We start from the raw sequence: 72,089 nt of genomic DNA, 5'->3' as shown, positions 1-72,089 counted from the left end.
CTCAGGTTTGTTATTAGAATCATTGAGATATCATATTGCATGCTGTAGGAAGGGTCTAAGGGTTGGAATGTGAAGGACTTGGATATCACATCTCATGCTATAGATAGGCTCTTAGGTTTGGAAAGGGAAGGAGTTGGATATCACATTTCATGTTAGAGGAAGGATCTCAGGTTTGGTATTAGAAGCATTGAGATATCACATCTCATGCTATAGGAAGGGTCTCAGGATTGGAATGTGAAGGATTTGGATATCACATCTCATGCTAAAGGAAGGGTCTCAGGTTTGGTAGAAGCATTGAGATATCACGTCGCTGCTATCGGAAGGGTCTCAGGTTTGGATGGGAAGGAGTTGGATATCCCTTCTCATGCTATAGGAAGGGACTCAGGATTTGAATGGCAAGGAGTTGGATATCACATCTCATGCCATAGGAAGGGTCTCAGGTTTGGTATAAGCATTGAGATATCACATCTCTGCTATCGGAAGGGTCTCAGGATTGGATTGGGAAGGAGTTGGATATCCCTTCTCATGCTATAGGAAGTGTCTCAGGTTGGAATGGGAAGGAGTTGGATATCACATCTCATGTTATAGGAAGGGTCTCAGGATTGGAATGGGAAGGATTTGGATATCACATCTCTTGCTATAGGAAGGGTCTCAGGATTGGAATGGGTAGGAGTTGGATATTACTTTCTTGCTATAGGAAGGGTCTCATGTTTGGAATGGGAAGGAGTTGGATATCACATATGCTATAGTTAGTGTCTCAGGTTTGGAACGGGAAGGAGTTGGATATCACATCTCATGTTATAGGAAGGGTCTCAGGTTTGGTATAAGCATTGAGATATCACATCTCTGCTATCGGAAGCGGCTCAGGATTGGAATGGGAAGGAGTTGGATATCCCATCTCATGTTATAGGAAGAGTCTCTGGTTTGGTATTAGAATCATTGAGATATCATATCGCATGCTGTAGGAAGGGTCTAAGGATTGGAATGGGATGGACTTGGATATCACATCTCATGTTATAGGTAGGCTCTCAGGTTTGGTATAAGCATTGAGATATCACATCTCATGCTATAGGAAGGGTCTCAGGATTGGAATGGGAAGGAATTGGATATCACATCTCATGCTATAGGAAGGGTCTCAGATTTGGTATAAGCATTGAGATATCACATCTCATGCTAAAGGAAGGGTCTCAGGATTGGAATGGGAAGGAGTTGTGTATGACATCTCAGGCCATGACATCTCAGGCCATAGGAAGGTTCTCAGGTTTGGTATAAGCATTGAGATATCATATTGCATGCTGTAGGAAGGGTCTAAGGATTGGAATGGGAAGGACCTGGATATCACATCTCATGCTATAGAACGGCTCTCAGGTTTGGAAAGGGAAGGAGTTGGATATCACATCTCATGTTATAGTATGGATCTCAGGTTTGGTATTAGAAGTATTGAGATATCACATCTCATGCTATAGGAAGGGTCTCAGGATTGGAATGGGAAGGAGTTGGATATCACATCTCATGCTAAAGGAAGGGTCTCAGGTTTGGTAGAAGCATTGAGATATCACATCTCATGCTATAGGACGGGTCTCAGGATTGGAATGGGAAGGACTTAGATATCACATATCATGCTATAGGGAGGGTCTCAGTTTTGATATTAGAAGCATTGAGATATCACATCTCATGCTATCGGAAGTGTCTCAGGATTGGAATGGGAAGGAGCTGGATATCACATCTCATGCTAAAGGAAGGGTCTCAGGTTTGGAACGGGAAGGAGTTGGATATCACATCTCATGTTATAGGAAGGGTCTCAGGTTTGGTATAAACATTGAGATATCACATCTCTGCTATCGGAAGTGTCTCAGGATTGGAATGGGAAGGAGTTGGATATCCCATCTCATGTTATAGGACGGGTCTCAGGTTTGTTATTGGAATCATTGAGATATCATATTGCATGCTGTAGGAAGGGTCTAAGGGTTGGAATGTGAAGGACTTGGATATCACATCTCATGCTATAGATAGGCTCTTAGGTTTGGAAAGGGAAGGAGTTGGATCTCACATTTCATGTTAGAGGAAGGATCTCAGGTTTGGTATTAGAAGCATTGAGATATCACATCTCATGCTATAGGAAGGGTCTCAGGATTGGAATGGGAAGGAGTTGGATATCACATCTCATGCTATAGGAAGGGTCTCAGGTTTGGTATAAGCATTGATATATCACATCTCATGCTATAGGAAGGGTCTCAGGATTGGAATGGAAGGAGTTGGATATCACATCTCATGTTATAGGAAGGATCTCAGGTTTGGTATTAGAAGCATTGAGACATCACATCTCATGCTATAGGAAGGGTCTCAGGATTGGAATGGGAAGGAGTTGGATATCAAATCTCATGCTATAGGAAGGGTCTCAGGATTGGAATGGGAAGGAGTTGAATATGACATCTCAAGCCGTAGGAAGGGTCTCAGGTTTGGTATAAACATTGAGATATCACATCTCTGCTATCAAAAGGGTCTCAGGATTGGAATGGGAAGGAGTTGGATATCCCATCTCATGTTATAGGAAGAGTCTCAAGTTTGGTATTAGAAGCATTGAGATATCACATCTCATGCTATAGGAAGTGTCTTAGGATTGGAATGGGAAGGACTTGGATATCACATCTCATGCTATAGGTAGGGTCTCAAGTTTGACATTAGAAGCATTGAGATATCACATCTCATGCTATAGGAAGGGTCTGAGGATTGGAATGGGAAGGAGTTGGATATCACATCTCCTGCTATGGGAAGGGTCTCAGGTTTGGTATAAGCAGTGAGATATCACATCTCATGCTATAGGAAGTGTCTCAGGATTGGAATGGGAAGGAGTTGGATATCACATCTCATGTTATAGTAAGGATCTCAGGTTTGGTATAAGCATTGAGATATCACATCTCTGCTATCGGAAGGGTCTCAAGATTGGAATGGGAAGGAGTTGGATATTCCCATCTCATGTTATAGGAAGGGTCTCAGGTTTGGTATTAGAAGCATTGAGATATCACATCTCATGCTATAGGAAGGGTCTCAGGATTGGAATGGGAAGGACTTGGATATCACATCTCATGCTATAGGGAGGGTCTCAAGTTTGATATTAGAAGCTTTGAGATATCACATCTCATGATATCGGAAGGGTCTCAGGATTGGAATGGGAAGGAGTTGGATATCACATCTCATGATAAAGGAAGGGTCTAATGTTTGGAAGGGGAAGGATTTGGATATCACATCACATGTTATATTACGGGTCTCAGGTTTGGTATTAGAAGCATTGAGATATCAAGTCTCATAGTATAGGAAGGGTCTCAGAATTGGAATGGGAAGGAGTTGGATATCCCATCTCATGTTATAGGAAGAGTCTCTGGTTTGGTATTAGAATCATTGAGATATCACATCGCATGCTGTAGGAAGGGTCTAAGGATTGGAATGGGATGGACTTGGATATCACATCTCATGTTATAGGTAGGCTCTCAGGTTTGGTATAAGCATTGAGATATCACATCTCATGCTATAGCAAGGGTCTCAGAAATGGAATGGGAAGGAGTTGGATATCACATCTCAAGCTATAGGAAGGGTCTCAGTATTGGAATGGGAAGGACTTGGATATCACATCTCATGCTATAGGAAGGCTCTCTGGTTTGGAAGGGGAAAGAGTTGGATATCTCATTTCATGTTAGAGGTAGGATCTCAGGTTTGGTATTAGAGGCATTGAGATATCACATCTCATGCTATCAGAAGGGTCTCAGGAATAAAATGGGAAGGAGTTAGATATCACATCTCATGCTAAAGGGAGGGTCTCAGGTTTGGAAGGGGAAGGATTTGGATATCACATCTCATGTTATAGGAAGGATCTCAGGTTTGGTATTAGAAGCATTGAGATATCACATCTCATGCTATCGGAAGGATCTCAGGTTTGGTATTAGAAGCATTGAGATATCACATCTCATGCTATCAGAAGAGTCTCAGGATTGGAATAGGAAGGAGTTGGATATCACATTTCATGCTAAAGGGAGGGTCTCAGGTTTGGAAGGGGAAGGATTTGGATATCACATCTCATGTTATCGGAAGGATCTCACGTTTGGTATTAGAAGTATTGAGATATCATATCTCATGCTATAGGAAGGGTCTCAGGATTGGAATGGGAAGGAGTTGGATATCACATCTCATGCTATAGGGAGGGTCTCCGGATTGGAATGGGAAGGACTTAGATATCACATATCATGCTATAGGGAGGGTCTCAGTTTTGATATTAGAAGCATTGAGATATCACATCTCATGCTATCGGAAGTGTCTCAGGATTGGAATGGGAAGGAGTTGGATATCACATCTCATGTTATAGGAAGGATCTCAGGTTTGGTATAAGCATTGAGATATCACATCTCTGCTATCGGAAGGGTCTCAAGATTGGAATGGGAAGGAGTTGGATATTCCCATCTCATGTTATAGGAAGGGTCTCAGGTTTGGTATTAGAAGCATTGAGATATCACATCTCATGCTATAGGAAGGGTCTCAGGATTGGAATGGGAAGGACTTGGATATCACATCTCATGCTATAGGGAGGGTCTTAAGTTTGATATTAGAAGCTTTGAGATATCACATCTCATGATATCGGAAGGGTCTCAGGATTGGAATGGGAAGGAGTTGGATATCACATCTCATGATAAAGGAAGGGTTTAATGTTTGGAAGGGGAAGGATTTGGATATCACATCACATGTTATATTACGGGTCTCAGGTTTGGTATTAGAAGCATTGAGATATCAAGTCTCATAGTATAGGAAGGGTCTCAGAATTGGAATGGGAAGGAGTTGGATATCCCATCTCATGTTATAGGAAGAGTCTCTGGTTTGGTATTAGAATCATTGAGATATCACATCGCATGCTGTAGGAAGGGTCTAAGGATTGGAATGGGATGGACTTGGATATCACATCTCATGTTATAGTTAGGCTCTCAGGTTTGGTATAAGCATTGAGATATCACATCTCATGCTATAGGAAGGGTCTCAGAAATGGAATGGGAAGGAGTTGGATATCACATCTCAAGCTATAGGAAGGGTCTCAGTATTGGAATGGGAAGGACTTGGATATCACATCTCATGCTATAGGAAGGCTCTCTGGTTTGGAAGGGGAAAGAGTTGGATATCTCATTTCATGTTAGAGGTAGGATCTCAGGTTTGGTATTAGAGGCATTGAGATATCACATCTCATGCTATCAGAAGGGTCTCAGGAATAAAATGGGAAGGAGTTAGATATCACATCTCATGCTAAAGGGAGGGTCTCAGGTTTGGAAGGGGAAGGATTTGGATATCACATCTCATGTTATAGGAAGGATCTCAGGTTTGGTATTAGAAGCATTGAGATATCACATCTCATGCTATCGGAAGGATCTCAGGTTTGGTATTAGAAGCATTGAGATATCACATCTCATGCTATCAGAAGAGTCTCAGGATTGGAATAGGAAGGAGTTGGATATCACATTTCATGCTAAAGGGAGGGTCTCAGGTTTGGAAGGGGAAGGATTTGGATATCACATCTCATGTTATCGGAAGGATCTCACGTTTGGTATTAGAAGTATTGAGATATCATATCTCATGCTATAGGAAGGGTCTCAGGATTGGAATGGGAAGGAGTTGGATATCACATCTCATGCTATAGGGAGGGTCTCAGGATTGGAATGGGAAGGACTTAGATATCACATATCATGCTATAGGGAGGGTCTCAGTTTTGATATTAGAAGCATTGAGATATCACATCTCATGCTATCGGAAGTGTCTCAGGATTGGAATGGGAAGGAGCTGGATATCACATCTCATGCTAAAGGAAGGGTCTCAGGTTTGGAACGGGAAGGATTTGGATATCACATCTCATGTTATAGGAAGGGTCTCAGGTTTGGTATAAGCATTGAGATATCACATCTCTGCTATCGGAAGTGTCTCAGGATTGGAATGGGAAGGAGTTGGATATCCCATCTCATGTTATAGGACGGGTCTCAGGTTTGTTATTAGAATCATTGAGATATCATATTGCATGCTGTTGGAAGGGTCTAAGTGTTGGAATGTGAAGGACTTGGATATCACATCTCATGCTATAGATAGGCTCTTAGGTTTGGAAAGGGAAGGAGTTGGATATCACATTTCATGTTAGAGGAAGGATCTCAGGTTTGGTATTAGAAGCATTGAGATATCACATCTCATGCTATAGGAAGGGTCTCAGGATTGGAATGGGAAGCAGTTGGATATCACATCTCATGCTATAGGAAGGGTCTCAGGTTTGGTATAAGCCTTGAGATATCACATCTCATGCTATAGGACGGGTCTCAGGATTGGAATGGAAGGAGTTGGATATCACATCTCATGTTACAGGAAGGATCTCAGGTTTGGTATTAGAAGCATTGAGACATCAAATCTCATGCTATAGGAAGGGTCTCAGGGTTGGAATGGGAAGGAGTTGGATATCACATCTCATCCAATAGGAAGGGTCTCAGGTTTGGAATGGGAAGGAATTGGATATCACATCTCATGTTATAGGAAGGATCTCAGGTTTGGTATTAGAAGCATTGAGATATCACATCTCATGCTATAGGAAGGGTCTCAGGATTGGAATGTGAAGGATTTGGATATCACATCTCATGCTAAAGGAAGGGTCTCAGGTTTGGTAGAAGCATTGAGATATCACGTCGCTGCTATCGGAAGGGTCTCAGGATTGGATTGGGAAGGAGTTGGATATCCCTTCTCATGCTATAGGAAGGGTCTCAGGATTTGAATGGCAAGGAGTTGGATATCACATCTCATGCCATAGGAAGGGTCTCAGGTTTGGTATAAGCATTGAGATATCACATCTCTGCTATCGGAAGGGTCTCAGGATTGGATTGGGAAGGAGTTGGATATCCCTTCTCATGCTATAGGAAGTGTCTCAGGTTGGAATGGGAAGGAGTTGGATATCACATCTCATGTTATAGGAAGGGTCTCAGGATTGGAATGGGAAGGATTTGGATATCACATCTCTTGCTATAGGAAGGGTCTCAGGATTGGAATGGGTAGGAGTTGGATATTACTTTCTTGCTATAGGAAGGGTCTCATGTTTGGAATGGGAAGGAGTTGGATATCACATAAGCTATAGTTAGTGTCTCAGGTTTGGAACGGGAAGGAGTTGGATATCACATCTCATGTTATAGGAAGGGTCTCAGGTTTGGTATAAGCATTGAGATATCACATCTCTGCTATCGGAAGCGGCTCAGGATTGGAATGGGAAGGAGTTGGATATCCCATCTCATGTTATAGGAAGAGTCTCTGGTTTGGTATTAGAATTATTGCGATATCACATCGCATGCTGTAGGAAGGGTCTAAGGATTGGAATGGGATAGACTTGGATATCACATCTCATGTTATAGGTAGGCTCTCAGGTTTGGTATAAGCATTGAGATATCACATCTCATGCTATAGGAAGGGTCTCAGGATTGGAATGGGAAGGAATTGGATATAACATCTCATGCTATAGGAAGGGTCTCAGATTTGGTATAAGCATTGAGATATCACATCTCATGCTAAAGGAAGGGTCTCAGGATTGGAATGGGAAGGAGTTGTATATGACATCTCAGGCCATAGGAAGGTTCTCAGGTTTGGTATAAGCATTGAGATATCACATCTCTGCTATCGGAAAGGTCTCAGGATTGGAATGGGAAGGAGTTGGATATCCCATCTCATGTTATAGGAAGGGTCTCAGGTTTGGTATTAGAAGCATAGAGATATCACATCTCATGCTATAGGAAGGGTCTCAGGATTGGAATGGGAAGGACTTGGATGTCACATCTCATGCTATAGGGAGGGTCTCAAGTTTGATATTAGAAGCATTGAGATAACAAATCTCATGATATCGGAAGGGTCTCAGGATTGGAATGGGAAGGAGTTTGATATCACATCTCATGCCATAGTATGGGTCTCAGGTTTGGTAGAAGCATTGGGATATCACATCTCATGCTATCGGAAGGGTATCAGTATTGGATTTGGAAGAAGTTGGATATCCCATCTCATGCTATAGGAAGGGTCTCAGGTTGGAATGGGAAGGAGTTGGATATCACATTTCATGTTATAGGAAGGGTCTCAGGATTGGAATGGGAAGGACTTGGATATCATATCTCATGCTATAGGACGGGTCTCAGGTTTGTTATTAGAATCATTGAGATATCATATTGCATGCTGTAGGAAGGGTCTAAGGATTGGAATGGGAAGGACCTGGATATCACATCTCATGCTATAGAACGGCTCTCAGGTTTGGAAAGGGAAGGAGTTGGATATCACATCTCATGTTATAGGATGGATCTCAGGTTTGGTATTAGAAGTATTGAGATATCACATCTCATGTTATCGGAAGGATCTCAGGTTTGGTATTAGAAGTATTGAGATATCACATCTCATGCTATAGGAAGGGTCTCAGGATTGGAATGGGAAGGAGTTGGATATCACATCTCATGCTAAAGGAAGGGTCTCAGGTTTGGTAGAAGCATTGAGATATCACATCTCATGCTATAGGAAGGGTCTCAGGATTGGAATGGGAAGGACTTAGATATCACATATCATGCTATAGGGAGGGTCTCAGTTTTGATATTAGAAGCATTGAGATATCACATCTCATGCTATCGGAAGTGTCTCAGGATTGGAATGGGAAGGAGCTGGATATCACATCTCATGCTAAAGGAAGGGTCTCAGGTTTGGACCGGGAAGGAGTTGGATATCACATCTCATGTTATAGGAAGGGTCTCAGGTTTGGTATAAACATTGAGATATCACATCTCTGCTATCGGAAGTGTCTCAGGATTGGAATGGGAAGGAGTTGGATATCCCATCTCATGTTATAGGACGGGTCTCAGGTTTGTTATTAGAATCATTGAGATATCATATTGCATGCTGTAGGAAGGGTCTAAGGGTTGGAATGTGAAGGACTTGGATATCACATCTCATGCTATAGATAGGCTCTTAGGTTTGGAAAGGGAAGGAGTTGGATCTAACATTTCATGTTAGAGGAAGGATCTCAGGTTTGGTATTAGAAGCATTGCGATATCACATCTCATGCTATAGGAAGGGTCTCAGGATTGGAATGGGAAGGAGTTGGATATCACATCTCATGCTATAGGAAGGGTCTCAGGTTTGGTATCAGCATTGAGATATCACATCTCATGCTATAGGAAGGGTCTCAGGATTGGAATGGAAGGAGTTGGATATCACATCTCATGTTATAGGAAGGATCTCAGGTTTGGTATTAGAAGCATTGAGACATCACATCTCATGCTATAGGAAGGGTCTCAGGATTGGAATGGGAAGGAGTTGTATATCAAATCTCATGCTATAGGAAGCGTCTCAGGATTGGAATGGGAAGGAGTTGAATATGACATCTCATGCCGTAGGAAGGGTCTCAGGTTTGGTATAAACATTGAGATATCACATCTCTGCTATCAAAAGGGTCTCAGGATTGGAATGGGAAGGAGTTGGATATCCCATCTCATGTTATAGGAAGAGTCTCAGGTTTGGTATTAGAAGCATTGAGATATCACATCTCATGCTATAGGAAGTGTCTCAGGATTGGAATGGGAAGGAGTTGGATATCACATCTCATGTTATAGGAAGGGTCTCAGGATTGGAATGGGAAGGATTTGGATATCACATCTCTTGCTATAGGAAGGGTCTCAGGATTGGAATGGGTAGGAGTTGGATATTACTTTCTTGCTATAGGAAGGGTCTCATGTTTGGAATGGGAAGGAGTTGGATATCACATATGCTATAGTTAGTGTCTCAGGTTTGGAACGGGAAGGAGTTGGATATCACATCTCATGTTATAGGAAGGGTCTCAGGTTTGGTATAAGCATTGAGATATCACATCTCTGCTATCGGAAGCGGCTCAGGATTGGAATGGGAAGGAGTTGGATATCCCATCTCATGTTATAGGAAGAGTCTCTGGTTTGGTATTAGAATCATTGAGATATCACATCGCATGCTGTAGGAAGGGTCTAAGGATGGGAATGGGATGGACTTGGATATCACATCTCATGCTATAGGAAGGGTCTCAGATTTGGTATAAGCATTGAGATATCACATCTCATGCTATAGGAAGGGTCTCAGGATTGGAATGGGAAGGAATTGGATATCACATCTCATGCTATAGGAAGGGTCTCAGATTTGGTATAAGCATTGAGATATCACATCTCATGCTAAAGGAAGGGTCTCAGGATTGGAATGGGAAGGAGTTGTATATGACATCTCAGGCCATAGGTAGGCTCTCAGGTTTGGTATAAGCATTGAGATATCACATCTCATGCTATAGGAAGGGTCTCAGGATTGGAATGGGAAGGAATTGGATATCACATCTCATGCTATAGGAAGGGTCTCAGATTTGGTATAAGCATTGAGATATCACATCTCATGCTAAAGGAAGGGTCTCAGGATTGGAATGGGAAGGAGTTGTATATGACATCTCAGGCCATAGGAAGGTTCTCAGGTTTGGTATAAGCATTGAGATATCACATCTCTGCTATCGGAAAGGTCTCAGGATTGGAATGGGAAGGAGTTGGATATCCCATCTCATGTTATAGGAAGGGTCTCAGGTTTGGTATTAGAAGCATAGAGATATCACATCTCATGCTATAGGAAGGGTCTCAGGATTGGAATGGGAAGGACTTGGATGTCACATCTCATGCTATAGGGAGGGTCTCAAGTTTGATATTAGAAGCATTGAGATAACAAATCTCATGATATCGGAAGGGTCTCAGGATTGGAATGGGAAGGAGTTTGATATCACATCTCATGCCATAGTATGGGTCTCAGGTTTGGTAGAAGCATTGGGATATCACATCTCATGCTATCGGAAGGGTATCAGTATTGGATTTGGAAGAAGTTGGATATCCCATCTCATGCTATAGGAAGGGTCTCAGGTTGGAATGGGAAGGAGTTGGATATCACATTTCATGTTATAGGAAGGGTCTCAGGATTGGAATGGGAAGGACTTGGATATCATATCTCATGCTATAGGACGGGTCTCAGGTTTGTTATTAGAATCATTGAGATATCATATTGCATGCTGTAGGAAGGGTCTAAGGATTGGAATGGGAAGGACCTGGATATCATATCTCATGCTATAGAACGGCTCTCAGGTTTGGAAAGGGAAGGAGTTGGATATCACATCTCATGTTATAGGATGGATCTCAGGTTTGGTATTAGAAGTATTGAGATATCACATCTCATGTTATCGGAAGGATCTCAGGTTTGGTATTAGAAGTATTGAGATATCACATCTCATGCTATAGGAAGGGTCTCAGGATTGGAATGGGAAGGAGTTGGATATCACATCTCATGCTAAAGGAAGGGTCTCAGGTTTGGTAGAAGCATTGAGATATCACATCTCATGCTATAGGAAGGGTCTCAGGATTGGAATGGGAAGGACTTAGATATCACATATCATGCTATAGGGAGGGTCTCAGTTTTGATATTAGAAGCATTGAGATATCACATCTCATGCTATCGGAAGTGTCTCAGGATTGGAATGGGAAGGAGCTGGATATCACATCTCATGCTAAAGGAAGGGTCTCAGGTTTGGAACGGGAAGGAGTTGGATATCACATCTCATGTTATAGGAAGGGTCTCAGGTTTGGTATAAACATTGAGATATCACATCTCTGCTATCGGAAGTGTCTCAGGATTGGAATGGGAAGGAGTTGGATATCCCATCTCATGTTATAGGACGGGTCTCAGGTTTGTTATTAGAATCATTGAGATATCATATTGCATGCTGTAGGAAGGGTCTAAGGGTTGGAATGTGAAGGACTTGGATATCACATCTCATGCTATAGATAGGCTCTTAGGTTTGGAAAGGGAAGGAGTTGGATCTAACATTTCATGTTAGAGGAAGGATCTCAGGTTTGGTATTAGAAGCATTGCGATATCACATCTCATGCTATAGGAAGGGTCTCAGGATTGGAATGGGAAGGAGTTGGATATCACATCTCATGCTATAGGAAGGGTCTCAGGTTTGGTATCAGCATTGAGATATCACATCTCATGCTATAGGAAGGGTCTCAGGATTGGAATGGAAGGAGTTGGATATCACATCTCATGTTATAGGAAGGATCTCAGGTTTGGTATTAGAAGCATTGAGACATCACATCTCATGCTATAGGAAGGGTCTCAGGATTGGAATGGGAAGGAGTTGTATATCAAATCTCATGCTATAGGAAGCGTCTCAGGATTGAAATGGGAAGGAGTTGAATATGACATCTCATGCCGTAGGAAGGGTCTCAGGTTTGGTATAAACATTGAGATATCACATCTCTGCTATCAAAAGGGTCTCAGGATTGGAATGGGAAGGAGTTGGATATCCCATCTCATGTTATAGGAAGAGTCTCAGGTTTGGTATTAGAAGCATTGAGATATCACATCTCATGCTATAGGAAGTGTCTCAGGATTGGAATGGGAAGGAGTTGGATATCACATCTCATGTTATAGGAAGGGTCTCAGGATTGGAATGGGTAGGAGTTGGATATTACTTTCTTGCTATAGGAAGGGTCTCATGTTTGGAATGGGAAGGAGTTGGATATCACATATGCTATAGTTAGTGTCTCAGGTTTGGAACGGGAAGGAGTTGGATATCACATCTCATGTTATAGGAAGGGTCTCAGGTTTGGTATAAGCATTGAGATATCACATCTCTGCTATCGGAAGCGGCTCAGGATTGGAATGGGAAGGAGTTGGATATCCCATCTCATGTTATAGGAAGAGTCTCTGGTTTGGTATTAGAATCATTGAGATATCACATCGCATGCTGTAGGAAGGGTCTAAGGATGGGAATGGGATGGACTTGGATATCACATCTCATGCTATAGGAAGGGTCTCAGATTTGGTATAAGCATTGAGATATCACATCTCATGCTATAGGAAGGGTCTCAGGATTGGAATGGGAAGGAATTGGATATCACATCTCATGCTATAGGAAGGGTCTCAGATTTGGTATAAACATTGAGATATCACATCTCATGCTAAAGGAAGGGTCTCAGGATTGGAATGGGAAGGAGTTGTATATGACATCTCAGGCCATAGGAAGGTTCTCAGGTTTGGTATAAGCATTGAGATATCACATCTCTGCTATCGGAAAGGTCTCAGGATTGGAATGGGAAGGAGTTGGATATCCCATCTCATGTTATAGGAAGGGTCTCAGGTTTGGTATTAGAAGCATAGAGATATCACATCTCATGCTATAGGAAGGGTCTCAGGATTGGAATGGGAAGGACTTGGATGTCACATCTCATGCTATAGGGAGGGTCTCAAGTTTGATATTAGAAGCATTGAGATAACAAATCTCATGATATCGGAAGGGTCTCAGGATTGGAATGGGAAGGAGTTGGATATCACATCTCATGATAAAGGAAGGGTCTAAGGTTTGGAAGGGGAAGGATTTGGATATCACATCTCATGTTATAGGACGGGTCTCAGGTTTAATATTAGAAGCATTGAGATATCAAGTCTCATGGTATAAGAAGGGTCTCAGAATTGGAATGGGAAGGAGTTGGATATCACACCTCAAGCTATAGGAAGGGTCTCAGGATTGGAATGGGAAGGAGTTTGATATCACATCTCATGCCATAGTATGGGTCTCAGGTTTGGTAGAAGCATTGGGATATCACATCTCATGCTATCGGAAGGGTATCAGTATTGGATTTGGAAGAAGTTGGATATCCCATCTCATGCTATAGGAAGGGTCTCAGGTTGGAATGGGAAGGAGTTGGATATCACATTTCATGTTATAGGAAGGGTCTCAGGATTGGAATGGGAAGGCCTTGGATATCATATCTCATGCTATAGGACGGGTCTCAGGTTTGTTATTAGAATCATTGAGATATCATATTGCATGCTGTAGGAAGGGTCTAAGGATTGGAATGGGAAGGACCTGGATATCACATCTCATGCTATAGAACGGCTCTCAGGTTTGGAAAGGGAAGGAGTTGGATATCACATCTCATGTTATAGGATGGATCTCAGGTTTGGTATTAGAAGTATTGAGATATCACATCTCATGCTATAGGAAGGGTCTCAGGATTGGAATGGGAAGGAGTTGGATATCACATCTCATGCTAAAGGAAGGGTCTCAGGTTTGGTAGAAGCATTGAGATATCACATCTCATGCTATAGGAAGGGTCTCAGGATTGGAATGGGAAGGACTTAGATATCACATATCATGCTATAGGGAGGGTCTCAGTTTTGATATTAGAAGCATTGAGATATCACATCTCCTGCTATCGGAAGTGTCTCAGGATTGGAATGGGAAGGAGCTGGATATCACATCTCATGCTAAAGGAAGGGTCTCAGGTTTGGAACGGGAAGGAGTTGGATATCACATCTCATGTTATAGGAAGGGTCTCAGGTTTGGTATAAACATTGAGATATCACATCTCTGCTATCGGAAGTGTCTCAGGATTGGAATGGGAAGGAGTTGGATATCCCATCTCATGTTATAGGACGGGTCTCAGGTTTGTTATTAGAATCATTGAGATATCATATTGCATGCTGTAGGAAGGGTCTAAGGGTTGGAATGTGAAGGACTTGGATATCACATCTCATGCTATAGATAGGCTCTTAGGTTTGGAAAGGGAAGGAGTTGGATCTCACATTTCATGTTAGAGGAAGGATCTCAGGTTTGGTATTAGAAGCATTGAGATATCACATCTCATGCTATAGGAAGGGTCTCATGATTGGAATGGGAAGGAGTTGGATATCACATCTCATGCTATAGGAAGGGTCTCAGGTTTGGTATAAGCATTGAGATATCACATCTCATGCTATAGGAAGGGTCTCAGGATTGGAATGGAAGGAGTTGGATATCACATCTCATGTCATAGGAAGGATCTCAGGTTTGGTATTAGAAGCATTGAGACATCAAATCTCATGCTATAGGAAGGGTCTCAGGATTGGAATGGGAAGGAGTTGGATATCAAATCTCATGCTATAGGAAGGGTCTCAGGATTGGAATGGGAAGGAGTTGAATATGACATCTCATGCCGTAGGAAGGGTCTCAGGTTTGGTATAAACATTGAGATATCACATCTCTGCTATCAAAAGGGTCTCAGGATTGGAATGGGAAGGAGTTGGATATCCCATCTCATGTTATAGGAAGAGTCTCAGGTTTGGTATTAGAAGCATTGAGATATCACATCTCATGCTATAGGAAGTGTCTCAGGATTGGAATGGGAAGGACTTGGATATCACATCTCATGCTATAGGTAGGGTCTCAAGTTTGACATTAGAAGCATTGAGATATCACATCTCATGCTATAGGAAGTGTCTCAGGATTGGAATGGGAAGGAGTTGGATATCACATCTCATGTTATAGGAAGGATCTCAGGTTTGGTATAAGCATTGAGATATCACATTTCTGCTATCGGAAGGGTCTCAAGATTGGAATGGGAAGGAGTTGGATATTCCCATCTCATGTTATAGGAAGGGTCTCAGGTTTGGTATTAGAAGCATTGAGATATCACATCTCACGCTATAGGAAGGGTCTCAGGATTGGAATGGGAAGGACTTGGATATCACATCTCATGCTATAGGGAGGGTCTCAAGTTTGATATTAGAAGCTTTGAGATATCACATCTCATGATATCGGAAGGGTCTCAGAATTGGAATGGGAAGGAGTTGGATATCACATCTCATGATAAAGGAAGGGTCTAAGGTTTGGAAGGGGAAGGATTTGGATATCACATCTCATGTTATATTACGGGTCTCAGGTTTGGTATTAGAAGCATTGAGATATCAAGTCTCATAGTATAGGAAGGGTCTCAGAATTGGAATGGGAAGGAGTTGGATATCCCATCTCATGTTATAGGAAGAGTCTCTGGTTTGGTATTAGAATCATTGAGATATCACATCGCATGCTGTAGGAAGGGTCTAAGGATTGGAATGGGATGGACTTGGATATCACATCTCATGTTATAGGAAGGCTCTCAGGTTTGGAAGGGGAAAGAGTTGGATATCTCATTTCATGTTAGAGGTAGGATCTCAGGTTTGGTATTAGAGGCATTGAGATATCACATCTCATGCTATCAGAAGGGTCTCAGGAATGGAATGGGAAGGAGTTAGATATCACATCTAATGCTAAAGGGAGGGTCTCAGGTTTGGAAGGGGAAGGATTTGGATATCACATCTCATGTTATAGGAAGGATCTCAGGTTTGGTATTAGAAGCATTGAGATATCACATCTCATGCTATCGGAAGGATCTCAGGTTTGGTATTAGAAGCATTGAGATATCACATCTCATGCTATCAGAAGAGTCTCAGGATTGGAATAGGAAGGAGTTGGATATCACATTTCATGCTAAAGGGAGGGTCTCAGGTTTGGAAGGGGAAGGATTTGGATATCACATCTCATGTTATAGGAAGGATCTCACGTTTGGTATTAGAAGCATTGAGATATCAAATCTCATGCTATAGGAAGGGTCTCAGGATTGGAATGTGAAGGATTTGGATATCACAGCTCATGCTATAGGAAGGGTCTCAGGTTTGGTAGAAGCATTGAGATTTCACGTCTCTGCTATCGGAAGGGTCTCAGGATTGGATTGGGAAGGAGTTGGATATTCCTTTTCATGCTATAGGAAGGGTCTCAGGATTTGAATGGCAAGGAGTTGGATATCACATCTCATGCCATAGGAAGGGTCTCAGGTTTGGTATAAGCATTGAGATATCACATCTCTGCTATCGGAAGGGTCTCAGGATTGGATTGGGAAGGAGTTGGATATCCCTTCTCATGCTATAGGAAGTGTCTCAGGTTGGAATGGGAAGGAGTTGGATATCACATCTCATGCTAAAGGAAGGGTCTCAGGATTGGAATGTGAAGGATTTGGATATCACATCTCATGCTAAAGGAAGGGTCTCAGGTTTGGTAGAAGCATTGAGATATCACGTCGCTGCTATCGGAAGGGTCTCAGGATTGGATTGGGAAGGAGTTGGATATCCCTTCTCATGCTATAGGAAGGGTCTCAGGATTTGAATGGCAAGGAGTTGGATATCACATCTCATGCCATAGGAAGGGTCTCAGGTTTGGTATAAGCATTGAGATATCACATCTCTGCTATCGGAAGGGTCTCAGGATTGGATTGGGAAGGAGTTGGATATCCCTTCTCATGCTATAGGAAGTGTCTCAGGTTGGAATGGGAAGGAGTTGGATATCACATCTCATGTTATAGGAAGGGTCTCAGGATTGGAATGGGAAGGATTTGGATATCACATCTCTTGCTATAGGAAGGGTCTCAGGATTGGAATGGGTAGGAGTTGGATATTACTTTCTTGCTATAGGAAGGGTCTCATGTTTGGAATGGGAAGGAGTTGGATATCACATATGCTATAGTTAGTGTCTCAGGTTTGGAACGGGAAGGAGTTGGATATCACATCTCATGTTATAGGAAGGGTCTCAGGTTTGGTATAAGCATTGAGATATCACATCTCTGCTATCTGAAGCGGCTCAGGATTGGAATGGGAAGGAGTTGGATATCACATTTCATGTTATAGGAAGGGTCTCAGGATTGGAATGGGAAGGACTTGGATATCATATCTCATGCTATAGGACGGGTCTCAGGTTTGTTATTAGAATCATTGAGATATCATATTGCATGCTGTAGGAAGGGTCTAAGGATTGGAATAGGAAGGACCTGGATATCACATCTCATGCTATAGATAGGCTCTTAGGTTTGGAAAGGGAAGGAGTTGGATATCACATTTCATTTTAGAGGAAGGATCTCAGGTTTGGTATTAGAAGCATTGAGATATCACATCTCATGCTATAGGAAGGGTCTCAGGATTGGAATGGGAAGTAGTTGGATATCACATCTCATGCTATAGGAAGGGTCTCAGGTTTGGTATAAGCATTGAGATATCACATCTCATGCTATAGGACGGGTCTCAGGATTGGAATGGAAGGAGTTGGATATCACATCTTATGTTATAGGAAGGATCTCAGGTTTGGTATTAGAATCATTGAGACATCACATCTCATGCTATAGGAAGGGTCTCAGGGTTGGAATGGGAAGGAGTTGGATATCACAACTCATCCAATAGGAAGGGTCTCAGGTTTGGAATGGGAAGGAATTGGATATCACATCTCATGTTATAGGAAGGATCTCAGGTTTGGTATTAGAAGCATTGAGATATCACATCTCATGCTATAGGAAGGGTCTCAGGATTGGAATGTGAAGGATTTGGATATCACATCTCATGCTAAAGGAAGGGTCTCAGGTTTGGTAGAAGCATTGAGATATCACGTCTCTAATATCGGAAGGGTCTCAGGATTGGATTGGGAAGGAGTTGGATATCCCTTCTCATGCTATAGGAAGGGTCTCAGGATTTGAATGGCAAGGAGTTGGATATCACATCTCATGCCATACGAAGGGTCTCAGGTTTGGTATAAGCATTGAGATATCACATCTCGGCTATCGGAAGGGTCTCAGGATTGGAATGGGAAGGAGTTGGATATTCCCATCTCATGTAATAGGAAGGGTCTCAGGTTTGGTATTAGAAGCATTGAGATATCACATCTCATGCTATAGGAAGGGTCTCAGGATTGGAATGGGAAGGACTTGGATATCACATCTCATGCTATAGGGAGGGTCTCAAGTTTGATATTAGAAGCTTTGAGATATCACATCTCATGATATCGGAAGGGTCTCAGGATTGGAATGGGAAGGAGTTGGATATCACATCTCATGATAAAGGAAGGGTCTAAGGTTTGGAAGGGGAAGGACTTGGATATCACATCTCATGCTATAGGGAGGGTCTCAAGTTTGATATTAGAAGCTTTGAGATATCACATCTCATGCTATCAGAAGGGTCTCGGGAATGGAATGGGAAGGAGTTGGATATCACATCTCATGCTAAAGGGAGGGTCTCAGGTTTGGAAGGGGAAGGATTTGGATATCACATCTCATGTTGTAGGAAGGATCTCAGGTTTGGTATTAGAAGCATTGAGATATCACATCTCATGCTATCGGAAGGATCTCAGGTTTGGTATTAGAAGCATTGAGATATCACATCTCATGCTATCAGAAGGGTCTCAGGATTGGAATGGGAAGGAGTTGGATATCACATCTCATGCTAAAGGGAGCGTCTCAGGTTTGGAAGGGGAAGGATTTGGATATCACATCTCATGTTATCGGAAGGATCTCACGTTTGGTATTAGAAGTATTGAGATATCATATCTCATGCTATAGGAAGGGTCTCAGGATTGGAATGGGAAGGAGTTGGATATCACATCTCATGCTATAGGAAGTGTCTCAGGATTGTAATGGGAAGGACTTGGATATCACATCTCATGCTATAGGTAGGGTCTCAAGTTTGATATTAGAAGCATTGAGATATCACATCTCATGCTATAGGAAGGGTCTGAGGATTGGAATGGGAAGGAGTTGGATATCACATCTCATGCTATGGGAAGGGTCTCAGGTTTGGTATAAGCAGTGAGATATCACATCTCATGCTATAGGAAGTGTCTCAGGATTGGAATGGGAAGGAGTTGGATATCACATCTCATGTTATAGGAAGGATCTCAGGTTTGGTATAAGCATTGAGATATCACATCTCTGCTATCGGAAGGGTCTCAGGATTGGAATGGGAAGGAGTTGGATATTCCCATCTCATGTTATAGGAAGGTTCTCAGGTTTGGTATTAGAAGCATTGAGATATCACATCTCATGCTATAGGAAGGGTCTCAGGATTGGAATGGGAAGGACTTGGATATCACATCTCATGCTATAGGGAGGGTCTCAAGTTTGATATTAGAAGCTTTGAGATATCACTTCTCATGATATCCGAAGGGTCTCAGGATTGGAATGGGAAGGAGTTGGATATCACATCTCATGATGAAGGAAGGGTCTAAGGTTTGGAAGGGGAAGGATTTGGATATCACATCTCATGTTATATTACGGGTCTCACGTTTGTATTAGAAGCATTGAGATATCAAGTCTCATAGTATAGGAAGGGTCTCAGAAATGGAATGGGAAGGAGTTGGATATCACATCTCAAGCTATAGGAAGGGTCTCAGGATTGGAATGGGAAGGACTTGGATATCACATCTCATGCTATAGGAAGGCTCTCAGGTTTGGAAGGGGAAAGAGTTGGATATCACATTTCATGTTAGAGGTAGGATCTCAGGTTTGGTATTAGAGGCATTGAGATATCACATCTCATGCTATCAGAAGGGTCTCAGGAATGGAATGGGAAGGAGTTGGATATCACATCTCATGCTAAAGGGAGGGTCTCAGGTTTGGAAGGGGAAGGATTTGGATATCACATCTCATGTTATAGGAAGGATCTCAGGTTTGGTATTAGAAGCATTGAGATATCACATCTCATGCTATCGGAAGGATCTCATGTTTGGTATTAGAAGTATTGAGATATCATATCTCATGCTATAGGAAGGGTCTCAGGATTGGAATGGGAAGGAGTTGGATATCACATCTCATGCTATAGGGAGGGTCTCAGGATTGGAATGGGAAGGACTTAGATATAACATATCATGCTATAGGGAGGGTCTCAGTTTTGATATTAGAAGCATTGAGATATCACATCTCATGCTATAGGAAGTGTCTCAGGATTGGAATGGGAAGGTTCTGGATATCACATCTCATGCTAAAGGAAGGGTCTCCGGTTTGGAACGGGAAGGATTTGGATATCACATCTCATGTTATAGGAAGGGTCTCAGGTTTGGTATAAGCATTGAGATATCACATCTCTGCTATCGGAAGTGTCTCAGGATTGGAATGGGAAGGAGTTGGATATCCCATCTCATGTTATAGGACGGGTCTCAGGTTTGTTATTAGAATCATTGAGATATCATATTGCATGCTGTAGGAAGGGTCTAAGGGTTGGGATGGGAAGGACTTGGATATCACATCTCATGCTATAGATAGGCTCTTAGGTTTGGAAAGGGAAGGAGTTGGATATCACATTTCATGTTAGAGGAAGGATCTCAGGTTTGGTATTAGAAACATTGAGATATCACATCTCATGCTATAGGAAGGGTCTCAGGATTGGAATGGGAAGCAGTTGGATATCACATCTCATGCTATAGGAAGGGTCTCAGGTTTGGTATAAGCATTGAGATATCACATCTCATGCTATAGGACGGGTCTCAGGATTGGAATGGAAGGAGTTGGATATCACATCTCATGTTATAGGAAGGATCTCAGGTTTGGTATTAGAAGCATTGAGACATCACATCTCATGCTATAGGAAGGGTCTCAGGGTTGGAATGGGAAGGAGTTGGATATCACATCTCATCCAATAGGAAGGGTCTCAGGTTTGGAATGGGAAGGAATTGGATATCACATCTCATGTTATAGGAAGGATCTCAGGTTTGGTATTAGAAGCATTGAGATATCACATCTCATGCTATAGGAAGGGTCTCAGGATTGGAATGTGAAGGATTTGGATATCACATCTCATGCTAAAGGGAGGGTCTCAGGTTTGGTAGAAGCATTGAGATATCACGTCTCTGCTATCGGAAGGGTCTCAGGATTGGATTGGGAAGGAGTTGGATATCACATCTCATGCCATAGGAAGGGTCTCAGGATTGGTATAAGCATTGAGATATCACATCTCTGCTATCGGAAGGGTCTCAGGATTGGATTGGGAAGGAGTTGGATATCCCTTCTCATGCTATAGGAAGTGTCTCAGGTTGGAATGGGAAGGAGTTGGATATCACATCTCATGTTATAGGAAGAGTCTCAGGTTTGTTATAAGCATTGAGATATCACATCTCTGCTATCGGAGGTGTCTCAGGATTGGGATGGGAAGGAATTGGATATCACATCTCATGCTATAGGAAGGGTCTCAGGTTTGGTATCAGCATTGAGATATCACATCTCATGCTATAGGAAGGGTCTCAGGATTGGAATGGAAGGAGTTGGATATCACATCTCATGTTATAGGAAGGATCTCAGGTTTGGTATTAGAAGCATTGAGACATCACATCTCATGCTATAGGAAGGGTCTCAGGATTGGAATGGGAAGGAGTTGTATATCAAATCTCATGCTATAGGAAGCGTCTCAGGATTGGAATGGGAAGGAGTTGAATATGACATCTCATGCCGTAGGAAGGGTCTCAGGTTTGGTATAAACATTGAGATATCACATCTCTGCTATCAAAAGGGTCTCAGGATTGGAATGGGAAGGAGTTGGATATCCCATCTCATGTTATAGGAAGAGTCTCAGGTTTGGTATTAGAAGCATTGAGATATCACATCTCATGCTATAGGAAGTGTCTCAGGATTGGAATGGGAAGGAGTTGGATATCACATCTCATGTTATAGGAAGGGTCTCAGGATTGGAATGGGTAGGAGTTGGATATTACTTTCTTGCTATAGGAAGGGTCTCATGTTTGGAATGGGAAGGAGTTGGATATCACATATGCTATAGTTAGTGTCTCAGGTTTGGAACGGGAAGGAGTTGGATATCACATCTCATGTTATAGGAAGGGTCTCAGGTTTGGTATAAGCATTGAGATATCACATCTCTGCTATCGGAAGCGGCTCAGGATTGGAATGGGAAGGAGTTGGATATCCCATCTCATGTTATAGGAAGAGTCTCTGGTTTGGTATTAGAATCATTGAGATATCACATCGCATGCTGTAGGAAGGGTCTAAGGATGGGAATGGGATGGACTTGGATATCACATCTCATGCTATAGGAAGGGTCTCAGATTTGGTATAAGCATTGAGATATCACATCTCATGCTATAGGAAGGGTCTCAGGATTGGAATGGGAAGGAATTGGATATCACATCTCATGCTATAGGAAGGGTCTCAGATTTGGTATAAACATTGAGATATCACATCTCATGCTAAAGGAAGGGTCTCAGGATTGGAATGGGAAGGAGTTGTATATGACATCTCAGGCCATAGGAAGGTTCTCAGGTTTGGTATAAGCATTGAGATATCACATCTCTGCTATCGGAAAGGTCTCAGGATTGGAATGGGAAGGAGTTGGATATCCCATCTCATGTTATAGGAAGGGTCTCAGGTTTGGTATTAGAAGCATAGAGATATCACATCTCATGCTATAGGAAGGGTCTCAGGATTGGAATGGGAAGGACTTGGATGTCACATCTCATGCTATAGGGAGGGTCTCAAGTTTGATATTAGAAGCATTGAGATAACAAATCTCATGATATCGGAAGGGTCTCAGGATTGGAATGGGAAGGAGTTGGATATCACATCTCATGATAAAGGAAGGGTCTAAGGTTTGGAAGGGGAAGGATTTGGATATCACATCTCATGTTATAGGACGGGTCTCAGGTTTAATATTAGAAGCATTGAGATATCAAGTCTCATGGTATAAGAAGGGTCTCAGAATTGGAATGGGAAGGAGTTGGATATCACACCTCAAGCTATAGGAAGGGTCTCAGGATTGGAATGGGAAGGAGTTTGATATCACATCTCATGCCATAGTATGGGTCTCAGGTTTGGTAGAAGCATTGGGATATCACATCTCATGCTATCGGAAGGGTATCAGTATTGGATTTGGAAGAAGTTGGATATCCCATCTCATGCTATAGGAAGGGTCTCAGGTTGGAATGGGAAGGAGTTGGATATCACATTTCATGTTATAGGAAGGGTCTCAGGATTGGAATGGGAAGGCCTTGGATATCATATCTCATGCTATAGGACGGGTCTCAGGTTTGTTATTAGAATCATTGAGATATCATATTGCATGCTGTAGGAAGGGTCTAAGGATTGGAATGGGAAGGACCTGGATATCACATCTCATGCTATAGAACGGCTCTCAGGTTTGGAAAGGGAAGGAGTTGGATATCACATCTCATGTTATAGGATGGATCTCAGGTTTGGTATTAGAAGTATTGAGATATCACATCTCATGCTATAGGAAGGGTCTCAGGATTGGAATGGGAAGGAGTTGGATATCACATCTCATGCTAAAGGAAGGGTCTCAGGTTTGGTAGAAGCATTGAGATATCACATCTCATGCTATAGGAAGGGTCTCAGGATTGGAATGGGAAGGACTTAGATATCACATATCATGCTATAGGGAGGGTCTCAGTTTTGATATTAGAAGCATTGAGATATCACATCTCCTGCTATCGGAAGTGTCTCAGGATTGGAATGGGAAGGAGCTGGATATCACATCTCATGCTAAAGGAAGGGTCTCAGGTTTGGAACGGGAAGGAGTTGGATATCACATTTCATGTTATAGGAAGGGTCTCAGGTTTGGTATAAACATTGAGATATCACATCTCTGCTATCGGAAGTGTCTCAGGATTGGAATGGGAAGGAGTTGGATATCCCATCTCATGTTATAGGACGGGTCTCAGGTTTGTTATTAGAATCATTGAGATATCATATTGCATGCTGTAGGAAGGGTCTAAGGGTTGGAATGTGAAGGACTTGGATATCACATCTCATGCTATAGATAGGCTCTTAGGTTTGGAAAGGGAAGGAGTTGGATCTCACATTTCATGTTAGAGGAAGGATCTCAGGTTTGGTATTAGAAGCATTGAGATATCACATCTCATGCTATAGGAAGGGTCTCATGATTGGAATGGGAAGGAGTTGGATATCACATCTCATGCTATAGGAAGGGTCTCAGGTTTGGTATAAGCATTGAGATATCACATCTCATGCTATAGGAAGGGTCTCAGGATTGGAATGGAAGGAGTTGGATATCACATCTCATGTCATAGGAAGGATCTCAGGTTTGGTATTAGAAGCATTGAGACATCAAATCTCATGCTATAGGAAGGGTCTCAGGATTGGAATGGGAAGGAGTTGGATATCAAATCTCATGCTATAGGAAGGGTCTCAGGATTGGAATGGGAAGGAGTTGAATATGACATCTCATGCCGTAGGAAGGGTCTCAGGTTTGGTATAAACATTGAGATATCACATCTCTGCTATCAAAAGGGTCTCAGGATTGGAATGGGAAGGAGTTGGATATCCCATCTCATGTTATAGGAAGAGTCTCAGGTTTGGTATTAGAAGCATTGAGATATCACATCTCATGCTATAGGAAGTGTCTCAGGATTGGAATGGGAAGGACTTGGATATCACATCTCATGCTATAGGTAGGGTCTCAAGTTTGACATTAGAAGCATTGAGATATCACATCTCATGCTATAGGAAGTGTCTCAGGATTGGAATGGGAAGGAGTTGGATATCACATCTCATGTTATAGGAAGGATCTCAGGTTTGGTATAAGCATTGAGATATCACATTTCTGCTATCGGAAGGGTCTCAAGATTGGAATGGGAAGGAGTTGGATATTCCCATCTCATGTTATAGGAAGGGTCTCAGGTTTGGTATTAGAAGCATTGAGATATCACATCTCACGCTATAGGAAGGGTCTCAGGATTGGAATGGGAAGGACTTGGATATCACATCTCATGCTATAGGGAGGGTCTCAAGTTTGATATTAGAAGCTTTGAGATATCACATCTCATGATATCGGAAGGGTCTCAGAATTGGAATGGGAAGGAGTTGGATATCACATCTCATGATAAAGGAAGGGTCTAAGGTTTGGAAGGGGAAGGATTTGGATATCACATCTCATGTTATATTACGGGTCTCAGGTTTGGTATTAGAAGCATTGAGATATCAAGTCTCATAGTATAGGAAGGGTCTCAGAATTGGAATGGGAAGGAGTTGGATATCCCATCTCATGTTATAGGAAGAGTCTCTGGTTTGGTATTAGAATCATTGAGATATCACATCGCATGCTGTAGGAAGGGTCTAAGGATTGGAATGGGATGGACTTGGATATCACATCTCATGTTATAGGAAGGCTCTCAGGTTTGGAAGGGGAAAGAGTTGGATATCTCATTTCATGTTAGAGGTAGGATCTCAGGTTTGGTATTAGAGGCATTGAGATATCACATCTCATGCTATCAGAAGGGTCTCAGGAATGGAATGGGAAGGAGTTAGATATCACATCTAATGCTAAAGGGAGGGTCTCAGGTTTGGAAGGGGAAGGATTTGGATATCACATCTCATGTTATAGGAAGGATCTCAGGTTTGGTATTAGAAGCATTGAGATATCACATCTCATGCTATCGGAAGGATCTCAGGTTTGGTATTAGAAGCATTGAGATATCACATCTCATGCTATCAGAAGAGTCTCAGGATTGGAATAGGAAGGAGTTGGATATCACATTTCATGCTAAAGGGAGGGTCTCAGGTTTGGAAGGGGAAGGATTTGGATATCACATCTCATGTTATAGGAAGGATCTCACGTTTGGTATTAGAAGCATTGAGATATCAAATCTCATGCTATAGGAAGGGTCTCAGGATTGGAATGTGAAGGATTTGGATATCACAGCTCATGCTATAGGAAGGGTCTCAGGTTTGGTAGAAGCATTGAGATTTCACGTCTCTGCTATCGGAAGGGTCTCAGGATTGGATTGGGAAGGAGTTGGATATTCCTTTTCATGCTATAGGAAGGGTCTCAGGATTTGAATGGCAAGGAGTTGGATATCACATCTCATGCCATAGGAAGGGTCTCAGGTTTGGTATAAGCATTGAGATATCACATCTCTGCTATCGGAAGGGTCTCAGGATTGGATTGGGAAGGAGTTGGATATCCCTTCTCATGCTATAGGAAGTGTCTCAGGTTGGAATGGGAAGGAGTTGGATATCACATCTCATGCTAAAGGAAGGGTCTCAGGATTGGAATGTGAAGGATTTGGATATCACATCTCATGCTAAAGGAAGGGTCTCAGGTTTGGTAGAAGCATTGAGATATCACGTTGCTGCTATCGGAAGGGTCTCAGGATTGGATTGGGAAGGAGTTGGATATCCCTTCTCATGCTATAGGAAGGGTCTCAGGATTTGAATGGCAAGGAGTTGGATATCACATCTCATGCCATAGGAAGGGTCTCAGGTTTGGTATAAGCATTGAGATATCACATCTCTGCTATCGGAAGGGTCTCAGGATTGGATTGGGAAGGAGTTGGATATCCCTTCTCATGCTATAGGAAGTGTCTCAGGTTGGAATGGGAAGGAGTTGGATATCACATCTCATGTTATAGGAAGGGTCTCAGGATTGGAATGGGAAGGATTTGGATATCACATCTCTTGCTATAGGAAGGGTCTCAGGATTGGAATGGGTAGGAGTTGGATATTACTTTCTTGCTATAGGAAGGGTCTCATGTTTGGAATGGGAAGGAGTTGGATATCACATATGCTATAGTTAGTGTCTCAGGTTTGGAACGGGAAGGAGTTGGATATCACATCTCATGTTATAGGAAGGGTCTCAGGTTTGGTATAAGCATTGAGATATCACATCTCTGCTATCTGAAGCGGCTCAGGATTGGAATGGGAAGGAGTTGGATATCACATTTCATGTTATAGGAAGGGTCTCAGGATTGGAATGGGAAGGACTTGGATATCATATCTCATGCTATAGGACGGGTCTCAGGTTTGTTATTAGAATCATTGAGATATCATATTGCATGCTGTAGGAAGGGTCTAAGGATTGGAATAGGAAGGACCTGGATATCACATCTCATGCTATAGATAGGCTCTTAGGTTTGGAAAGGGAAGGAGTTGGATATCACATTTCATTTTAGAGGAAGGATCTCAGGTTTGGTATTAGAAGCATTGAGATATCACATCTCATGCTATAGGAAGGGTCTCGGGATTGGAATGGGAAGTAGTTGGATATCACATCTCATGCTATAGGAAGGGTCTCAGGTTTGGTATAAGCATTGAGATATCACATCTCATGCTATAGGACGGGTCTCAGGATTGGAATGGAAGGAGTTGGATATCACATCTTATGTTATAGGAAGGATCTCAGGTTTGGTATTAGAATCATTGAGACATCACATCTCATGCTATAGGAAGGGTCTCAGGGTTGGAATGGGAAGGAGTTGGATATCACAACTCATCCAATAGGAAGGGTCTCAGGTTTGGAATGGGAAGGAATTGGATATCACATCTCATGTTATAGGAAGGATCTCAGGTTTGGTATTAGAAGCATTGAGATATCACATCTCATGCTATAGGAAGGGTCTCAGGATTGGAATGTGAAGGATTTGGATATCACATCTCATGCTAAAGGAAGGGTCTCAGGTTTGGTAGAAGCATTGAGATATCACGTCTCTAATATCGGAAGGGTCTCAGGATTGGATTGGGAAGGAGTTGGATATCCCTTCTCATGCTATAGGAAGGGTCTCAGGATTTGAATGGCAAGGAGTTGGATATCACATCTCATGCCATACGAAGGGTCTCAGGTTTGGTATAAGCATTGAGATATCACATCTCGGCTATCGGAAGGGTCTCAGGATTGGAATGGGAAGGAGTTGGATATTCCCATCTCATGTAATAGGAAGGGTCTCAGGTTTGGTATTAGAAGCATTGAGATATCACATCTCATGCTATAGGAAGGGTCTCAGGATTGGAATGGGAAGGACTTGGATATCACATCTCATGCTATAGGGAGGGTCTCAAGTTTGATATTAGAAGCTTTGAGATATCACATCTCATGATATCGGAAGGGTCTCAGGATTGGAATGGGAAGGAGTTGGATATCACATCTCATGATAAAGGAAGGGTCTAAGGTTTGGAAGGGGAAGGACTTGGATATCACATCTCATGCTATAGGGAGGGTCTCAAGTTTGATATTAGAAGCTTTGAGATATCACATCTCATGCTATCAGAAGGGTCTCGGGAATGGAATGGGAAGGAGTTGGATATCACATCTCATGCTAAAGGGAGGGTCTCAGGTTTGGAAGGGGAAGGATTTGGATATCACATCTCATGTTGTAGGAAGGATCTCAGGTTTGGTATTAGAAGCATTGAGATATCACATCTCATGCTATCGGAAGGATCTCAGGTTTGGTATTAGAAGCATTGAGATATCACATCTCATGCTATCAGAAGGGTCTCAGGATTGGAATGGGAAGGAGTTGGATATCACATCTCATGCTAAAGGGAGCGTCTCAGGTTTGGAAGGGGAAGGATTTGGATATCACATCTCATGTTATCGGAAGGATCTCACGTTTGGTATTAGAAGTATTGAGATATCATATCTCATGCTATAGGAAGGGTCTCAGGATTGGAATGGGAAGGAGTTGGATATCACATCTCATGCTATAGGAAGTGTCTCAGGATTGTAATGGGAAGGACTTGGATATCACATCTCATGCTATAGGTAGGGTCTCAAGTTTGATATTAGAAGCATTGAGATATCACATCTCATGCTATAGGAAGGGTCTGAGGATTGGAATGGGAAGGAGTTGGATATCACATCTCATGCTATGGGAAGGGTCTCAGGTTTGGTATAAGCAGTGAGATATCACATCTCATGCTATAGGAAGTGTCTCAGGATTGGAATGGGAAGGAGTTGGATATCACATCTCATGTTATAGGAAGGATCTCAGGTTTGGTATAAGCATTGAGATATCACATCTCTGCTATCGGAAGGGTCTCAGGATTGGAATGGGAAGGAGTTGGATATTCCCATCTCATGTTATAGGAAGGTTCTCAGGTTTGGTATTAGAAGCATTGAGATATCACATCTCATGCTATAGGAAGGGTCTCAGGATTGGAATGGGAAGGACTTGGATATCACATCTCATGCTATAGGGAGGGTCTCAAGTTTGATATTAGAAGCTTTGAGATATCACTTCTCATGATATCCGAAGGGTCTCAGGATTGGAATGGGAAGGAGTTGGATATCACATCTCATGATAAAGGAAGGGTCTAAGGTTTGGAAGGGGAAGGATTTGGATATCACATCTCATGTTATATTACGGGTCTCACGTTTGTATTAGAAGCATTGAGATATCAAGTCTCATAGTATAGGAAGGGTCTCAGAAATGGAATGGGAAGGAGTTGGATATCACATCTCAAGCTATAGGAAGGGTCTCAGGATTGGAATGGGAAGGACTTGGATATCACATCTCATGCTATAGGAAGGCTCTCAGGTTTGGAAGGGGAAAGAGTTGGATATCACATTTCATGTTAGAGGTAGGATCTCAGGTTTGGTATTAGAGGCATTGAGATATCACATCTCATGCTATCAGAAGGGTCTCAGGAATGGAATGGGAAGGAGTTGGATATCACATCTCATGCTAAAGGGAGGGTCTCAGGTTTGGAAGGGGAAGGATTTGGATATCACATCTCATGTTATAGGAAGGATCTCAGGTTTGGTATTAGAAGCATTGAGATATCACATCTCATGCTATCGGAAGGATCTCATGTTTGGTATTAGAAGTATTGAGATATCATATCTCATGCTATAGGAAGGGTCTCAGGATTGGAATGGGAAGGAGTTGGATATCACATCTCATGCTATAGGGAGGGTCTCAGGATTGGAATGGGAAGGACTTAGATATAACATATCATGCTATAGGGAGGGTCTCAGTTTTGATATTAGAAGCATTGAGATATCACATCTCATGCTATAGGAAGTGTCTCAGGATTGGAATGGGAAGGTTCTGGATATCACATCTCATGCTAAAGGAAGGGTCTCCGGTTTAGAACGGGAAGGATTTGGATATCACATCTCATGTTATAGGAAGGGTCTCAGGTTTGGTATAAGCATTGAGATATCACATCTCTGCTATCGGAAGTGTCTCAGGATTGGAATGGGAAGGAGTTGGATATCCCATCTCATGTTATAGGACGGGTCTCAGGTTTGTTATTAGAATCATTGAGATATCATATTGCATGCTGTAGGAAGGGTCTAAGGGTTGGGATGGGAAGGACTTGGATATCACATCTCATGCTATAGATAGGCTCTTAGGTTTGGAAAGGGAAGGAGTTGGATATCACATTTCATGTTAGAGGAAGGATCTCAGGTTTGGTATTAGAAACATTGAGATATCACATCTCATGCTATAGGAAGGGTCTCAGGATTGGAATGGGAAGCAGTTGGATATCACATCTCATGCTATAGGAAGGGTCTCAGGTTTGGTATAAGCATTGAGATATCACATCTCATGCTATAGGACGGGTCTCAGGATTGGAATGGAAGGAGTTGGATATCACATCTCATGTTATAGGAAGGATCTCAGGTTTGGTATTAGAAGCATTGAGACATCACATCTCATGCTATAGGAAGGGTCTCAGGGTTGGAATGGGAAGGAGTTGGATATCACATCTCATCCAATAGGAAGGGTCTCAGGTTTGGAATGGGAAGGAATTGGATATCACATCTCATGTTATAGGAAGGATCTCAGGTTTGGTATTAGAAGCATTGAGATATCACATCTCATGCTATAGGAAGGGTCTCAGGATTGGAATGTGAAGGATTTGGATATCACATCTCATGCTAAAGGGAGGGTCTCAGGTTTGGTAGAAGCATTGAGATATCACGTCTCTGCTATCGGAAGGGTCTCAGGATTGGATTGGGAAGGAGTTGGATATCACATCTCATGCCATAGGAAGGGTCTCAGGATTGGTATAAGCATTGAGATATCACATCTCTGCTATCGGAAGGGTCTCAGGATTGGATTGGGAAGGAGTTGGATATCCCTTCCCATGCTATAGGAAGTGTCTCAGGTTGGAATGGGAAGGAGTTGGATATCACATCTCATGTTATAGGAAGAGTCTCAGGTTTGTTATAAGCATTGAGATATCACATCTCTGCTATCGGAGGTGTCTCAGGATTGGGATGGGAAGGAATTGGATATCACATCTCATGCTATAGGAAGGGTATCAGGTTTGGAACGGGAAGGAGTTGGATATCCCATCTCATGTTATAGGACAGGTCTCAGGTTTGATATTAGAAGCATTAGATATCACATCTCTGCTATTGGAAGGGTCTCAGGATTGGAATGGGAAGGACTTGGATATCAGAATTCATGTTATAGGAAGGGTCTCAGGTTTGGTATTAGAAGCATTGAGATATCACATCTCATGCTATAGGAAGGGTCTCAGGATTAAAATGGGAAGGACTTGGATATCACATCTCATGCTATAGGAAGGCTCTCAGGTTTGGAAGGGGAAAGAGTTGGATATCACATTTCATGTTAGAGGTAGGATCTCAGGTTTGGTATTAGAGGCATTGAGATATCACATCTCATGCTATCAGAAGGGTCTCAGGAATGGAATGGGAAGGAGTTGGATATCACATCTCATGCTAAAGGGAGGGTCTCAGGTTTGGAAGGGGAAGGATTTGGATATCACATCTCATGTTATAGGAAGGATCTCAGGTTTGGTATTAGAAGCATTGAGATATCACATCTCATGCTATCGGAAGGATCTCATGTTTGGTATTAGAAGTATTGAGATATCATATCTCATGCTATAGGAAGGGTCTCAGGATTGGAATGGGAAGGAGTTGGATATCACATCTCATGCTATAGGGAGGGTCTCAGGATTGGAATGGGAAGGACTTAGATATAACATATCATGCTATAGGGAGGGTCTCAGTTTTGATATTAGAAGCATTGAGATATCACATCTCATGCTATAGGAAGTGTCTCAGGATTGGAATGGGAAGGTTCTGGATATCACATCTCATGCTAAAGGAAGGGTCTCCGGTTTGGAACGGGAAGGATTTGGATATCACATCTCATGTTATAGGAAGGGTCTCAGGTTTGGTATAAGCATTGAGATATCACATCTCTGCTATCGGAAGTGTCTCAGGATTGGAATGGGAAGGAGTTGGATATCCCATCTCATGTTATAGGACGGGTCTCAGGTTTGTTATTAGAATCATTGAGATATCATATTGCATGCTGTAGGAAGGGTCTAAGGGTTGGGATGGGAAGGACTTGGATATCACATCTCATGCTATAGATAGGCTCTTAGGTTTGGAAAGGGAAGGAGTTGGATATCACATTTCATGTTAGAGGAAGGATCTCAGGTTTGGTATTAGAAACATTGAGATATCACATCTCATGCTATAGGAAGGGTCTCAGGATTGGAATGGGAAGCTGTTGGATATCACATCTCATGCTATAGGAAGGGTCTCCGGTTTGGTATAAGCATTGAGATATCACATCTCATGCTATAGGACGGGTCTCAGGATTGGAATGGAAGGAGTTGGATATCACATCTCATGTTATAGGAAGGATCTCAGGTTTGGTATTAGAAGCATTGAGACATCACATCTCATGCTATAGGAAGGGTCTCAGGGTTGGAATGGGAAGGAGTTGGATATCACATCTCATCCAATAGGAAGGGTCTCAGGTTTGGAATGGGAAGGAATTGGATATCACATCTCATGTTATAGGAAGGATCTCAGGTTTGGTATTAGAAGCATTGAGATATCACATCTCATGCTATAGGAAGGGTCTCAGGATTGGAATGTGAAGGATTTGGATATCACATCTCATGCTAAAGGGAGGGTCTCAGGTTTGGTAGAAGCATTGAGATATCACGTCTCTGCTATCGGAAGGGTCTCAGGATTGGATTGGGAGGGAGTTGGATATCACATCTCATGCCATAGGAAGGGTCTCAGGATTGGTATAAGCATTGAGATATCACATCTCTGCTATCGGAAGGGTCTCAGGATTGGATTGGGAAGGAGTTGGATATCCCTTCTCATGCTATAGGAAGTGTCTCAGGTTGGAATGGGAAGGAGTTGGATATCACATCTCATGTTATAGGAAGAGTCTCAGGTTTGTTATAAGCATTGAGATATCACATCTCTGCTATCGGAGGTGTCTCAGGATTGGGATGGGAAGGAATTGGATATCACATCTCATGCTATAGGAAGGGTATCAGGTTTGGAACGGGAAGGAGTTGGATATCCCATCTCATGTTATAGGACAGGTCTCAGGTTTGATATTAGAAGCATTAGATATCACATCTCTGCTATTGGAAGGGTCTCAGGATTGGAATGGGAAGGACTTGGATATCAGAATTCATGTTATAGGAAGGGTCTCAGGTTTGGTATTAGAAGCATTGAGATATCACATCTCATGCTATAGGAAGGGTCTCAGGATTAAAATGGGAAGGACTTGGATATCACATCTCATGCTATAGGAAGGGTCTCAGGTTTGGTATAAGCATTGAGATATCACATCTCATGCTATAGGAAGGGTCTCAGGATTGGAATGGGAAGGATATGTATATGACATCTCATGCCATAGGAAGGGTCTCAGGTTTGGTATAAGCATTGAGATATCACATCTCTGCTTTTGGAAGGGTCTCAGGATTGGAATCGGAAGGAGTTGGATATCCCATCTCATGTTATAGGAAGAGTCTCAGGTTTGGTATTAGAAGCATTGAGATATCACATCTCATGCTATCGGAAGTGTCTCAGGATTGGAATGGGAAGGAATTGGATATCACATCTCATGCTATAGGGAGGGTCTCAAGTTTGATATTAGAAGCATTGAGATATCACATCTCATGCTATAGGAAGAGTCTCAGGATTGGAATGGAAGGAGTTGGATATCACATCTCATGTTATAGGAAGGATCTCAGGTTTGGTATTAGAAGCATTGAGACATCACATCTCATGCTATAGGAAGGGTCTCAGGATTGTAATGGGAAGGAGTTGGATATCACATCTCATGCTATATGAAGGGTCTCAGGTTTGGTATAAGCATTCAGATATCACATCTCATGCTATAGGAAGGGTCTCAGGATTGGAATGGGAAGGAGTTGTATATGACATCTCATGCCGTAGGAAGGGTCTCAGGTTTGGTATAAGCATTGAGATATCACATCTCTGCTATCGGAAGGGTCTCAGGATTGGAATGGGAAGGAGTTGGATATCCCATCTCATGTTATAGGACGGGTCTCAGGTTTGTTATTAGAATCATTGAGATATCATATTGCATGCTATAGGAATGGTCTAAGGATTGGAATTGGAAGGACTTGGATATCACATCTCATGCTATAGGTAGGCTCTCAGGTTTGGAAAGGGAAGGAGTTGGATATCCCATTTCATGTTAGAGGAAGGATCTCAGGTTTGGTATTAGAGGCATTGAGATATCACATCTCATGCTATAGGAAGGGTCTCAGGATTGGAATGGGAAGGAGTTAGATATCACATCTCATGCTATAGGAAGGGTCTCAGGTTTGGTATAAGCATTGAGATATCACATCTCATGCTATAGGAAGGGTCTCAGGATTGGAATGGGAAGGATATGTATATGACATTTCATGCCATAGGAAGGGTCTCAGGTTTGGTATAAGCATTGAGATATCACATCTATGCTTTTGGAAGGGTCTCAGGATTGGAATGGGAAGGAGTTGGATATCCCATCTCATGTTATAGGAAGAGTCTCAGGTTTGGTATTAGAAGCATTGAGATATCACATCTCATGCTATAGGAAGTGTCTCAGGATTGGAATGGGAAGGACTTGGATATCACATCTCATGCTATAGGGAGGGTCTCAAGTTTGATATTAGAAGGATTGAGATATCACATCTCATGCTATAGGAAGGGTCTCAGGATTGGAATGGAAGGAGTTGGATATCACATCTCATGTTTTAGGAAGGATCTCAGGTTTGGTATTAGAAGCATTGAGACATCACATCTCATGCTATAGGAAGGGTCTCAGGATTGGAATGGGAAGGAGTTGGATATCACATCTCATGCTATATGAAGGGTCTCAGGTTTGGTATAAGCTTTGAGATATCACATCTCATGCTATAGGAAGGGTCTCAGGATTGGAATGGGAAGGAGTTGTATATGACATCTCATGCCGTAGGAAGGGTCTCAGGTTTGGTATAAGCATTGAGATATCACATCTCTGCTATCGTAAGGGTCTCAGGATTGGAATGGGAAGGAGTTGGATATCCCATCTCATGTTATAGGAAGAGTCTCAGGTTTGGTATTAGAAGCATTGAGATATCACATCTCATGCTATAGGAAGGGTCTCAGGATTGGAATGGGAAGCTGTTGGATATCACATCTCATGCTATAGGAAGTGTCTCAGGTTTGGTATAAGCATTGAGATATCACATCTCAAGCTATAGGAAGGGTCTCAGGATTGGAATGGGAAGGAGTTGGATATCACATCTCATGTTATAGGAAGGATCTCAGGTTTGGTATTAGAAGCATTGAGACATCACATCTCATGCTATAGGAAGGGTCTCAGGATTGGAATGGGAAGGAGTTGTATATGACATCTCATGCCGTAGGAAGGGTCTCAGGTTTGGTATAAGCATTGAGATATCACATCTCTGCTATCGGAAGGGTCTCAGGATTGGAATGGGAAGGAGTTGGATATCCCATCTCATGTTATAGGAAGGGTCTCATGATTGGAATGGGAAGGACTTGGATATCACATCTCATGCTATAGGAAGGCTCTTAGGTTTGGAAGGGGAAAGAGTTGGATATCACATTTCATGTTAGAGGTAGGATCTCAGGTTTGGTATTAGAGGCATTGAGATATCACATCTCATGCTATCAGAAGGGTCTCAGGATTGGAATGGGAAGGAGTTGGATATCACATCTCATGCTAAAGGGAGGGTCTCAGGTTTGGAAGGGGAAGGATTTGGATATCACATCTCATGTTATAGGAAGGATCTCAAGTTTGGTATTAGAAGCATTGAGATATCACATCTCATGCTATCAGAAGGGTCTCAGGATAGGAATGGGAAGGAGTTGGATATCACATCTCATGCTAAAGGGAGAGTCTCAGGTTTGGAAGGGGAAGGATTTGGATATCACATCTCATGTTATCGGAAGGATCTCAGGTTTGGTATTAGAAGTATTGAGATATCACATCTCATGCTATAGGAAGGGTCTCAGGATTGGAATGGGAACGAGTTGGATATCACATCTCATGCTAAAGGAAGGGTCTCAGGTTTGGTAGAAGCATTGAGATATCACATCTCATGCTATAGGAAGGGTCTCAGGATTGGAATGGGAAGGAGTTGTATATGACATCTCATGCCGTAGGAAGGGTCTCAGGTTTGGTATAAGCATTGAGATATCACATCTCTGCTATCGGAAGGGTCTCAGGATTGGAATGGGAAGGAGTTGGATATCCCATCTCATGTTATAGGAAGGGTCTCATGATTGGAATGGGAAGGACTTGGATATCACATCTCATGCTATAGGAAGGCTCTTAGGTTTGGAAGGGGAAAGAGTTGGATATCACATTTCATGTTAGAGGTAGGATCTCAGGTTTGGTATTAGAGGCATTGAGATATCACATCTCATGCTATCAGAAGCGTCTCAGGATTGGAATGGGAAGGAGTTGGATATCACATCTCATGCTAAAGGGAGGGTCTCAGGTTTGGAAGGGGAAGGATTTGGATATCACATCTCATGTTATAGGAAGGATCTCAAGTTTTGTATTAGAAGCATTGAGATATCACATCTCATGCTATCAGAAGGGTCTCAGGATAGGAATGGGAAGGAGTTGGATATCACATCTCATGCTAAAGGGAGGGTCTCAGGTTTGGAAGGGGAAGGATTTGGATATCACATCTCATGTTATCGGAAGGATCTCAGGTTTGGTATTAGAAGTATTGAGATATCACATCTCATGCTATAGGAAGGGTCTCAGGATTGGAATGGGAACGAGTTGGATATCACATCTCATGCTAAAGGAAGGGTCTCAGGTTTGGTAGAAGCATTGAGATATCACATCTCATGCTATAGGAAGGGTCTCAGGATTGGAATTAGAAGGAGTTGTATATGACATCTCATGCCGTAGGAAGGGTCTCAGGTTTGGTATAAGCATTGAGATATCACATCTCTGCTATCGGAAGGGTCTCAGGATTGGAATGGGAAGGAGTTGGAAATCCCATCTCATGTTATAGGAAGGGTCTCATGATTGGAATGGGAAGGACTTGGATATCACATCTCATGCTATAGGAAGGCTCTTAGGTTTGGAAGGGGAAAGAGTTGGATATCACATTTCATGTTAGAGGTAGGATCTCAGGTTTGGTATTAGAGGCATTGAGATATCACATCTCATGCTATCAGAAGCGTCTCAGGATTGGAATGGGAAGGAGTTGGATATCACATCTCATGCTAAAGGGAGGGTCTCAGGTTTGGAAGGGGAAGGATTTGGATATCACATCTCATGTTATAGGAAGGATCTCAAGTTTGGTATTAGAAGCATTGAGATATCACATCTCATGCTATCAGAAGGGTCTCAGGATAGGAATGGGAAGGAGTTGGATATCACATCTCATGCTAAAGGGAGGGTCTCAGGTTTGGAAGGGGAAGGAGTTGGATATCACATCTCATGCTATATGAAGGGTCTCAGGTTTGGTATAAGCATTCAGATATCACATCTCATGCTATAGGAAGGGTCTCAGGATTGGAATGGGAAGGAGTTGTATATGACATCTCATGCCGTAGGAAGGGTCTCAGGTTTGGTATAAGCATTGAGATATCACATCTCTGCTATCGGAAGGGTCTCAGGATTGGAATGGGAAGGAGTTGGATATCCCATCTCATGTTATAGGACGGGTCTCAGGTTTGTTATTAGAATCATTGAGATATCATATTGCATGCTATAGGAATGGTCTAAGGATTGGAATTGGAAGGACTTGGATATCACATCTCATGCTATAGGTAGGCTCTCAGGTTTGGAAAGGGAAGGAGTTGGATATCCCATTTCATGTTAGAGGAAGGATCTCAGGTTTGGTATTAGAGGCATTGAGATATCACATCTCATGCTATAGGAAGGGTCTCAGGATTGGAATGGGAAGGAGTTAGATATCACATCTCATGCTATAGGAAGGGTCTCAGGTTTGGTATAAGCATTGAGATATCACATCTCATGCTATAGGAAGGGTCTCAGGATTGGAATGGGAAGGATATGTATATGACATTTCATGCCATAGGAAGGGTCTCAGGTTTGGTATAAGCATTGAGATATCACATCTATGCTTTTGGAAGGGTCTCAGGATTGGAATGGGAAGGAGTTGGATATCCCATCTCATGTTATAGGAAGAGTCTCAGGTTTGGTATTAGAAGCATTGAGATATCACATCTCATGCTATAGGAAGTGTCTCAGGATTGGAATGGGAAGGACTTGGATATCACATCTCATGCTATAGGGAGGGTCTCAAGTTTGATATTAGAAGGATTGAGATATCACATCTCATGCTATAGGAAGGGTCTCAGGATTGGAATGGAAGGAGTTGGATATCACATCTCATGTTTTAGGAAGGATCTCAGGTTTGGTATTAGAAGCATTGAGACATCACATCTCATGCTATAGGAAGGGTCTCAGGATTGGAATGGGAAGGAGTTGGATATCACATCTCATGCTATATGAAGGGTCTCAGGTTTGGTATAAGCTTTGAGATATCACATCTCATGCTATAGGAAGGGTCTCAGGATTGGAATGGGAAGGAGTTGTATATGACATCTCATGCCGTAGGAAGGGTCTCAGGTTTGGTATAAGCATTGAGATATCACATCTCTGCTATCGTAAGGGTCTCAGGATTGGAATGGGAAGGAGTTGGATATCCCATCTCATGTTATAGGAAGAGTCTCAGGTTTGGTATTAGAAGCATTGAGATATCACATCTCATGCTATAGGAAGGGTCTCAGGATTGGAATGGGAAGCTGTTGGATATCACATCTCATGCTATAGGAAGTGTCTCAGGTTTGGTATAAGCATTGAGATATCACATCTCAAGCTATAGGAAGGGTCTCAGGATTGGAATGGGAAGGAGTTGGATATCACATCTCATGTTATAGGAAGGATCTCAGGTTTGGTATTAGAAGCATTGAGACATCACATCTCATGCTATAGGAAGGGTCTCAGGATTGGAATGGGAAGGAGTTGTATATGACATCTCATGCCGTAGGAAGGGTCTCAGGTTTGGTATAAGCATTGAGATATCACATCTCTGCTATCGGAAGGGTCTCAGGATTGGAATGGGAAGGAGTTGGATATCCCATCTCATGTTATAGGAAGGGTCTCATGATTGGAATGGGAAGGACTTGGATATCACATCTCATGCTATAGGAAGGCTCTTAGGTTTGGAAGGGGAAAGAGTTGGATATCACATTTCATGTTAGAGGTAGGATCTCAGGTTTGGTATTAGAGGCATTGAGATATCACATCTCATGCTATCAGAAGGGTCTCAGGATTGGAATGGGAAGGAGTTGGATATCACATCTCATGCTAAAGGGAGGGTCTCAGGTTTGGAAGGGGAAGGATTTGGATATCACATCTCATGTTATAGGAAGGATCTCAAGTTTGGTATTAGAAGCATTGAGATATCACATCTCATGCTATCAGAAGGGTCTCAGGATAGGAATGGGAAGGAGTTGGATATCACATCTCATGCTAAAGGGAGAGTCTCAGGTTTGGAAGGGGAAGGATTTGGATATCACATCTCATGTTATCGGAAGGATCTCAGGTTTGGTATTAGAAGTATTGAGATATCACATCTCATGCTATAGGAAGGGTCTCAGGATTGGAATGGGAACGAGTTGGATATCACATCTCATGCTAAAGGAAGGGTCTCAGGTTTGGTAGAAGCATTGAGATATCACATCTCATGCTATAGGAAGGGTCTCAGGATTGGAATGGGAAGGAGTTGTATATGACATCTCATGCCGTAGGAAGGGTCTCAGGTTTGGTATAAGCATTGAGATATCACATCTCTGCTATCGGAAGGGTCTCAGGATTGGAATGGGAAGGAGTTGGATATCCCATCTCATGTTATAGGAAGGGTCTCATGATTGGAATGGGAAGGACTTGGATATCACATCTCATGCTATAGGAAGGCTCTTAGGTTTGGAAGGGGAAAGAGTTGGATATCACATTTCATGTTAGAGGTAGGATCTCAGGTTTGGTATTAGAGGCATTGAGATATCACATCTCATGCTATCAGAAGCGTCTCAGGATTGGAATGGGAAGGAGTTGGATATCACATCTCATGCTAAAGGGAGGGTCTCAGGTTTGGAAGGGGAAGGATTTGGATATCACATCTCATGTTATAGGAAGGATCTCAAGTTTTGTATTAGAAGCATTGAGATATCACATCTCATGCTATCAGAAGGGTCTCAGGATAGGAATGGGAAGGAGTTGGATATCACATCTCATGCTAAAGGGAGGGTCTCAGGTTTGGAAGGGGAAGGATTTGGATATCACATCTCATGTTATCGGAAGGATCTCAGGTTTGGTATTAGAAGTATTGAGATATCACATCTCATGCTATAGGAAGGGTCTCAGGATTGGAATGGGAACGAGTTGGATATCACATCTCATGCTAAAGGAAGGGTCTCAGGTTTGGTAGAAGCATTGAGATATCACATCTCATGCTATAGGAAGGGTCTCAGGATTGGAATTAGAAGGAGTTGTATATGACATCTCATGCCGTAGGAAGGGTCTCAGGTTTGGTATAAGCATTGAGATATCACATCTCTGCTATCGGAAGGGTCTCAGGATTGGAATGGGAAGGAGTTGGAAATCCCATCTCATGTTATAGGAAGGGTCTCATGATTGGAATGGGAAGGACTTGGATATCACATCTCATGCTATAGGAAGGCTCTTAGGTTTGGAAGGGGAAAGAGTTGGATATCACATTTCATGTTAGAGGTAGGATCTCAGGTTTGGTATTAGAGGCATTGAGATATCACATCTCATGCTATCAGAAGCGTCTCAGGATTGGAATGGGAAGGAGTTGGATATCACATCTCATGCTAAAGGGAGGGTCTCAGGTTTGGAAGGGGAAGGATTTGGATATCACATCTCATGTTATAGGAAGGATCTCAAGTTTGGTATTAGAAGCATTGAGATATCACATCTCATGCTATCAGAAGGGTCTCAGGATAGGAATGGGAAGGAGTTGGATATCACATCTCATGCTAAAGGGAGGGTCTCAGGTTTGGAAGGGGAAGGATTTGGATATCACATCTCATGTTATCGGAAGGATCTCAGGTTTGGTATTAGAAGTATTGAGATATCACATCTCATGCTATAGGAAGGGTCTCAGGATTGGAATGGGAACGAGTTGGATATCACATCTCATGCTAAAGGAAGGGTCTCAGGTTTGGTAGAAGCATTGAGATATCACATCTCATGCTATAGGAAGGGTCTCAGGATTGGAATGGGAAGGACTTAGATATCACATATCATGCTATAGGGAGGGTCTCAGCTTTGATATTAGAAGCATTGAGATATCACATCTCATGCTATCGGAAGTGTCTCAGGATTGGAATGGGAAGGAGCTGGATATCACATCTCATGCTAAAGGAAGGGTCTCAGGTTTGGAACGGGAAGGAGTTGGATATCACATCTCATGTTATAGGAAGGGTCTCAGGTTGGTATAAGCATTGATATATCACATCTCTGCTATCGGAAGTGTCTCAGGATTGGAATGGGAAGGAGTTGGATATCCCATCTCATGTTATAGGACGGGTCTCAGGTTTGTTATTAGAATCATTGAGATATCATATTGCATGCTGTAGGAAGGGTCTAAGGATTGGAATGGGAAGGACTTGGATATCACATCTCATGCTATAGATAGGCTCTCAGGTTTGGAAAGGGAAGGAGTTGGATATCACATTTCATGTTAGAGGAAGGATCTCAGGTTTGGTATTAGAGGCATTGAGATATCACATCTCATGCTATAGGAAGTGTCTCAGGTTGGAATTGGAAGGAGTTGGATATCACATCTCATGTTATAGGAAGGGTCTCAGGATTGGAATGGGAAGGACTTGGATATCACATCTCATGCTATAGGAAGGCTCTCAGGTTTGGAAGGGGAAAGAGTTGGATATCACATTTCATGTTAGAGGTAGGATCTCAGGTTTGGTATTAGAGGCAATGAGATATCACATCTCATGCTATCAGAAGGGTCTCAGATTTAGAATGGGAAGGAGTTGGATATCACATCTCATGCTAAAGGGAGGGTCTCAGGTTTGGAAGGGGAAGGATTTGGATATCACATCTCATGTTACAGGAAGGATCTCAGGTTTGGTATTAGAAGCATTGAGATATCACATCTCATGCTATCGGAAGGATCTCAGGTTTGGTATTAGAAGCATTGAGATATCACATCTCATGCTATCAGAAGGTTCTCAGGATTGGAATGGGAAGGAGTTGGATATCCCATCTCATGCTAAAGGGAGGGTCTCAGGTTTGGAAGGGGAAGGATTTGGATATCACATCTCATGTTATCGGAAGGATCTCAGGTTTGGTATTAGAAGTATTGAGATATCACATCTCATGCTATAGGAAGGGTCTCAGGATTGGAATATGGGAAGTAGTTGGATATCACATCTCATGCTAAAGGAAGGGTCTCAGGTTTGGTAGAAGCATTGAGATATCACATCTCATGCTATAGGAAGGGTCTCAGGAGGATATCACATCTCATGCTATAGGAAGGGTCTCAGATTTGGTATAAGCATTGAGATATCACATCTCATGCTAAAGGAAGGGTCTCAGGATTGGAATGGGAAGGAGTTGTATATGACATCTCAGGCCATAGGAAGGTTCTCAGGTTTGGTATAAGCATTGAGATATCACATCTCTGCTATCGGAGGGGTCTCAGGATTGGAATGGGAAGGAGTTGGATATCCCATCTCATGTTATAGGAAGGGTCTCAGGATTGGAATGGGAAGGACTTGGATGTCACATCTCATGCTATAGGGAGGGTCTCAAGTTTGATATTAGAAGCATTGAGATAACAAATCTCATGATATCGGAAGGGTCTCAGGATTGGAATGGGAAGGAGTTGGATATCACATCTCATGATAAAGGAAGGGTCTAAGGTTTGGAAGGGGAAGGATTTGGATATCACATCTCATGTTATAGGACGGGTCTCAGGTTTGGTATTAGATGCATTGAGATATCAAGTCTCATGGTATAAGAAGGGTCTCAGAATTTGAATGGGAAGGAGTTGGATATCACACCTCAAGCTATAGGAAGGGTCTCAGGATTGGAATGGGAAGGAGTTTGATATCACATCTCATGCCATAGTATGGGTCTCAGGTTTGGTAGAAGCATTGAGATATCACGTCGCTGCTATCGGAAGGGTTTCAGGATTGGATTGGGAAGGAGTTGGATATCCCTTCTCATGCTATAGGAAGGGTCTCAGGATTTGAATGGCAAGGAGTTGGATATCACATCTCATGCCATAGGAAGGGTCTCAGGTTTGGTATAAGCATTGAGATATCACATCTCTGCTATCAGAAGGGTCTCAGGATTGGATTGGGAAGGAGTTGGATATCCCTTCTCATGCTATAGGAAGTGTCTCAGGTTGGAATGGGAAGGAGTTGGATATCACATCTCATGTTATAGGAAGGGTCTCAGGATTGGAATGGGAAGGATTTGGATATCACATCTCTTGCTATAGGAAGGGTCTCAGGATTGGAATGGGTAGGAGTTGGATATTACTTTCTTGCTATAGGAAGGGTCTCATGTTTGGAATGGGAAGGAGTTGGATATCACATATGCTATAGTTAGTGTCTCAGGTTTGGAACGGGAAGGAGTTGGATATCACATCTCATGTTATAGGAAGGGTCTCAGGTTTGGTATAAGCATTGAGATATCACATCTCTGCTATCTGAAGCGGCTCAGGATTGGAATGGGAAGGAGTTGGATATCACATTTCATGTTATAGGAAGGGTCTCAGGATTGGAATGGGAAGGACTTGGATATCATATCTCATGCTATAGGACGGGTCTCAGGTTTGTTATTAGAATCATTGAGATATCATATTGCATGCTGTAGGAAGGGTCTAAGGATTGGAATGGGAAGGACTTGGATATCACATCTCATGCTATAGATAGGCTCTTAGGTTTGGAAAGGGAAGGAGTTGGATATCACATTTCATGTTAGAGGAAGGATCTCAGGTTTGGTATTAGAAGCATTGAGATATCACATCTCATGCTATATGAAGGGTCTCAGGATTGGAATGGGAAGTAGTTGGATATCACATCTCATGCTATAGGAAGGGTCTCAGGTTTGGCATAAGCATTGAGATATCACATCTCATGCTATAGGACAGGTCTCAGGATTGGAATGGAAGGAGTTGGATATCACATATTGTGTTATAGGAGGGATCTCAGGTTTGGTATTAGAAGCATTGAGACATCACATCTCATGCTATAGGAAGGGTCTCAGGGTTGGAATGGGAAGAAGTTGGATATCACATCTCATCCAATAGGAAGGGTCTCAGGTTTGGAATGGGAAGGAATTGGATATCACATCTCATGTTATAGGAAGGATCTCAGGTTTGGTATTAGAAGCATTGAGATATCACATCTCATGCTATAGGAAGGGTCTCAGGATTGGAATGTGAAGGATTTGGATATCACATCTCATGCTAAAGGAAGGGTCTCAGGTTTGGTAGAAGCATTGTGATATCACGTCTCTGCTATCGGAAGGGTCTCAGGATTGGATTGGGAAGGAATTGGATATCCCTTCTCATGCTATAGGAAGGGTCTCAGGATTTGAATGGCAAGGAGTTGGATATCACATCTCATGCCATAGGAAGGGTCTCAGGTTTGGTATAAGCATTGAGATATCACATCTCTGCTATCGGAAGGGTCTCAGGATTGGAATGGGAAGGAGTTGGATATTCCCATCTCATGTTATAGGAAGGGTCATTGGTTTGGTATTAGAAGCATTGAGATATCACATCTCATGCTATAGGAAGGGTCTCAGGATTGGAATGGGAAGGACTTGGATATCACATCCCCTGCTATAGGGAGGGTCTCAAGTTTGATATTAGAAGCTTTGAGATATCACATCTCATGATATCGGAAGGGTCTCAGGATTGGAATGGGAAGGAGTTGGATATCACATCTCATGATAAAGGAAGGGTCTAAGGTTTGGAAGGGGAAGGATTTGGATATCACATCTCATGTTATATTACGGGTCTCAGGTTTGGTATTAGAAGCATTGAGATATCAAGTCTCAGAGTATAGGAAGGGTCTCAGAATTGGAATGGGAAGGAGTTGGATATCACATCTCAAGCTATAGGAAGGGTCTCAGGATTGGAATGGGAAGGACTTGGATATCACATCTCATGCTATAGGAAGGCTCTCAGGTTTGGAAGGGGAAAGAGTTGGATATCACATTTCATGTTAGAGGTAGGATCTCAGGTTTGGTATTAGAGGCATTGAGATATCACATCTCATGCTATCAGAAGGGTCTCAGGAATGGAATGGGAAGGAGTTGGATATCACATCTCATGCTAAAGGGAGGGTCTCAGGTTTGGAAGGGGAAGGATTTGGATATCACATCTCATGTTATAGGAAGGATCTCAGGTTTGGTATTAGAAGCATTGAGATATCACATCTCATGCTATCGGAAGGATCTCAGGTTTGGTATTAGAAGCATTGAGATATCACATCTCATGCTATCAGAAGGGTCTAAGGATTGGAATGGGAAGGAGTTGGATATCACATCTCATGCTAAAGGGAGGGTCTCAGGTTTGGAAGGGGAAGGATTTGGATATCACATCTCATGTTATCGGAAGGATCTCACGTTTGGTATTAGAAGTATTGAGATATCATATCTCATGCTATAGGAAGGGTCTCAGGATTGGAATGGGAAAGAGTTGGATATCACATCTCATGCTATAGGGAGTGTCTCAGGATTGGAATGGGAAGGACTTAGATATCACATATCATGCTATAGGGAGGGTCTCAGTTTTGATATTAGAAGCATTGAGATATCACATCTCATGCTATCGGAAGTGTCTCAGGATTGGAATGGGAAGGAGCTGGATATCACATCTCATGCTAAAGGAAGAGTCTCAGGTTTGGAACGGGAAGGATTTGGATATCACATCTCATGTTATAGGAAGGGTCTCAGGTTTGGTATAAGCATTGAGATATCACATCTCTGCTATCGGAAGTGTCTCAGGATTGGAATGGGAAGGAGTTGGATATCACATCTCATGTTATAGGACGGGTCTCAGGTTTGTTATTAGAATCATTGAGATATCATATTGCATGCTGTAGGAAGTGTCTAAGGGTTGGAATGGGAAGGACTTGGATATCACATCTCATGCTATAGATAGGCTCTTAGGTTTGGAAAGGGAAGGAGTTGGATATCACATTTCATGTTAGAGGAAGGATCTCAGGTTTGGTATTAGAAGCATTGAGATATCACATCTCATGCTATAGGAAGGGTCTCAGGATTGGAATGGGAAGTAGTTGGATATCACATCTCATGCTATAGGAAGGGTCTCAGGTTTAGTATAAGCATTGAGATATCACATCTCATGCTATAGGACGGGTCTCAGGATTGGAATGGAAGGAGTTGGATATCACATCTCATGTTATAGGAAGGATATCAGGTTTGGTATTAGAAGCATTGAGACATCACATCTCATGCTATAGGAAGGGTCTCAGGGTTGGAATGGGAAGGAGTTGGATATCACATCTCATCCAATAGGAAGGGTCTCAGGTTTGGAATGGGAAGGAATTGGATATCACATCTCATGTTATAGGAAGGATCTCAGGTTTGGTATTAGAAGCATTGAGATATCACATCTCATGCTATAGGAAGGGTCTCAGGATTGGAATGTGAAGGATTTGGATATCACATCCCATGCTAAAGGAAGGGTCTCAGGTTTGGTAGAAGCATTGAGATATCACGTCTCTGCTATCGGAAGGGTCGCAGGATTGGATTGGGAAGGAGTTGGATATCCCTTCTCATGCTATAGGAAGGGTCTCGGGATTTGAATGGCAAGGAGTTGGATATCACATCTCATGCCATAGGAAGGGTCTCAGGTTGGAATGGGAAGGAGTTGGATATCACATCTCATGTTATAGGAAGGGTCTCAGGATTGGAATGGGAAGGATTTGGATATCACATCTCTTGCTATAGGAAGGGTCTCAGGATTGGAATGGGTAGGAGTTGGATATTACTTTCTTGCTATAGGAAGGGTCTCATGTTTGGAATGGGAAGGAGTTGGATATCACATATGCTATAGTTAGTGTCTCAGGTTTGGAACGGGAAGGAGTTGGATATCACATCTCATGTTATAGGAAGGGTCTCAGGTTTGGTATAAGCATTGAGATATCACATCTCTGCTATCGGAAGCGGCTCAGGATTGGAATGGGAAGGAGTTGGATATCACATCTCATGTTATAGTAAGAGTCTCTGGTTTGGTATTAGAATCATTGAGATATCACATCGCATGCTGTAGGAAGGGTCTAAGGATTGGAATAGGATGGACTTGGATATCACATCTCATGCCATAGGAAGGGTCTCAGGTTTGGTATAAGCATTGAGATATCACATCTCATGCTATAGGAAGGGTCTCAGGATTGGAATGGGAAGGATTTGGATATCACATCTCATGCTATAGGAAGGGTCTCAGATTTGGTATAAGCATTGAGATATCACATCTCATGCTAAAGGAAGGGTCTCAGGATTGGAATGGGAAGGAGTTGTATATGACATCTCAGGCCATAGGAAGGGTCTCAGGTTTGGTATAAGCATTGAGATATCACATCTCTGCTATCGGAAGGGTCTCAGGATTGGAATGGGAAGGAGTTGGATATCCCATCTCATGTTATAGGAAGGGTCTCAGGTTTGGTATTAGAAGCATAGAGATATCACATCTCATGCTATAGGAAGGGTCTCAGGATTGGAATGGGAAGGACTTGCATGTCACATCTCATGCTATAGGGAGGATCTCAAGTTTGATATTAGAAGCATTGAGATAACAAATCTCGTGATATCGGAAGGGTCTCAGGATTGGAATGGGAAGGAGTTGGATACCACATCTCATGATAAAGGAAGGGTCTAAGGTTTGGAAGGGGAAGGATTTGGATATCACATCTCATGTTATAGGACGGGTCTCAGGTTTGGTATTAGAAGCATTGAGATATCAAGTCTCATGGTATAAGAAGGGTCTCAGAATTGGAATGGGAAGGAGTTGGATATCACACCTCAAGCTATAGGAAGGGTCTCAGGATTGGAATGGGAAGGAGTTTGATATCACATCTCATGCCATAGTATGGGTCTCAGGTTTGGTAGAAGCATTGGGATATCACATCTCATGCTATCGGAAGGGTCTCAGGTTTGGAATGGGAAGGAGTTGGATATCACATTTCATGTTATAGGAAGGGTCTCAGGATTGGAATGGGAAGGACTTGGATATCATATCTCATGCTATAGGACGGGTCTCAGGTTTGTTATTAGAATCATTGAGATATCATATTGCATGCTGTAGGAAGGGTCTAAGGATTGGAATGGGAAGGACCTGGATATCACATCTCATGCTATAGATAGGCTCTTAGGTTTGGAAAGGGAAGGAGTTGGATATCACATTTCATGTTAGAGGAAGGATCTCAGGTTTGGTATTAGAAGCATTGAGATATCACATCTCATGCTATAGGAAGGGTCTCAGGATTGGAATGGGAAGTAGTTGGATATCACATCTCATGCTATAGGAAGGGTCTCAGGTTTGGTATAAGCATTGCGATATCACATCTCATGCTATAGGACGGGTCTCAGGATTGGAATGGAAGGAGTTGGATATCACATCTCATGTTATAGGAAGGATCTCAGGTTTGGTATTAGAATCATTGAGACATCACATCTCATGCTATAGGAAGGGTCTCAGGGTTGGAATGGGAAGGAGTTGGATATCACAACTCATCCAATAGGAAGGGTCTCAGGTTTGGAATGGGAAGGAATTGGATATCACATCTCATGTTATAGGAAGGATCTCAGGTTTGGTATTAGAAGCATTGAGATATCACATCTCATGCTATAGGAAGGGTCTCAGGATTGGAATGTGAAGGATTTGGATATCACATCTCATGCTAAAGGAAGGGTCTCAGGTTTGGTAGAAGCATTGAGATATCACGTCTCTGCTATCGGAAGGGTCTCAGGATTGGATTGGGAAGGAGTTGGATATCCCTTCTCATGCTATAGGAAGGGTCTCAGGATTTGAATGGCAAGGAGTTGGATATCACATCTCATGCCATACGAAGGGTCTCAGGTTTGGTATAAGCATTGAGATATCACATCTCTGCTATCGGAAGGGTCTCAGGATTGGAATGGGAAGGAGTTGGATATTCCCATCTCATGTAATAGGAAGGGTCTCAGGTTTGGTATTAGAAGCATTGAGATATCACATCTCATGCTATAGGAAGGGTCTCAGGATTGGAATGGGAAGGACTTGGATATCACATCTCATGCTATAGGGAGGGTCTCAAGTTTGATATTAGAAGCTTTGAGATATCACATCTCATGATATCGGAAGGGTCTCAGGATTGGAATGGGAAGGAGTTGGATATCACATCTCATGATAAAGGAAGGGTCTAAGGTTTGGAAGGGGAAGGATTTGGATATCACATCTCATGTTACATTACGGGTCTCAGGTTTGGTATTAGAAGCATTGAGATATCAAGTCTCAGAGTATAGGAAGGGTCTCAGAATTGGAATGGGAAGGAGTTGGATATCACATCTCAAGCTATAGGAAGGGTCTCAGGATTGGAATGGGAAGGACTTGGATATCACATCTCATGCTATAGGAAGGCTCTCAGGTTTGGAAGGGGAAAGAGTTGGATATCACATTTCATGTTAGAGGTAGGATCTCAGGTTTGGTATTAGAGGCATTGAGATATCACATCTCATGCTATCAGAAGGGTCTCGGGAATGGAATGGGAAGGAGTTGGATATCACATCTCATGCTAAAGGGAGGGTCTCAGGTTTGGAAGGGGAAGGATTTGGATATCACATCTCATGTTATAGGAAGGATCTCAGGTTTGGTATTAGAAGCATTGAGATATCACATCTCATGCTATCGGAAGGATCTCAGGTTTGGTATTAGAAGCATTGAGATATCACATCTCATGCTATCAGAAGGGTCTCAGGATTGGAATGGGAAGGAGTTGGATATCACATCTCATGCTAAAGGGAGGGTCTCAGGTTTGGAAGGGGAAGGATTTGGATATCACATCTCATGTTATTGGAAGGATCTCACGTTTGGTATTAGAAGTATTGAGATATCATATCTCATACTATAGGAAGGGTCTCAGGATTGGAATGGGAAGGAGTTGGATATCACATCTCATGCTATAGGAAGTGTCTCAGGATTGTAATGGGAAGGACTTGGATATCATATCTCATGCTATAGGACGGGTCTCAGGTTTGTTATTAGAATCATTGAGATATCATATTGCATGCTGTAGGAAGGGTCTAAGGATTGGAATAGGAAGGACCTGGATATCACATCTCATGCTATAGATAGGCTCTTAGGTTTGGAAAGGGAAGGAGTTGGATATCACATTTCATGTTAGAGGAAGGATCTCAGGTTTGGTATTAGAAGCATTGAGATATCACATCTCATGCTATAGGAAGGGTCTCAGGATTGGAATGGGAAGTAGTTGGATATCACATTTCATGCTATAGGAAGGGTCTCAGGTTTGGTATAAGCATTGCGATATCACATCTCATGCTATAGGACGGGTCTCAGGATTGGAATGGAAGGAGTTGGATATCACATCTCATGTTATAGGAAGGATCTCAGGTTTGGTATTAGAATCATTGAGACATCACATCTCATGCTATAGGAAGGGTCTGAGGGTTGGAATGGGAAGGAGTTGGATATCACAACTCATCCAATAGGAAGGGTCTCAGGTTTGGAATGGGAAGGAATTGGATATCACATCTCATGTTATAGGAAGGATCTCAGGTTTGGTATTAGAAGCATTGAGATATCACATCTCATGCTATAGGAAGGGTCTCAGGATTGGAATGTGAAGGATTTGGATATCACATCTCATGCTAAAGGAAGGGTCTCAGGTTTGGTAGAAGCATTGAGATATCACGTCTCTGCTATCGGAAGGGTCTCAGGATTGGATTGGGAAGGAGTTGGATATCCCTTCTCATGCTATAGGAAGGGTCTCAGGATTTGAATGGCAAGGAGTTGGATATCACATCTCATGCCATACGAAGGGTCTCAGGTTTGGTATAAGCATTGAGATATCACATCTCTGCTATCGGAAGGGTCTCAGGATTGGAATGGGAAGGAGTTGGATATTCCCATCTCATGTAATAGGAAGGGTCTCAGGTTTGGTATTAGAAGCATTGAGATATCACATCTCATGCTATAGGAAGGGTCTCAGGATTGGAATGGGAAGGACTTGGATATCACATCTCATGCTATAGGGAGGGTCTCAAGTTTGATATTAGAAGCTTTGAGATATCACATCTCATGATATCGGAAGGGTCTCAGGATTGGAATGGGAAGGAGTTGGATATCACATCTCATGATAAAGGAAGGGTCTAAGGTTTGGAAGGGGAAGGATTTGGATATCACATCTCATGTTATATTACGGGTCTCAGGTTTGGTATTAGAAGCATTGAGATATCAAGTCTCAGAGTATAGGAAGGGTCTCAGAATTGGAATGGGAAGGAGTTGAATATCACATCTCAAGCTATAGGAAGGGTCTCAGGATTGGAATGGGAAGGACTTGGATATCACATCTCATGCTATAGGAAGGCTCTCAGGTTTGGAAGGGGAAAGAGTTGGATATCACATTTCATGTTAGAGGTAGGATCTCAGGTTTGGTATTAGAGGCATTGAGATATCACATCTCATGCTATCAGAAGGGTCTCGGGAATGGAATGGGAAGGAGTTGGATATCACATCTCATGCTAAAGGCAGGGTCTCAGGTTTGGAAGGGGAAGGATTTGGATATCACATCTCATGTTATAGGAAGGATCTCAGGTTTGGTATTAGAAGCATTGAGATATCACATCTCATGCTATCGGAAGGATCTCAGGTTTGGTATTAGAAGCATTGAGATATCACATCTCATGCTATCAGAAGGGTCTCAGGATTGGAATGGGAAGGAGTTGGATATCACATCTCATGCTAAAGGGAGGGTCTCAGGTTTGGAAGGGGAAGGATTTGGATATCACATCTCATGTTATTGGAAGGATCTCACGTTTGGTATTAGAAGTATTGAGATATCATATCTCATGCTATAGGAAGGGTCTCAGGATTGGAATGGGAAGGAGTTGGATATCACATCTCATGCTATAGGAAGTGTCTCAGGATTGTAATGGGAAGGACTTGGATATCACATCTCATGCTATAGGTACGGTCTCAAGTTTGATATTAGAAGCATTGAGATATCACATCTCATGCTATAGGAAGGGTCTGAGGATTGGAATGGGAAGGAGTTGGATATCACATCTCATGCTATGGGAAGGGTCTCAGGTTTGGTATAAGCAGTGAGATATCACATCTCATGCTATAGGAAGTGTCTCAGGATTGGAATGGGAAGGAGTTGGATATCACATCTCATGTTATAGGAAGGATCTCAGGTTTGGTATAAGCATTGAGATATCACATCTCTGCTATCGGAAGGGTCTCAGGATTGGAATGGGAAGGAGTTGGATATTCCCATCTCATGTTATAGGAAGGGTCTCAGGTTTGGTATTAGAAGCATTGAGATATCACATCTCATGCTATAGGAAGGGTCTCAGGTTTGGTATTAGAAGCATTGAGATATCACATCTCATGCTATCGGAAGGATCTCAGGTTTGGTATTAGAAGCATTGAGATATCACATCTCATGCTATCAGAAGAGTCTCAGGATTGGAATAGGAAGGAGTTGGATATCACATCTCATGCTATAGGGAGGGTCTCAGGATTGGAATGGGAAGGACTTAGATATCACATATCATGCTATAGGGAGGGTCTCAGTTTTGATATTAGAAGCATTGAGATATCACATCTCATGCTATAGGAAGTGTCTCAGGATTGGAATGGGAAGGTGCTGGATATCACATCTCATGCTAAAGGAAGGGTCTCAGGTTTGGAACGGGAAGGATTTGGATATCACATCTCATGTTATAGGAAGGGTCTCAGGTTTGGTATAAGCATTGAGATATCACATCTCTGCTATCGGAAGTGTCTCAGGATTGGAATGGGAAGGAGTTGGATATCCCATCTCATGTTATAGGACGGGTCTCAGGTTTGTTATTAGAATCATTGAGATATCATATTGCATGCTGTAGGAAGGGTCTAAGGGTTGGAATGGGAAAGACTTGGATATCACATCTCATGCTATAGATAGGCTCTTAGGTTTGGAAAGGGAAGGAGTTGGATATCACATTTCATGTTAGAGGAAGGATCTCAGGTTTGGTATTAAAAGCATTGAGATATCACATCTCATGCTATAGGAAGGGTCTCAGGATTGGAATGGGAAGCAGTTGGATATCACATCTCATGCTATAGGAAGGGTCTCAGGTTTGGTATAAGCATTGAGATATCACATCTCATGCTATAGGACGGGTCTCAGGATTGGAATGGAAGGAGTTGGATATCACATCTCATGTTATAGGAAGGATCTCAGGTTTGGTATTAGAAGCATTGAGACATCACATCTCATGCTATAGGAAGGGTCTCAGGGTTGGAATGGGAAGGAGTTGGATATCACATCGCATCCAATAGGAAGGGTCTCAGGTTTGGAATGGGAAGGAATTGGATATCACATCTCATGTTATAGGAAGGATCTCAGGTTTGGTATTAGAAGCATTGAGATATCACATCTCATGCTATAGGAAGGGTCTCAGGATTGGAATGTGAAGGATTTGGATATCACATCTCATGCTAAAGGAAGGGTCTCAGGTTTGGTAGAAGCATTGAGATATCACGTCTCTGCTATCGGAAGGGTCTCAGGATTGGATTGGGAAGGAGTTGGATATCACATCTCATGCCATAGGAAGGGTCTCAGGTTTGGTATAAGCATTGAGATATCACATCTCTGCTATCGGGAGGGTCTCAGGATTGGATTGGGAAGGAGTTGGATATCCCTTCTCATGCTATAGGAAGTGTCTCAGGTTGGAATGGGAAGGAGTTGGATATCACATCTCATGTTATAGGAAGGGTCTCAGGATTGGAATGGGAAGGATTTGGATATCACATCTCTTGCTATAGGAAGGGTCTCAGGATTGGAATGGGTAGGAGTTGGATATTACTTTCTTGCTATAGGAAGGGTCTCATGTTTGGAATGGGAAGGAGTTGGATATCACATATGCTATAGTTAGTGTCTCAGGTTTGGAACGGAAGGAGTTGGATATCACATCTCATGTTATAGGAAGGGTCTCAGGTTTGGTATAAGCATTGAGATATCACATCTCTGCTATCGGAAGCGGCTCAGGATTGGAATGGGAAGGAGTTGGATATCCCATCTCATGTTATAGGAAGAGTCTCTGGTTTGGTATTAGAATCATTGAGATATCACATTGCATGCTGTAGGAAGGGTCTAAGGATTGGAATGGGATGGACTTGGATATCACATCTCATGCTATAGGTAGGCTCTCAGGTTTGGTATAAGCATTGAGATATCACATCTCATGCTATAGGAAGGGTCTCAGGATTGGAATGGGAAGGAATTGGATATCACATCTCATGCTATAGGAAGGGTCTCAGATTTGGTATAAGCATTGAGATATCACATCTCATGCTAAAGGAAGGGTCTCAGGATTGGAATGGGAAGGAGTTGTATATGACATCTCAGGCCATAGGAAGGTTCTCAGGTTTGGTATAAGCATTGAGATATCACATCTCTGCTATCGGAAGGGTCTCAGGATTGGAATGGGAAGGAGTTGGATATCCCATCTCATGTTATAGGAAGGGTCTCAGGTTTGGTATTAGAAGCATAGAGATATCACATCTCATGCTATAGGAAGGGTCTCAGGATTTGAATGGCAAGGAGTTGGATATCACATCTCATGCCATAGGAAGGGTCTCAGGTTTGGTATAAGCATTCAGATATCACATCTCTGCTATCGGAAGGGTCTCAGGATTGGATTGGGAAGGAGTTAGATATCCCTTCTCATGTGGAAATGTCTCAGGTTGGAATGGGAAGGAGTTGGATATCACATCTCATGCTATCAGAAGGGTCTCAGGATAGGAATGGGAAGGAGTTGTATATCACATCTCATGCTAAAGGGAGGGTCTCAGGTTTGGAAGGGGAAGGATTTGGATATCACATCTCATGTTATCGGAAGGATCTCAGGTTTGGTATTAGAAGTATTGAGATATCACATCTCATGCTATCGGAAGGATCTCAGGTTTGGTATTAGAAGCATTGAGATATCACATCTCATGCTATCAGAAGGGTCTCAGGATTGGAATGGGAAGGAGTTGGATATCACATCTCATGCTAAAGGGAGGGTCTCAGGTTTGGAAGGGGAAGGATTTGGATATCACATCTCATGTTATTGGAAGGATCTCACGTTTGGTATTAGAAGTATTGAGATATCATATCTCATGCTATAGGAAGGGTCTCAGGATTGGAATGGGAAGGAGTTGGATATCACATCTCATGCTATAGGAAGTGTCTCAGGATTGTAATGGGAAGGACTTGGATATCACATCTCATGCTATAGGTACGGTCTCAAGTTTGATATTAGAAGCATTGAGATATCACATCTCATGCTATAGGAAGGGTCTGAGGATTGGAATGGGAAGGAGTTGGATATCACATCTCATGCTATGGGAAGGGTCTCAGGTTTGGTATAAGCAGTGAGATATCACATCTCATGCTATAGGAAGTGTCTCAGGATTGGAATGGGAAGGAGTTGGATATCACATCTCATGTTATAGGAAGGATCTCAGGTTTGGTATAAGCATTGAGATATCACATCTCTGCTATCGGAAGGGTCTCAGGATTGGAATGGGAAGGAGTTGGATATTCCCATCTCATGTTATAGGAAGGGTCTCAGGTTTGGTATTAGAAGCATTGAGATATCACATCTCATGCTATAGGAAGGGTCTCAGGTTTGGTATTAGAAGCATTGAGATATCACATCTCATGCTATCGGAAGGATCTCAGGTTTGGTATTAGAAGCATTGAGATATCACATCTCATGCTATCAGAAGAGTCTCAGGATTGGAATAGGAAGGAGTTGGATATCACATCTCATGCTATAGGGAGGGTCTCAGGATTGGAATGGGAAGGACTTAGATATCACATATCATGCTATAGGGAGGGTCTCAGTTTTGATATTAGAAGCATTGAGATATCACATCTCATGCTATAGGAAGTGTCTCAGGATTGGAATGGGAAGGTGCTGGATATCACATCTCATGCTAAAGGAAGGGTCTCAGGTTTGGAACGGGAAGGATTTGGATATCACATCTCATGTTATAGGAAGGGTCTCAGGTTTGGTATAAGCATTGAGATATCACATCTCTGCTATCGGAAGTGTCTCAGGATTGGAATGGGAAGGAGTTGGATATCCCATCTCATGTTATAGGACGGGTCTCAGGTTTGTTATTAGAATCATTGAGATATCATATTGCATGCTGTAGGAAGGGTCTAAGGGTTGGAATGGGAAGGACTTGGATATCACATCTCATGCTATAGATAGGCTCTTAGGTTTGGAAAGGGAAGGAGTTGGATATCACATTTCATGTTAGAGGAAGGATCTCAGGTTTGGTATTAAAAGCATTGAGATATCACATCTCATGCTATAGGAAGGGTCTCAGGATTGGAATGGGAAGCAGTTGGATATCACATCTCATGCTATAGGAAGGGTCTCAGGTTTGGTATAAGCATTGAGATATCACATCTCATGCTATAGGACGGGTCTCAGGATTGGAATGGAAGGAGTTGGATATCACATCTCATGTTATAGGAAGGATCTCAGGTTTGGTATTAGAAGCATTGAGACATCACATCTCATGCTATAGGAAGGGTCTCAGGGTTGGAATGGGAAGGAGTTGGATATCACATCGCATCCAATAGGAAGGGTCTCAGGTTTGGAATGGGAAGGAATTGGATATCACATCTCATGTTATAGGAAGGATCTCAGGTTTGGTATTAGAAGCATTGAGATATCACATCTCATGCTATAGGAAGGGTCTCAGGATTGGAATGTGAAGGATTTGGATATCACATCTCATGCTAAAGGAAGGGTCTCAGGTTTGGTAGAAGCATTGAGATATCACGTCTCTGCTATCGGAAGGGTCTCAGGATTGGATTGGGAAGGAGTTGGATATCACATCTCATGCCATAGGAAGGGTCTCAGGTTTGGTATAAGCATTGAGATATCACATCTCTGCTATCGGGAGGGTCTCAGGATTGGATTGGGAAGGAGTTGGATATCCCTTCTCATGCTATAGGAAGTGTCTCAGGTTGGAATGGGAAGGAGTTGGATATCACATCTCATGTTATAGGAAGGGTCTCAGGATTGGAATGGGAAGGATTTGGATATCACATCTCTTGCTATAGGAAGGGTCTCAGGATTGGAATGGGTAGGAGTTGGATATTACTTTCTTGCTATAGGAAGGGTCTCATGTTTGGAATGGGAAGGAGTTGGATATCACATATGCTATAGTTAGTGTCTCAGGTTTGGAACGGAAGGAGTTGGATATCACATCTCATGTTATAGGAAGGGTCTCAGGTTTGGTATAAGCATTGAGATATCACATCTCTGCTATCGGAAGCGGCTCAGGATTGGAATGGGAAGGAGTTGGATATCCCATCTCATGTTATAGGAAGAGTCTCTGGTTTGGTATTAGAATCATTGAGATATCACATTGCATGCTGTAGGAAGGGTCTAAGGATTGGAATGGGATGGACTTGGATATCACATCTCATGCTATAGGTAGGCTCTCAGGTTTGGTATAAGCATTGAGATATCACATCTCATGCTATAGGAAGGGTCTCAGGATTGGAATGGGAAGGAATTGGATATCACATCTCATGCTATAGGAAGGGTCTCAGATTTGGTATAAGCATTGAGATATCACATCTCATGCTAAAGGAAGGGTCTCAGGATTGGAATGGGAAGGAGTTGTATATGACATCTCAGGCCATAGGAAGGTTCTCAGGTTTGGTATAAGCATTGAGATATCACATCTCTGCTATCGGAAGGGTCTCAGGATTGGAATGGGAAGGAGTTGGATATCCCATCTCATGTTATAGGAAGGGTCTCAGGTTTGGTATTAGAAGCATAGAGATATCACATCTCATGCTATAGGAAGGGTCTCAGGATTTGAATGGCAAGGAGTTGGATATCACATCTCATGCCATAGGAAGGGTCTCAGGTTTGGTATAAGCATTCAGATATCACATCTCTGCTATCGGAAGGGTCTCAGGATTGGATTGGGAAGGAGTTAGATATCCCTTCTCATGTGGAAATGTCTCAGGTTGGAATGGGAAGGAGTTGGATATCACATCTCATGCTATCAGAAGGGTCTCAGGATAGGAATGGGAAGGAGTTGTATATCACATCTCATGCTAAAGGGAGGGTCTCAGGTTTGGAAGGGGAAGGATTTGGATATCACATCTCATGTTATCGGAAGGATCTCAGGTTTGGTATTAGAAGTATTGAGATATCACATCTCATGCTATAGGAAGGGTCTCAGGATTGGAATGGGAACGAGTTGGATATCACATCTCATGCTAAAGGAAGGGTCTCCGGTTTGGTAGAAGCATTGAGATATCACATCTCATGCTATAGGAAGGGTCTCAGGATTGGAATTAGAAGGAGTTGTATATGACATCTCATGCCGTAGGAAGGGTCTCAGGTTTGGTATAAGCATTGAGATATCACATCTCTGCTATCGGAAGGGTCTCAGGATTGGAATGGGAAGGAGTTGGAAATCCCATCTCATGTTATAGGAAGGGTCTCATGATTGGAATGGGAAGGACTTGGATATCACATCTCATGCTATAGGAAGGCTCTTAGGTTTGGAAGGGGAAAGAGTTGGATATCACATTTCATGTTAGAGGTAGGATCTCAGGTTTGGTATTAGAGGCATTGAGATATCACATCTCATGCTATCAGAAGCGTCTCAGGATTGGAATGGGAAGGAGTTGGATATCACATCTCATGCTAAAGGGAGGGTCTCAGGTTTGGAAGGGGAAGGATTTGGATATCACATCTCATGTTATAGGAAGGATCTCAAGTTTGGTATTAGAAGCATTGAGATATCACATCTCATGCTATCAGAAGGGTCTCAGGATAGGAATGGGAAGGAGTTGGATATCACATCTCATGCTAAAGGGAGGGTCTCAGGTTTGGAAGGGGAAGGATTTGGATATCACATCTCATGTTATCGGAAGGATCTCAGGTTTGGTATTAGAAGTATTGAGATATCACATCTCATGCTATAGGAAGGGTCTCAGGATTGGAATGGGAACGAGTTGGATATCACATCTCATGCTAAAGGAAGGGTCTCAGGTTTGGTAGAAGCATTGAGATATCACATCTCATGCTATAGGAAGGGTCTCAGGATTGGAATGGGAAGGACTTAGATATCACATATCATGCTATAGGGAGGGTCTCAGCTTTGATATTAGAAGCATTGAGATATCACATCTCATGCTATCGGAAGTGTCTCAGGATTGGAATGGGAAGGAGCTGGATATCACATCTCATGCTAAAGGAAGGGTCTCAGGTTTGGAACGGGAAGGAGTTGGATATCACATCTCATGTTATAGGAAGGGTCTCAGGTTGGTATAAGCATTGATATATCACATCTCTGCTATCGGAAGTGTCTCAGGATTGGAATGGGAAGGAGTTGGATATCCCATCTCATGTTATAGGACGGGTCTCAGGTTTGTTATTAGAATCATTGAGATATCATATTGCATGCTGTAGGAAGGGTCTAAGGATTGGAATGGGAAGGACTTGGATATCACATCTCATGCTATAGATAGGCTCTCAGATTTGGAAAGGGAAGGAGTTGGATATCACATTTCATGTTAGAGGAAGGATCTCAGGTTTGGTATTAGAGGCATTGAGATATCACATCTCATGCTATAGGAAGGGTCTCAGGTTGGAATTGGAAGGAGTTGGATATCACATCTCATGTTATAGGAAGGGTCTCAGGATTGGAATGGGAAGGACTTGGATATCACATCTCATGCTATAGGAAGGCTCTCAGGTTTGGAAGGGGAAAGAGTTGGATATCACATTTCATGTTAGAGGTAGGATCTCAGGTTTGGTATTAGAGGCAATGAGATATCACATCTCATGCTATCAGAAGGGTCTCAGATTTAGAATGGGAAGGAGTTGGATATCACATCTCATGCTAAAGGGAGGGTCTCAGGTTTGGAAGGGGAAGGATTTGGATATCACATCTCATGTTATAGGAAGGATCTCAGGTTTGGTATTAGAAGCATTGAGATATCACATCTCATGCTATCGGAAGGATCTCAGGTTTGGTATTAGAAGCATTGAGATATCACATCTCATGCTATCAGAAGGTTCTCAGGATTGGAATGGGAAGGAGTTGGATATCCCATCTCATGCTAAAGGGAGGGTCTCAGGTTTGGAAGGGGAAGGATTTGGATATCACATCTCATGTTATCGGAAGGATCTCAGGTTTGGTATTAGAAGTATTGAGATATCACATCTCATGCTATAGGAAGGGTCTCAGGATTGGAATATGGGAAGTAGTTGGATATCACATCTCATGCTAAAGGAAGGGTCTCAGGTTTGGTAGAAGCATTGAGATATCACATCTCATGCTATAGGAAGGGTCTCAGGAGGATATCACATCTCATGCTATAGGAAGGGTCTCAGATTTGGTATAAGCATTGAGATATCACATCTCATGCTAAAGGAAGGGTCTCAGGATTGGAATGGGAAGGAGTTGTATATGACATCTCAGGCCATAGGAAGGTTCTCAGGTTTGGTATAAGCATTGAGATATCACATCTCTGCTATCGGAGGGGTCTCAGGATTGGAATGGGAAGGAGTTGGATATCCCATCTCATGTTATAGGAAGGGTCTCAGGATTGGAATGGGAAGGACTTGGATGTCACATCTCATGCTATAGGGAGGGTCTCAAGTTTGATATTAGAAGCATTGAGATAACAAATCTCATGATATCGGAAGGGTCTCAGGATTGGAATGGGAAGGAGTTGGATATCACATCTCATGATAAAGGAAGGGTCTAAGGTTTGGAAGGGGAAGGATTTGGATATCACATCTCATGTTATAGGACGGGTCTCAGGTTTGGTATTAGATGCATTGAGATATCAAGTCTCATGGTATAAGAAGGGTCTCAGAATTTGAATGGGAAGGAGTTGGATATCACACCTCAAGCTATAGGAAGGGTCTCAGGATTGGAATGGGAAGGAGTTTGATATCACATCTCATGCCATAGTATGGGTCTCAGGTTTGGTAGAAGCATTGAGATATCACGTCGCTGCTATCGGAAGGGTCTCAGGATTGGATTGGGAAGGAGTTGGATATCCCTTCTCATGCTATAGGAAGGGTCTCAGGATTTGAATGGCAAGGAGTTGGATATCACATCTCATGCCATAGGAAGGGTCTCAGGTTTGGTATAAGCATTGAGATATCACATCTCTGCTATCAGAAGGGTCTCAGGATTGGATTGGGAAGGAGTTGGATATCCCTTCTCATGCTATAGGAAGTGTCTCAGGTTGGAATGGGAAGGAGTTGGATATCACATCTCATGTTATAGGAAGGGTCTCAGGATTGGAATGGGAAGGATTTGGATATCACATCTCTTGCTATAGGAAGGGTCTCAGGATTGGAATGGGTAGGAGTTGGATATTACTTTCTTGCTATAGGAAGGGTCTCATGTTTGGAATGGGAAGGAGTTGGATATCACATATGCTATAGTTAGTGTCTCAGGTTTGGAACGGGAAGGAGTTGGATATCACATCTCATGTTATAGGAAGGGTCTCAGGTTTGGTATAAGCATTGAGATATCACATCTCTGCTATCTGAAGCGGCTCAGGATTGGAATGGGAAGGAGTTGGATATCACATTTCATGTTATAGGAAGGGTCTCAGGATTGGAATGGGAAGGACTTGGATATCATATCTCATGCTATAGGACGGGTCTCAGGTTTGTTATTAGAATCATTGAGATATCATATTGCATGCTGTAGGAAGGGTCTAAGGATTGGAATGGGAAGGACTTGGATATCACATCTCATGCTATAGATAGGCTCTTAGGTTTGGAAAGGGAAGGAGTTGGATATCACATTTCATGTTAGAGGAAGGATCTCAGGTTTGGTATTAGAAGCATTGAGATATCACATCTCATGCTATATGAATGGTCTCAGGATTGGAATGGGAAGTAGTTGGATATCACATCTCATGCTATAGGAAGGGTCTCAGGTTTGGCATAAGCATTGAGATATCACATCTCATGCTATAGGACAGGTCTCAGGATTGGAATGGAAGGAGTTGGATATCACATATTGTGTTATAGGAGGGATCTCAGGTTTGGTATTAGAAGCATTGAGACATCACATCTCATGCTATAGGAAGGGTCTCAGGGTTGGAATGGGAAGAAGTTGGATATCACATCTCATCCAATAGGAAGGGTCTCAGGTTTGGAATGGGAAGGAATTGGATATCACATCTCATGTTATAGGAAGGATCTCAGGTTTGGTATTAGAAGCATTGAGATATCACATCTCATGCTATAGGAAGGGTCTCAGGATTGGAATGTGAAGGATTTGGATATCACATCTCATGCTAAAGGAAGGGTCTCAGGTTTGGTAGAAGCATTGTGATATCACGTCTCTGCTATCGGAAGGGTCTCAGGATTGGATTGGGAAGGAATTGGATATCCCTTCTCATGCTATAGGAAGGGTCTCAGGATTTGAATGGCAAGGAGTTGGATATCACATCTCATGCCATAGGAAGGGTCTCAGGTTTGGTATAAGCATTGAGATATCACATCTCTGCTATCGGAAGGGTCTCAGGATTGGAATGGGAAGGAGTTGGATATTCCCATCTTATGTTATAGGAAGGGTCATTGGTTTGGTATTAGAAGCATTGAGATATCACATCTCATGCTATAGGAAGGGTCTCAGGATTGGAATGGGAAGGACTTGGATATCACATCCCCTGCTATAGGGAGGGTCTCAAGTTTGATATTAGAAGCTTTGAGATATCACATCTCATGATATCGGAAGGGTCTCAGGATTGGAATGGGAAGGAGTTGGATATCACATCTCATGATAAAGGAAGGGTCTAAGGTTTGGAAGGGGAAGGATTTGGATATCACATCTCATGTTATATTACGGGTCTCAGGTTTGGTATTAGAAGCATTGAGATATCAAGTCTCAGAGTATAGGAAGGGTCTCAGAATTGGAATGGGAAGGAGTTGGATATCACATCTCAAGCTATAGGAAGGGTCTCAGGATTGGAATGGGAAGGACTTGGATATCACATCTCATGCTATAGGAAGGCTCTCAGGTTTGGAAGGGGAAAGAGTTGGATATCACATTTCATGTTAGAGGTAGGATCTCAGGTTTGGTATTAGAGGCATTGAGATATCACATCTCATGCTATCAGAAGGGTCTCAGGAATGGAATGGGAAGGAGTTGGATATCACATCTCATGCTAAAGGGAGGGTCTCAGGTTTGGAAGGGGAAGGATTTGGATATCACATCTCATGTTATAGGAAGGATCTCAGGTTTGGTATTAGAAGCATTGAGATATCACATCTCATGCTATCAGAAGGATCTCAGGTTTGGTATTAGAAGCATTGAGATATCACATCTCATGCTATCAGAAGGGTCTAAGGATTGGAATGGGAAGGAGTTGGATATCACATCTCATGCTAAAGGGAGGGTCTCAGGTTTGGAAGGGGAAGGATTTGGATATCACATCTCATGTTATCGGAAGGATCTCACGTTTGGTATTAGAAGTATTGAGATATCATATCTCATGCTATAGGAAGGGTCTCAGGATTGGAATGGGAAAGAGTTGGATATCACATCTCATGCTATAGGGAGTGTCTCAGGATTGGAATGGGAAGGACTTAGATATCACATATCATGCTATAGGGAGGGTCTCAGTTTTGATATTAGAAGCATTGAGATATCACATCTCATGCTATCGGAAGTGTCTCAGGATTGGAATGGGAAGGAGCTGGATATCACATCTCATGCTAAAGGAAGAGTCTCAGGTTTGGAACGGGAAGGATTTGGATATCACATCTCATGTTATAGGAAGGGTCTCAGGTTTGGTATAAGCATTGAGATATCACATCTCTGCTATCGGAAGTGTCTCAGGATTGGAATGGGAAGGAGTTGGATATCACATCTCATGTTATAGGACGGGTCTCAGGTTTGTTATTAGAATCATTGAGATATCATATTGCATGCTGTAGGAAGGGTCTAAGGGTTGGAATGGGAAGGACTTGGATATCACATCTCATGCTATAGATAGGCTCTTAGGTTTGGAAAGGGAAGGAGTTGGATATCACATTTCATGTTAGAGGAAGGATCTCAGGTTTGGTATTAGAAGCATTGAGATATCACATCTCATGCTATAGGAAGGGTCTCAGGATTGGAATGGGAAGTAGTTGGATATCACATCTCATGCTATAGGAAGGGTCTCAGGTTTAGTATAAGCATTGAGATATCACATCTCATGCTATAGGACGGGTCTCAGGATTGGAATGGAAGGAGTTGGATATCACATCTCATGTTATAGGAAGGATATCAGGTTTGGTATTAGAAGCATTGAGACATCACATCTCATGCTATAGGAAGGGTCTCAGGGTTGGAATGGGAAGGAGTTGGATATCACATCTCATCCAATAGGAAGGGTCTCAGGTTTGGAATGGGAAGGAATTGGATATCACATCTCATGTTATAGGAAGGATCTCAGGTTTGGTATTAGAAGCATTGAGATATCACATCTCATGCTATAGGAAGGGTCTCAGGATTGGAATGTGAAGGATTTGGATATCACATCCCATGCTAAAGGAAGGGTCTCAGGTTTGGTAGAAGCATTGAGATATCACGTCTCTGCTATCGGAAGGGTCGCAGGATTGGATTGGGAAGGAGTTGGATATCCCTTCTCATGCTATAGGAAGGGTCTCAGGATTTGAATGGCAAGGAGTTGGATATCACATCTCATGCCATAGGAAGGGTCTCAGGTTTGGTATAAACATTGAGATATCACATCTCTGCTATCGGAAGGGTCTCAGGATTGGATTGGGAAGGAGTTGGATATCCCTTCTCATGCTATAGGAAGTGTCTCAGGTTGGAATGGGAAGGAGTTGGATATCACATCTCATGTTATAGGAAGGGTCTCAGGATTGGAATGGGAAGGATTTGGATATCACATCTCTTGCTATAGGAAGGGTCTCAGGATTGGAATGGGTAGGAGTTGGATATTACTTTCTTGCTATAGGAAGGGTCTCATGTTTGGAATGGGAAGGAGTTGGATATCACATATGCTATAGTTAGTGTCTCAGGTTTGGAACGGGAAGGAGTTGGATATCACATCTCATGTTATAGGAAGGGTCTCAGGTTTGGTATAAGCATTGAGATATCACATCTCTGCTATCGGAAGCGGCTCAGGATTGGAATGGGAAGGAGTTGGATATCACATCTCATGTTATAGTAAGAGTCTCTGGTTTGGTATTAGAATCATTGAGATATCACATCGCATGCTGTAGGAAGGGTCTAAGGATTGGAATAGGATGGACTTGGATATGACATCTCATGCTATAGGTAGGCTCTCAGGTTTGGTATAAGCATTGAGATATCACATCTCATGCTATAGGAAGGGTCTCAGGATTGGAATGGGAAGGATTTGGATATCACATCTCATGCTATAGGAAGGGTCTCAGATTTGGTATAAGCATTGAGATATCACATCTCATGCTAAAGGAAGGGTCTCAGGATTGGAATGGGAAGGAGTTGTATATGACATCTCAGGCCATAGGAAGGGTCTCAGGTTTGGTATAAGCATTGAGATATCACATCTCTGCTATCGGAAGGGTCTCAGGATTGGAATGGGAAGGAGTTGGATATCCCATCTCATGTTATAGGAAGGGTCTCAGGTTTGGTATTAGAAGCATAGAGATATCACATCTCATGCTATAGGAAGGGTCTCAGGATTGGAATGGGAAGGACTTGCATGTCACATCTCATGCTATAGGGAGGATCTCAAGTTTGATATTAGAAGCATTGAGATAACAAATCTCGTGATATCGGAAGGGTCTCAGGATTGGAATGGGAAGGAGTTGGATACCACATCTCATGATAAAGGAAGGGTCTAAGGTTTGGAAGGGGAAGGATTTGGATATCACATCTCATGTTATAGGACGGGTCTCAGGTTTGGTATTAGAAGCATTGAGATATCAAGTCTCATGGTATAAGAAGGGTCTCAGAATTGGAATGGGAAGGAGTTGGATATCACACCTCAAGCTATAGGAAGGGTCTCAGGATTGGAATGGGAAGGAGTTTGATATCACATCTCATGCCATAGTATGGGTCTCAGGTTTGGTAGAAGCATTGGGATATCACATCTCATGCTATCGGAAGGGTATCAGTATTGGATTTTGAAGAAGTTGGATATCCCATCTCATGCTATAGGAAGGGTCTCAGGTTTGGAATGGGAAGGAGTTGGATATCACATTTCATGTTATAGGAAGGGTCTCAGGATTGGAATGGGAAGGACTTGGATATCATATCTCATGCTATAGGACGGGTCTCAGGTTTGTTATTAGAATCATTGAGATATCATATTGCATGCTGTAGGAAGGGTCTAAGGATTGGAATAGGAAGGACCTGGATATCACATCTCATGCTATAGATAGGCTCTTAGGTTTGGAAAGGGAAGGAGTTGGATATCACATTTCATGTTAGAGGAAGGATCTCAGGTTTGGTATTAGAAGCATTGAGATATCACATCTCATGCTATAGGAAGGGTCTCAGGATTGGAATGGGAAGTAGTTGGATATCACATCTCATGCTATAGGAAGGGTCTCAGGTTTGGTATAAGCATTGCGATATCACATCTCATGCTATAGGACGGGTCTCAGGATTGGAATGGAAGGAGTTGGATATCACATCTCATGTTATAGGAAGGATCTCAGGTTTGGTATTAGAATCATTGAGACATCACATCTCATGCTATAGGAAGGGTCTCAGGGTTGGAATGGGAAGGAGTTGGATATCACAACTCATCCAATAGGAAGGGTCTCAGGTTTGGAATGGGAAGGAATTGGATATCACATCTCATGTTATAGGAAGGATCTCAGGTTTGGTATTAGAAGCATTGAGATATCACATCTCATGCTATAGGAAGGGTCTCAGGATTGGAATGTGAAGGATTTGGATATCACATCTCATGCTAAAGGAAGGGTCTCAGGTTTGGTAGAAGCATTGAGATATCACGTCTCTGCTATCGGAAGGGTCTCAGGATTGGATTGGGAAGGAGTTGGATATCCCTTCTCATGCTATAGGAAGGGTCTCAGGATTTGAATGGCAAGGAGTTGGATATCACATCTCATGCCATACGAAGGGTCTCAGGTTTGGTATAAGCATTGAGATATCACATCTCTGCTATCGGAAGGGTCTCAGGATTGGAATGGGAAGGAGTTGGATATTCCCATCTCATGTAATAGGAAGGGTCTCAGGTTTGGTATTAGAAGCATTGAGATATCACATCTCATGCTATAGGAAGGGTCTCAGGATTGGAATGGGAAGGACTTGGATATCACATCTCATGCTATAGGGAGGGTCTCAAGTTTGATATTAGAAGCTTTGAGATATCACATCTCATGATATCGGAAGGGTCTCAGGATTGGAATGGGAAGGAGTTGGATATCACATCTCATGATAAAGGAAGGGTCTAAGGTTTGGAAGGGGAAGGATTTGGATATCACATCTCATGTTACATTACGGGTCTCAGGTTTGGTATTAGAAGCATTGAGATATCAAGTCTCAGAGTATAGGAAGGGTCTCAGAATTGGAATGGGAAGGAGTTGGATATCACATCTCAAGCTATAGGAAGGGTCTCAGGATTGGAATGGGAAGGACTTGGATATCACATCTCATGCTATAGGAAGGCTCTCAGGTTTGGAAGGGGAAAGAGTTGGATATCACATTTCATGTTAGAGGTAGGATCTCAGGTTTGGTATTAGAGGCATTGAGATATCACATCTCATGCTATCAGAAGGGTCTCGGGAATGGAATGGGAAGGAGTTGGATATCACATCTCATGTTAAAGGGAGGGTCTCAGGTTTGGAAGGGGAAGGATTTGGATATCACATCTCATGTTATAGGAAGGATCTCAGGTTTGGTATTAGAAGCATTGAGATATCACATCTCATGCTATCGGAAGGATCTCAGGTTTGGTATTAGAAGCATTGAGATATCACATCTCATGCTATCAGAAGGGTCTCAGGATTGGAATGGGAAGGAGTTGGATATCACATCTCATGCTAAAGGGAGGGTCTCAGGTTTGGAAGGGGAAGGATTTGGATATCACATCTCATGTTATTGGAAGGATCTCACGTTTGGTATTAGAAGTATTGAGATATCATATCTCATGCTATAGGAAGGGTCTCAGGATTGGAATGGGAAGGAGTTGGATATCACATCTCATGCTATAGGAAGTGTCTCAGGATTGTAATGGGAAGGACTTGGATATCATATCTCATGCTATAGGACGGGTCTCAGGTTTGTTATTAGAATCATTGAGATATCATATTGCATGCTGTAGGAAGGGTCTAAGGATTGGAATAGGAAGGACCTGGATATCACATCTCATGCTATAGATAGGCTCTTAGGTTTGGAAAGGGAAGGAGTTGGATATCACATTTCATGTTAGAGGAAGGATCTCAGGTTTGGTATTAGAAGCATTGAGATATCACATCTCATGCTATAGGAAGGGTCTCAGGATTGGAATGGGAAGTAGTTGGATATCACATCTCATGCTATAGGAAGGGTCTCAGGTTTGGTATAAGCATTGCGATATCACATCTCATGCTATAGGACGGGTCTCAGGATTGGAATGGAAGGAGTTGGATATCACATCTCATGTTATAGGAAGGATCTCAGGTTTGGTATTAGAATCATTGAGACATCACATCTCATGCTATAGGAAGGGTCTCAGGGTTGGAATGGGAAGGAGTTGGATATCACAACTCATCCAATAGGAAGGGTCTCAGGTTTGGAATGGGAAGGAATTGGATATCACATCTCATGTTATAGGAAGGATCTCAGGTTTGGTATTAGAAGCATTGAGATATCACATCTCATGCTATAGGAAGGGTCTCAGGATTGGAATGTGAAGGATTTGGATATCACATCTCATGCTAAAGGAAGGGTCTCAGGTTTGGTAGAAGCATTGAGATATCACGTCTCTGCTATCGGAAGGGTCTCAGGATTGGATTGGGAAGGAGTTGGATATCCCTTCTCATGCTATAGGAAGGGTCTCAGGATTTGAATGGCAAGGAGTTGGATATCACATCTCATGCCATACGAAGGGTCTCAGGTTTGGTATAAGCATTGAGATATCACATCTCTGCTATCGGAAGGGTCTCAGGATTGGAATGGGAAGGAGTTGGATATTCCCATCTCATGTAATAGGAAGGGTCTCAGGTTTGGTATTAGAAGCATTGAGATATCACATCTCATGCTATAGGAAGGGTCTCAGGATTGGAATGGGAAGGACTTGGATATCACATCTCATGCTATAGGGAGGGTCTCAAGTTTGATATTAGAAGCTTTGAGATATCACATCTCATGATATCGGAAGGGTCTCAGGATTGGAATGGGAAGGAGTTGGATATCACATCTCATGATAAAGGAAGGGTCTAAGGTTTGGAAGGGGAAGGATTTGGATATCACATCTCATGTTATATTACGGGTCTCAGGTTTGGTATTAGAAGCATTGAGATATCAAGTCTCAGAGTATAGGAAGGGTCTCAGAATTGGAATGGGAAGGAGTTGAATATCACATCTCAAGCTATAGGAAGGGTCTCAGGATTGGAATGGGAAGGACTTGGATATCACATCTCATGCTATAGGAAGGCTCTCAGGTTTGGAAGGGGAAAGAGTTGGATATCACATTTCATGTTAGAGGTAGGATCTCAGGTTTGGTATTAGAGGCATTGAGATATCACATCTCATGCTATCAGAAGGGTCTCGGGAATGGAATGGGAAGGAGTTGGATATCACATCTCATGCTAAAGGCAGGGTCTCAGGTTTGGAAGGGGAAGGATTTGGATATCACATCTCATGTTATAGGAAGGATCTCAGGTTTGGTATTAGAAGCATTGAGATATCACATCTCATGCTATCGGAAGGATCTCAGGTTTGGTATTGGAAGCATTGAGATATCACATCTCATGCTATCAGAAGGGTCTCAGGATTGGAATGGGAAGGAGTTGGATATCACATCTCATGCTAAAGGGAGGGTCTCAGGTTTGGAAGGGGAAGGATTTGGATATCACATCTCATGTTATTGGAAGGATCTCACGTTTGGTATTAGAAGTATTGAGATATCATATCTCATGCTATAGGAAGGGTCTCAGGATTGGAATGGGAAGGAGTTGGATATCACATCTCATGCTATAGGAAGTGTCTCAGGATTGTAATGGGAAGGACTTGGATATCACATCTCATGCTATAGGTACGGTCTCAAGTTTGATATTAGAAGCATTGAGATATCACATCTCATGCTATAGGAAGGGTCTGAGGATTGGAATGGGAAGGAGTTGGATATCACATCTCATGCTATGGGAAGGGTCTCAGGTTTGGTATAAGCAGTGAGATATCACATCTCATGCTATAGGAAGTGTCTCAGGATTGGAATGGGAAGGAGTTGGATATCACATCTCATGTTATAGGAAGGATCTCAGGTTTGGTATAAGCATTGAGATATCACATCTCTGCTATCGGAAGGGTCTCAGGATTGGAATGGGAAGGAGTTGGATATTCCCATCTCATGTTATAGGAAGGGTCTCAGGTTTGGTATTAGAAGCATTGAGATATCACATCTCATGCTATAGGAAGGGTCTCAGGTTTGGTATTAGAAGCATTGAGATATCACATCTCATGCTATCGGAAGGATCTCAGGTTTGGTATTAGAAGCATTGAGATATCACATCTCATGCTATCAGAAGAGTCTCAGGATTGGAATAGGAAGGAGTTGGATATCACATCTCATGCTATAGGGAGGGTCTCAGGATTGGAATGGGAAGGACTTAGATATCACATATCATGCTATAGGGAGGGTCTCAGTTTTGATATTAGAAGCATTGAGATATCACATCTCATGCTATAGGAAGTGTCTCAGGATTGGAATGGGAAGGTGCTGGATATCACATCTCATGCTAAAGGAAGGGTCTCAGGTTTGGAACGGGAAGGATTTGGATATCACATCTCATGTTATAGGAAGGGTCTCAGGTTTGGTATAAGCATTGAGATATCACATCTCTGCTATCGGAA

This window comes from Ambystoma mexicanum, chromosome 1q (genome assembly GCF_040938575.1).
Source record: "Ambystoma mexicanum isolate Mex_15411 chromosome 1q, UKY_AmexF1_1, whole genome shotgun sequence".
Taxonomy (NCBI): domain Eukaryota; kingdom Metazoa; phylum Chordata; class Amphibia; order Caudata; family Ambystomatidae; genus Ambystoma; species Ambystoma mexicanum.
Note: the sequence above shows the minus strand (reverse complement) of the source record.